Genomic DNA, 62,484 nt, shown 5'->3' with positions numbered 1-62,484 from the left:
AAATATATGTTATATATAGATGTATACTGATGAAGGGTGTGCAGGTCTGGTAAGCATCACACCCTCCGATTTAATGAGCAATGTCATCTATGAATGCTGGCGATATTCAACATTTCTGATGTGTTCAGATTGGATGGCAAATAGTTTCTGTTCTATTTGCTTAAACATTTACTGGTGATGGCCATTACATGTTATACATAACCAGTCTGTTAAACTCTACACTCAAAAAATGAATTGTCGCTGCTGTCAGTTTGACTTAACCCATCCTCGTTCACATGACATAAAAAGTAACTATTTTATTTATAATAAAAATTTTGATCTGTCAGCTTTACAAATATTTGACTGGTCGACTTAACAATGCGGAGTTAAATGCAAAACCCTATAATATTGGATCTATTGTTGAGTTTACTTAATATAAACAAGTTAATTCAACATGACAGTTGAGAGGGATTTTTAGTCCGCTTTGCGTGAGACCTCATTAAGGCAGTAAATTCGAAATTTAGTGTTTTTTAGGTCTTTTTCAATAAAGAAAAATTACTTGTTTGTGCTAAATGTTCATTTATCTCAGAGGTTTGAAAGAGTTTGTTGTATTTTTTAGTTTTAGAAGAGTTGAAGAGTGGTACATGTGCTTAGGATGTGAGGGGTTTCGGCGCGCACATGATGCCTATTGCATCATTCAATGAGCTTTAATTGTGCTAATGCCAGTACTGAGATGCCTCTCATCTGATTTGTTCATTTTGTTTTGACTTACATGTAGTAGGTACGTATATAATTTGTGTATGACACCAGAGTTAAGTTAACTTAAAATGACTGGTACAATCGGAATGGTTTGGATTTACACAAAAAAGTTTTGTCAACATTATTTACATTTATTTTGTTCATACAACTAAAGTGCTTTTTGTTCAAATTACTTAATATGTTTGTAATGCAAAGAAATATACCGTATATTGTGTGTACTACAATATAAGAATGGTACCTATCACCCAGAGTTTGTGCAAACTAATCCTAAACTTACCTCGCTAGCCACCTAAACCGGCTTTATGGTAAAGGCGCCCCGGATGTCAGAGGTCACGAGAGACTTTTGCGCGCCAAACCGCGGCCCTCTATGCCTTTGACGATTTACTCTCACAAAGATTTAGATAACGAATAATTTGTCTGCAATACATACATTAAAAACACGACAAAGTCGTTTAAAAAGATGTACAACGGTCGACAACAGGTTTGTGTCACTGACCGACTGCGAACGCAAAACGGCGCCACCAATGGCCATGTATTACGTTAATTTATTTATTGCATTCATATATATTAACACAAATAAATATTTATATATTTCTGCATACATGTTAGAGCTTAAAAAAATACACATTTCTTCTTTTCTGTAGATCTCTCAAAAATGTATTGAGAAATAATGAGAACAAGAAATAATGTCACATTTTATTGATTGTGGATAACAATCATTTTGTTTAACTTGATATTACAAGACTTGCTGAAAAGTTGACGTTATCTGTGTGTGTTGCATTATATAAATACATTCATGTAAATGTTATTGTTCACCTCACTTTTGCAAGTCACTTTTGATAAAAGCATCTGCGAAATGCCTACATGCAAATAAATCCAAATTTAGCAGCATTCATGCGCTTATGTAGACTATAAATACATTTTACACATAAACAATCACATGAACATACGTAAGTAGGGGAATTACAGCTCCACCCCCCTCCAGCAAGTAACTACATAACTAAAAACAAAACAGCATTCTGTACAAGCCAGTGAAGAGGCAGTGCGTCAAACCCAGAGGGAATGTGGTGAGTGTGTTACTGTACATACAGAGGCACATCAAGACAAAATATTATTTTTTGGAGTAAGGTCTAAAAAATCTGAATACTTGAATTCATGTTGTTTGTACAGTGTGCTTGTCATGTTGTTGCACAAAATTTCCACTGTATATTATGCATCTTATTAAGGTGTGTTTATGTCACAAGGCAGTCATTGTCATTGTAACATGACCGAACCTGAAAAGATTTCTAAACTTGTAAAACCAGTTACTAAACACAGTTTTTTTGGTGATCATCTAAGGTATTTCTTCCTCGTTGCTGTTTTGTTTTCGTTCAGATTGAATCTGTGGGAAAAAACAACCAAACATCATGTCTCTTGAAAAGGAAGATACCCGCGAAGCAGAGAAAAGGTGAGACAAAAGGCTATTGATTATTAGTGTATACATTTATTAAAAAACATGTTAACTTATAGTGATATAAAGAATATTTTCTGAAGCGAATACTTTGTTCTTTTACTGTAGATCAGTCTCATCTGATCCCAGCTGTGTGTCTGTCGAAAGTTATCAATTTATGCCAATCGAATTAAATGGTGGAGGTCTGTCTTCTGATGAAAGGTAAAATGTGATCATTTTGTTTACAAATAAGACATATGAATATATTTCAAAGACAAACATATTTAACACCGGACTGTATCACTTTGACAGTTTTCTTCGGAAAAGATCAGATTCACCTGTGCTCAGTGTTTTATCTATGAAGAGTGATAAATCAATGACCATGCCTATTCACTTAAAACAAGGATCTCAGTTTTACCAAAGGTGACTCGAACTACTTTCATTCTTGCATGTTGGCTATACAATACCCATGTTTGTATGTGGTAAAGGCTGAAAATAACTTGAAATAACAAACAATTTGTATAACAACAACATCATCTCGAATTATTGAGACATTGACTGTGTTGTCGTTTTCAGTGTTGGTGAGAGACAGAACTCAACTGTACCCAGTGTTTTGTCTTTAAAAAGTGACAGATCAATGACCATGCCAATTCATCTAAAACGTGGAGATTGTCTGCTTGACCAAAGATAACTCAAACTACTTTCATGTTTGTTGTTTAGCATATTTGTGCTGGTTTTAATATTCTAAACTTTTTCATCGGACACGTGCGCCTGATCCCCAGTTAACTTCGGGTTTTTGTTTTGCTAGTGTCTAATAATATGAATATTTATATTTTATTTTTGTTCATATTATTTTGTATTATTATTTTACTGTATAATAATTAAAATAACGATTTGTTGAATGTAGTTGTAAGTTAATTTTATTAGATAAAGGATTTGTTGAATGGGTCCACAAGTTCGTTCGCATTTAAATACATCGTATTGACCTCTAGCGGTTGAGCTTGGTATCGCTATCTAAATTCAAATATTGGAGAGACTAGTTTAGACAATAATGGTTCTTCTCGCTTTCTTTTGATTGTTTTCAGAAATAATCTACAGGCGCTCTCTTGTTTGTGAATGTGTACCGGATGTTCAGTTGGGGTCACAAAAGTGTGCATGTGCAGTAACGTTGGCTTTGTGTTGTTAGGATGAAACAGGGCTTATTAAGTTGCACTTAATAAGCCCTGACAGTGTTATCAGGTTTGGCGTCATAAAAAAGGTTTATAATGTGAAACAACCAGCAACCTTAACCACCTGAGTAAATGTACTGTACAAAAAATGTACTAAAAAAAAAACCTGGAAGAATTATAGAAACCAGTCGAATGTGCAGTTTGGTATATGTGTGTAAATGATTCATACGGTAAAGATTACTCCTAGTTCTCAAATTAACCGTTTTTTAGTGGTTGTTGGGAGTATCATGCATTGGAATGTCACAACTGGCCAATAAGAATAAAGTATTCTGGAATAATGTTAACTGTTTTAAGAACATAATAAAACTAACAATAGCACAAATGATTAAGTGATGGATTGTGTTGTCTTTTTCAGTTCTTGTGAGACACTGGACTCATCTGTTCCCAGTATTTTATCTATAAAAAGTGGCAGATCAATAGACATGCCAATTCTCTTCAAGAATGGAGAATCTCTTTTTGACAAAAGGTAAATCAGACCACTTTTATTTATTATTCTAGCAAAGCATAGCTGTGATAGTTTGATGTCTAAAACATGCTGAACCCATAGTAGGGTCAACTTGCATTTTCTAGGTTAATATACACCATTGATTGGGATACAGTATATCATGCAAGCATGTGTTAAAACCATCCAACATCTTTGAGCATAATGGCACAAACTTAATTTTTTTTGTTGTAAATCAAAGATTAATGAAATAGTTTAAACAAAATAGAACATACAGTATTCTGGAGCTATTGAGAGGTCTTTTTTCAGTGCTGGAGAGAGATCGGACTCCTCTGTACCCAGTATGTTGTCCCTGAGGAGTGATAGATCAATGGACATGCCAATTCTTCTAAAACGTGATGAATCTCTAGACCAAAGGTAATTCAAACAGTACAGTATTTCACTGTGCTTCCGCATATAGTTGTGATTGTTAAGGCACGGACAAAAAAAATCTGTTTTAATCAACATAATGCCATATAAGAGTTTGTAAACATCGTCTGTGAAACCGGGCCTTGTTGTCTTTTGCAGTTCAAACCAGAAAAAGGACTCAACTGCCCCCAAAGCTCTGGTCATCAAACATGTATATAGCAGGAGTACTGAAACCAATCGATCCAACCAGAGGTATATTTTCACAACAGAACCATTTTCTTACAGCTCTTACATCATGTGATTAGAAGTGCAGTTCCATTGTAACACAGGATGGAACAAGATATAGGGGTGGTTTCCCGGACAGGGCTTAAGACTAGTCTTAGAATAAAGTTAATGCTAGAGCTGTCTAAACTGTATAGAGCTTGTACTGGCATATCTTAAAATACATCAGGGTCATTGTATTGTTTCAAGATGCACACCAGTAATGTTTCTTTGTTAGGCACTTTTGTCAAAACTACTTAAAGGTGCAGTTTGTAACTTTTTTTGCAGTAAAATATCAAATAATCACAAGGCCAGTGTTATATACTTTGTTCAGTCGATTAATACAGTCGAGTATTTGGAAATCGTGTGAAATTGCCGTTTTAACCAGTGACACGGACCGTGTCTGGCAGTCCCCTGTCAATGGCGTCATATCCGCGTTACCAAAGACACTAGATGGAAAGCCTGCAACCTTGAGCTGAATACAGGAAAGGAGACTAGAGGCTGTTATATGATTGGCTAAAATGCCTCACGTGATTCATGCAAGCCGTTACACTTTCTCCAGACCTTGCATTTCCCTAATAATCACAGTCTTACCCTCGGTTTAACAAGCCGTAGAAAGTGTTTGAGATATTTAAGACATTTTTGATCATCCGACTAAAGTAGTAATACATTGATTTGATAAACTACGTCTAATTCATTGTAATGAAATAAAATCACCTCATCAAACGCAAAATTTATAAAACTTTATTACTTTACATCATCCATAAATGTGATTTCTCATTCACGTCTGATTGATTATAAGTGGCTTGGTTGAAGACGACAGTTCGCATTATTCCGTGGACCTTCACAAAACATCAAGCTACGCCGTTGTTTTGAACATATCTGTTTTGAATGTGATTTCACAAACTGCACCTTTAAATGTCCTAATTTAACCAAGGCCTAGTTCTGCATGGAAAGGCCTTGAAACCACCCATGACTGTTCTGTCTTTGTTAGTAGAAAAAGTTATGTGATTGGTACAATTTTCTATAAGACTCAACATTGAAGTTCTAAATCATCTAATTCTTTAAACCTTAACATATACAGTGATTATGTACAGAACACAACGATTTCCTAACAGTAAAGCTTCTGTGGTTTTATTATTTGCTTTTAGACATGACCCACCATCATTTTTAGAAATCCTCCAAAGATTTAAATCACAAATGAAAATGAAGCACCAGTGTGTTTTTGAAGGATTATACAAGCAGGAAATCCCAACACTGCTGAATGAGATCTACACAGAGCTCTACATCACAGAGAGTGAAAGTGGTGGAATCAGTAATAAACATGAGTTGAGACAGATTGAGACACAATCCAGGAGAACAGCAACAGAGGACACACCAATCAAATGCAACGACATCTTTAAAGCTTTACCTGCACAAGACAAACCCATCAGAAGTGTGCTGACAAAGGGAGTCGCTGGCATTGGAAAAACAGTCTCTGTGCAGAAGTTCATTCTGGACTGGGCTGAAGGGAAAGAGAATCAGGACGTCCACCTCATATTTCCACTTCCTTTCAGAGAGATCAACCTGATGAAGAACCAAACACTCAGTCTTTTAGATCTTCTTCATCTTTTCTTCCCAGAGACAAAAGAACTTGAAATCTCCAGCGGTGAATATAAAGTGTTGTTCATCTTTGATGGTTTGGATGAGTGTCGTGTGTCTCTGGATTTTCACAGCAGTGTGAGGTTGTGTGATGTCAGTGAATCAGCCTCAGTGGACGTGATCCTGACAAACCTCATGAAGGGGAATCTGCTTCCCTCTGCTCTCATCTGGATCACCTCCAGACCAGCAGCAGCTGATCTCATCCCCTCTGAGTGTGTTGATCGAGTCACAGAGGTACGAGGCTTCACTGACAAACAGAAGGAGGAATACTTCAGCAAGAGAATCAGTGATGAGAGTCTGAACAACAGAATCATCTCACACCTGAAGTCATCCAGGAGCCTCTACATCATGTGTCACATCCCAGTGTTCTGCTGGATTTCAGCCACTGTTCTAGAGAGAATGTTGAGTGAAGCAGAGAGTGAAGGAGAGATCCCAAAGACTCTCACTCAAATGTACACACACTTCCTGATCATTCAGACAAACATCAAACATCAGAAGGACTATGAGAAGAAAGTGAAGAATGATGAAGACATGATCTTCAAACTGGGCAAACTGGCTTTTGAGCAGCTTGTGAAAGGGAACCTGATCTTCTATGATGAGGACCTGAGAGAGTGTGGCATTGATGTAGCAGAAGCATCAGTGTACTCAGGATTGTGCACTCAGATCTTCAGAGAGGAGTTTGGCTTGTATCTGGGGAAAGTTTACAGCTTTCTTCATCTGAGCGTTCAGGAACATCTCGCAGCTCTTTACTTGCACCTTGAATTTACAAAAAACAACAGGAATGTGCTTGACCAGCAAAAATCTCACATATCTGAAATTCCATTGACAATGTTTAGCTTACACAAGTGTGCAATTGATAAAGCCTTAAAAAACACCGAAGGACATCTAGATCTTCTGCTTCGCTTCCTCATGGGATTCTCAATGGATTCAAATCACATCCTTCTAGAAGGGTTATTGGTTAAAAGACCACATAGCTTCCAGGAACAAGGGAAAACTATTGAGTATCTGACAGAAAAAATCAGAGGAGCATTTTGTCCACATCAGTGTGTGAATCTTTTTCACTGTCTACGTGAACTCAATGATCATTCTTTAACGAATAAAATCCAACGCATTCTGAACTCTGGAGAAATAGACAGACAATGCATCACTACTGAACTCTGGTCAGCTCTGCTGTATGTTCTTATGATGTCAGATGAAAAGTTTGATGAGTTTGACCTGAGAAAATATGGAGGATCAGAAGAAATCCTTCGCTGGCTGCACCCAGTAGTCAAGTTGTCTACAAAGGCCCAGTAAGAACTCATTCATTTTTATTGTGTTCATACTTAAAATACAGTTTATGTAGTATACTTGTTCTGTTAGGTTACAGGACTGTAACATCACATTGAAGGGCTGTGCTTTCCTGTGTTTGGTTCTAACATCATCGTCCAACGTGAGACAGCTGGACCTGAGCAAAAACAACAACCTTCAGGACTCAGGAGTGGAGATGCTCTGTGTTGGAGTAACAAAATTACACAGCACACCATCACTGTAAGCTCTGAATGAGTATAAAGATAAAATATGGAACCTTATTTAGCAAATTTTACTGTGATAAATGAAATGATTGCAACAAATCTATGTCTCTCTTGTCAGGAAGACCATGTTTTTGACAGGAAATGATTGGAATATTGAAGAAATACTTAACAATTGTGCCGAGTATTTTAAATCTTCTGCTGGACTGCAGGACACGGAGTGCGGCCTGGAATCTCTGAAGTAGGTTTGGTTTCTCAATCAATGGCAAATTTAAATGCTGACAGTACCCAACACACACAATTGCACAAGTGCTTGCTATAAGCTTGGGATTGCAGCATCAATGTATTTGTCTGTTGGCTGTAGACTCAAGGACTGCGGAGTAACAGAAGAGGGATGTTATCAGCTCAGCAAAGCTCTGAGTTTAAACCCGTCACATCTGAGAGAGCTGGACCTGAGCGGGAATTATGTAGGAAGCTCTGGAGTCAAACATCTCTGTGCAGTTCTAGAGAAAACTGAATGTGCACTACAGATACTGAAGTGAGTCCAATTCTATTGTCTCAATATTACATAAAACTGTAAAACATTGCTTTAAGTTTTTGCAGCAGGTTTACCAGTAACTTACTGTAGATATTAAATAAACTATCCAATTAGTACTGTTTTCAATTACTTTAATCAAAATTTAATCTCTTTGACTTTTGACATTCAAAATGAGTAAGAAGAGACTGCTATAAGCACAGCAAAACTTCAAAAAATGTAATTCTTCCAAAGCCATTTTCTCTTGTTTTCTGTAAAAATATGTAAAACTTTTTAAAGGAGTCAATATGTGTTTTACTGTGTCTTTGGCGCATTACGTATAAGTTGCCCATGCATCAGACACGTAAAATTGAAAAAATGTAGTGTCGAAACAAAAGATGCATTCTATCTAAAAGCGAATGCTCACACATACCTTCCTGAAACGCCTCGTGTAACCACATCCCCACAAATCTACGTCAGTTGGTGGGCGTACAACCTGCCAGTACAATTGCGTTGGAACCTGATGTTACAAATATGACAAGAGGCGTTACATTACCATCACACTCTTGCGGTATTCCACCAATCGTTACGCACTGGTTAACTGGCCAATCACAGCACACCTCGCATTTAAGAGTGATGAGCTTTGTAAAAATTGTGCGGAGCAAAGAGGAGATACAAACATACAAGTGGAAAACACAGCGTTTTAGAACCTTAAATCGTGTATACACATTGTATTACATCTAAAACAAATGATAATATTCGTTTTAACAGTGTCATATGAACCCTTTAAATTACGATAGATTTACATACCAAGAAAAGTGACCCAAGATATTTAGTCTTGTTTTATGAAACTGTACATTAAATCTACAGTAAGTAAATGTCAAACCTGGTGCAAAATTACAGCAAAGTTTTACGGTGTACATAATAATGAGTTATTAGAAAACATAACATTTATTACAAACATATCATTTTTTCACAGGCTAAATAAATGTGGAATAACAGAAGAAAGTTGTGCCGCTCTGGCTTCAGCTCTGAGCTCAAAGATGTCCACTCTGATAGAGCTTGATCTGAGTGTTAATGCTCTACAGGATTCAGGAGTGAAGCTGATCTCAGCCGGACTGAAGAATCCTCACTGTAAACTAAAGATACTGAGGTAAATGACTGTTTCTGGGTGATCTGAATTGATGCAAAATCTTGAAATCATTTATTTTACAGCTATTTAACAGAACATACATCATTTTTAAATCGCCCACCATCTAATGCTTGCAAATGCACTGTTGTCTCTTCAGGTTGTCAAACTGCAGTGTTACAAAGGAAGGTGTCGCCGCTCTGGCTGAAGCTCTGAAGTCAAACCCCTCACACATGACAAAGCTCGACCTGTGGGACAATCGTCTGAAAGAATCAGACGAGAATCTTCTCTCCATGATACTGGACAAAGTTATCAAATGAACAGAGGAAACAGTATTAAAATAACGCACAATGTGGATGTTCTAAATTTTTTTGTTATACCGTACTTTAGAGGGACGTTTCTCGTACTGGGTTTAGACTAGACCTTGACTGAAATTAACCTTTGTTCTGTCTAAACTGAAAACAATTTGCATTGACACATCTTCAAATGCATAAGTACAATCGACTGGTCTCAAAATACAGGTAATGTTTTTTTAATTGTGCGTTTGTAAAAACTACTTAAAGTCGGCATTTAAAATAAAAACTGTAAATTCAAATTGATTTACACAGTGTTGCAGTATTCATTATAAATGATTTGTTCGTGCACATAATTATTATTTTTAAAGTCATTTGCACTTGTAGTCTTTAATTAAAAACGTTAACCCCCCTCTTGAAACGACCTCTCTTCACTTCTGGTCACGAGGGAGGGGCTGCAATGACTGATAGATTGCAAACTGGATTACAAATCTGACTCCATTATGTTGGCAACACCCAACTTTTAACGATCCAATCAGTACTCTATGAACAAATTTAAGTCCCGCCCTATTTTTCTCATTTCAGAAGTTGTTTCACTCGGATTTGTCACAACATGGAAGTAAAAACAATCGCTACTTTGGTTTCATTTCGACTTTAAATGTCCTAATTTAGGCCTATAGTCTTGATTTAAAATTATCTTTTGCCTTTGAAATGTGAGATGCAAGTTACATAAATCAATTGATAAAATCCTCAAATCATTTATGTCTTCGGCAGTACACCTGGATGTGGATTTTGTCATCATCCTCTCATTTTTCCTCTTAAATACTGTAATATATTTGCTTTGAGAAAATCACCTCCGGGTAGGCAAAATAAACACTTTTATCCAGAACATATGAACACCACAGATAGCACATGTAATCTTTTTCCATTTTATTTTAAGAACTAGATACAAAAGATCATAAATAGAGGCCATAAGTTAGATGCACCTAAAGAGAATAAGCAGACTGTGTGACTCCTCATCTATTAAACGAGGTACTGATATACAATGTGTTACTGTTAAAATACACACTCACTAATAACAACATTCTGTGAACATCTTTCATGCCTGTGGAAAAAGAAAATATGACAAAATCCAAATCTGTACATGGAAATGGAAAAGCTGTAATTATGTACATGATAAAAAAGTATTAAAAACCATTGTACGTTTACAACATTATGTACAGTGTACGTCTTAAACAAGTTTCCAAACTTTCCATCATCAATCCATGCAGGCATTGAATTGAGTCATTTCTTTTGTTACCTCAAAAACAGCATACACACAACATGAGTAACTTAAGACTAAATCTTACCTAGATTCATTTCCTCATTTCCTTGATTTTTCAAACAAATAAAACGAAACAATTTTCCATCCAGCAATACCTCTGAAACGCTTCTCCATCTGGCCCTCATAAAACAAACGCACACGGTCCAAACGTGTTCAGTTAGTTTCAGTATAAAAAGCTGAAAATCTCCCGAGGCAAACGATCCGTTGGAATATAATGTTCACGGGATCATTTCACTTCCACTGAGGGCAAACACTTCATACTCCTGTCAAACACACACCTTCACTTCCTCAGTGCTGGAACAAAAGCTTCAGAAACGTCTTCAAACACTTGAATTGTCTGCTGGTTCAAAACTCTTCAAACGTCACGAAGACAACCAGCAGAAAAAATCAACACAATTCATCATAAAAATACAGAGGTGCAGGAAAAAGTGCAGCTTGACTCGTTCATTTTGATCTTTATATTCCATTAAAGTGCAGAAGTGAAATATTCCTTCCCTCTTGTAGTTCATGTTCATTTTTATGTTTGCTTTACACCTCGTCCTGGATCACACAGGATCCTTCTTATCTTGCATTTGATGCAATTCAGACAATAAATCCTGAATAGCGGTCAAGATCTTTCTTCGATGTGTCGTGGATGTGATTCCCATGTTGGCCAGATCCCTAAAAAAGAAACCATTAATTTTCCTCACGATCAATGAAAATGTGTTATTGTAAGTGTGTTTTGACACTCACTCCTGGTTTATTTGTATAACGCTTTCTAGACCGCAGTGTCCTGCTGCGCTGAAGTTGTCTCTGTATTGCTCTAATCCCATGACTTTCAACCACTCTTCAGCAGAACCCAATGAGGGGGCGGGGCTTCCAGAGGGGGCGTGGTGCAGCGTGGATGGATGGGGCCTGGGGATAAAAAGATTAGGCACATCACATTAACATTTACATTTATGCATTTGGCAGTCGCTTAAAAGCAACTTACATTGCTTTATCCTATACATTTTACATAGGTATTTGCAATCCCCTGGGATCAAACCCACAACCTTGCGTTGTTAACGCAATGCTCTTACCACTGAGCTACAGGAAAGCTGTATCACAAAATTACCTTTTTACAGTTACTATGGTCTCACTTTGTACAAACCTAAATAATCAGACTGAGAGTCTCGGTCACCATTTACTTGTATTGCATCTTTTTTCTGACAATGAAAGTGAATGGACTGAAGCTGAAACTTGAAATTAATTTAACATCTGGTAACACTTTATTTGAAGCTTTTATGTATAATGCATTATCAAAGTAGTTTTAAAGCATTGTAATGCACCATTTAATGCATTTTAATGTCTTATAAATAATAGTTATTACAGTAAATTCATTATAACACTACACATTTTAAATTGGTTATAATTCTTTACAACTACATATAATGCATTACAACACACATTATGAAGAATTATAATGTATTTTACTCTTAAATAACTCTTTATAATGCATTATACATAGATGCTTTAAGTAATGTGTAACCAAATATCCTTTCCAACTAATTCTTTAGGTTTCAAAAATGTGATTTTTAAATTCCATGCGTATATAGCTGTGGCCAAAAAATGTAAGTGAGATATCAGTTTTTCTGAATTTAGTATTTATGGGTATGTGTTTAGGTTAAATGATAATTTCTATTACATTCTGTGAACTACTGCTAACAATATTTGTTTCTATTTGCATATATTTGCAGAAAATGAAAAACAAATATAAATAACAGAAGAATACTATTTTTTCAGACCTAAAATACTGCAAAGAAAAAAAGTTGATATTCACTTTGAAGCGTTACAACAGCAATATTTGTGCATGTATTTACAAAAAGTTCAAAGTAATTGTTTATGTGATAACCTGGATTTTTAACACAGTTTTCATGTGTCTTGTCATAATGTCAGTCGCTTTGGATAAAAGCGTCTGCCAAATGACTTAATCTAAACCTAAAATCTAAATGTCAGTATTCCACATTGCTTATGGATGACTTGTCTGAGGTTTGATTTATTGATATTCAACAGACACTGGACTGGAATGACCACAATAAATCTAGAAATGCTGATGAAAAACCTTTTTGGAATGGTCTCTTAATTTTTTCAATGGCTGTGTATACAGCCTGCTATATATAATGAAAGTTTGTGTATACATACATGTGTGTCGATGGATGTGGGCGGTCTCTATAAGTCTACCAAGTGTACATCTGTGTACCTGCTGGTGTCTCCTGCTATCCTCTTGAGTGTTGCTGGATTGCGTATGAGTTTGTCTAGCATGTTGACTATCTGGCTGAATTTGGGTCTGTCTGCCCGTTCCCTCATCCAGCACTCCAGCATGAGTTGATGTAACGCCAGCGGACACTCCATGGGCGGTGGCAACCGGTAACCTTCCTCTATCGCCTTTATCACCTAGGAAACAGAGAGGAAATGAGTTATGCCATTCAATTACTTTGTATAATTTGGCATGGTGCACAACGTTATGCAAGTGCTATTGTATGATTCCATGGTACCATGGTAACGAAGGATGAAAAGGTGTGACCTAAATAAATAAGACCTGGAATCTGACTGGTGGTTCAGCGGCACTTACATCCTGATTGCTCATGTCCCAATATGGTCGTTCACCATATGACATCACTTCCCACATGACGACGGCGTAGCTCCACACGTCACTAGCCGAAGTGAACTTCCTGTATGTGATGGCTTCTGGAGCGGTCCAGCGAATGGGAATCTTTCCTCCCTGTGATGAACGCGTTTGTGTTATTAGCAATGCTTGCGATACACTATCATATAAACATCATTTCACAACATCCTGTTTGTTTTCTGTATTTCACAGAAGCACAACGTTTTGCTTTTAATTGAGTGGACTATTAAGACAGAAATCCGAGCGATAGTGTCGACGCCTGAATGTTTCAGTCCATTAATGTGATAAGTTTGAGTTGAAAATAAAAAAACGTCCACAGATGTGTTTCGTGTCAACATCCCATTCACTTGTTTACGGAGCTGCATAAAAGCAGCACGACACTCACAAGAGTTGTTGTCGCGCTACACATCAACACAGCTGTGATGAATCAATGTATATAAATCAAAGTAAACACACTCTGGTGGTGTAAGCTCCTTCTGGTTCCTCTTCAAGCACTCTGGACATCCCGAAGTCGGAGACCTTGCACACCAGGTTGCTGTTCACCAGAATGTTCCGAGCCGCCAGGTCCCGATGAACGTAACTCATGTCGGATAAATATTTCATACCGGACGCGACGCCCCTCAGCACCCCCACCAGCTGGATAACAGTGAAGCGGCCGTCATTCTTCTGAAACAGAGAGACTAAGCGGTGACACGTCGCCCATTAAAGTGAATGAGTCATGATGCGTGGTCAATTAAAAGACCGGGAAAGCGGACGAATCTCTTTCTCCAGGTTTGAACCGCATCTCATGTACATATGATCTGTATGAATCTGAAAGCTCTTACTCTGAGAAACATATCCAGCGAGCCGTTCTCCATGTACTCTGTGATGATCATAACAGGTTTGCCTGCAATTGGAGAGAGAGAGAGAGAGAGACTTCATAAGCTGCTGTTCATTTGACTGTCCTATGCTAAAAACACAACCCAACTTATTTAACTTTCCACTTTAACTTTCCTACAGACAGTATTTGAATGCCAAAGACGAACTGGGCAAATGAATCAATTATTCTTAATATTCATCACATGACACGAAGCTTAATATACTAACCAGATGCAAACATCAGATTCAAGACCATGAAAATGTGTTATTCTAAAATCAGCACACACACACTGTTACGTGTAACTTCTTATTGTATTTTTTTTGTTCACTTATAGACGGCAGTGAGTGATGTCATCAGGGATGCCGTATATATCTGCCCATGGCCCTAATGGCTTTCCTTTTGGCAGGATCACCAAGAACCGCTCTCCGCTCGATTTACTTTTGTTTGTTTCATTTGTTGTTCTTTTTATAGTTGCGTGAACTTTCGTATGTTTCTTTGTTAGTACTTTTTGTTTTTTAAGCTACCCAACCTGTTACTATAACTTTTTTTTTGCCTTTATTCGTTTAAATTTTACTTGTTAGTGTTTTGATTGTTTATGGTATTTATATTGTTTTCTTTTTTATTAAAAGACGGATTATTTGACATCAAGCTTCTGCGATTTATTTATATGTCCGGCCATGATCAACAATTTTGGGGTGATTTTTAAAACGAGCTACTTGGTTCCGTAACACAAAAGCACAGTGGCTGTTTGATTGACAGTTGGTCAATGATTTTTCCCCTATAGAGGAAGTGCGGTCAAATAAGCTCATCCAGACTTATTGTCAGCCATCTTTGTCAGTGTGGCCTTTCTGATGACCTTGAGTCGAGTTTGACTGACAGCTCCTCTGAGGGGTCTGAGGGGCAGGTGACCTCTGACCCCTCCCATCACTGTCTGCATTTCCCAGTCCCGCCCCTTTCCGCCCAACCTATTAGAATGCTAATACAGTGTTTACTGACTGTGTCTAGATCTGCGTATTGTGTGTCATGCACGCATACCTTTGGCAATGAACTCTATGATCTCATCACCAAAACATGAACATACACTTAACACATTGAAAATGATGCATCAATGAGAACAAACAATTTTTTTTGCAGTTGATATGAGACAGAACCCTTTGTAGTAATATGTTCAACATCACATAGCAACACTGTTGAGAGATACTGAGAGGCCCAGATCCCACGCTGCTTTATTTACATATTTAGATTTAATTCTTTCACATTTATTTTTTGCAAATGAAGCATTCAGCTCCATTAGCTCTGCGGTAACACAACACATGAGAAGTAAGACGGCTTTATAGTTTTAGGGGACATTTATGAGTTGAAATCAAATTAAACAACGTCAGTGCTGGATGATTTCCACCTGTTTGAAATACATAATACTCTCTTTTAATTCATTATGAAGTTATAAATCAATGTTTTTAACATCACCTGCTACTCGAAACTTTCTTTATGCGCCACAGAGTGAGCCGAATAAACTGCTTGAATCTGAATATATGCATTAATACATATATAAAAACTATTACGAATTGTATTATTTCATTTTATTTTCTTAAAACATTAACATTAAAACACAAAACATTTTGAACAAATTTCAAAATTTTAAAGGAATATACTGTAAGAGAATTATCTATGGTATAAGAAAGGTAAAGAAGCAAAAGATTTTTTCTTTTTAAGGTACAAAACAACAGCATACTTCAAGTTCATTTCAGGAAGTATACTCAAGTTCATGCATTTTTTAAGTATCCTTTATGAAGTAAATATTTCCAGTCGCTTTGGATAAAAGCGTATGCCAAATGAATAAATAAATAAATGAATATCAATGTACTAGTTGTGTACTTGTAAGTTTACTTTTGATACCGTTTGAGAGTATATTGGCAGCCGTTTTTGTTTATAAAAGTATACTTTTAAGTGTACTTAAAATGTAACACAAGTCAACTTTGAGTGTACAACTAGAAGTATACGAAAATAACTGATAAGCTACCCAATTGAAAAAACAACTACAAGCCACGTATACATAAAACACAAACATTGGTTACAAGGATAGGAGAAACAATTAACAATGTATCCAAAAATATGTAAATATATATATATACTGTATATATTAAATAATAAAAATGTATTTTTAGATTAAAATAACTATACTAATAGCACAATTGAATACATTTATTTTATGTAAGAGCATAACAACACTGTTTACTCTAACTATTTAAAAATAAAGCATAACAAAAATATGTGAAACACTTCTCTATGAATGGGGAATGTGACACCCTCTCGTTCTCACACACACAACAGCGGTGGAGGCGGCGGCGTCGTGCGCCTGAAGTCAGAGATATTAGGTGACACTCAAACCCCCCTCAAACACATTTAGGCCTGACGATGTGATTAATGACCCTGAGTCTGTTGTGCACTTTATCTCACATTAGCCCTCCGGTGCGGCCCACTCCATCTGGAGACCGCAACTGTGTGTGTGTGTGTGTGTGTGTATCAGAGAGCGACTCTGAAGTATTTGTCAAGCCACATTCACCAAACAAACACACAAATAAGCACTGAGCAGGCATACATTACACACATCACCATTAGCATATCAAAAGTAACCACCAATGTTATACCACCAGCTTGAGTATTAAAGCTGCGTTCCATTAAAAGTCAAACAGTCGACATTATTAAAGATTGTCTACTGACATCCCTTCACTGCCTGCGATATCCCACAATGCTGTGCGTGAATTGGCAGTTTCGATTCGGTTTAAAAATCCGTTGGGTGGTCAGATTTCGTGGGAAATGTAAAGAAGATGTGTAAAGAAGTAATCTGCATTTTATCTTTTAAACTAAATTTTGATAGAGAAGCAACAATGACAGATAACGTAAATTAATATATAAATACAAATTTGATCTGTTTTTTAAGCACATTTTTTATTGCGATTCCCTTTCTGAAAATATTAATGTTTTGCTTTTAGAAAAGATTAATCATATTGTTCAACTCGTATGCCTATGCAAATGTTCTACAACATTTGAGTGATGCGTTACATTTTCTTAAAGGAGTACATAACTAGTGATATTTAAGGTCCTACTTTGGTTTATAGAGTGTCCAACAACAAGTGTTTGTACAGAGAAGGTGTAAAAACATTATTATTTCATAATAATAGGCAGTGATTCTTACTTCTTGACTTTGTTGCGCAAATTATCTAAACTGTCTAATCCCCTCCTTTTCCCTAGCCTAGTCTGATGTGATTGGTCAGATGGTCTAGTCTGCTGTGATTGGTCTATCGCTCATGAGGCTCATGAGCTACAGTGTTTGGGGGAGAAGAGTGAAGTTTTCGCAGGGGGTTTGGGCAAAACGTGGGAGGGGACTATATGTAGTGACCTACATCCGCGGCGGTTCGCGAATCGGACTAGGGACGACTCGTTTGCGTGATTCAGGGTCGACTCCCTTTTTTCCAAGCCAATAACTTTGTTATTCATCCTCGTTCGGATTTACTTGGCAGACCTTCAAAAACGGCAACGTTACACACAGCATAAAATGTCATTTTCATGATCTCGTGTTATGTATTCTTTAAAAGTAAACGTCCCAAATTAATACCCTGATTGTGTGACATCATGCTATTCCAGGTAGAATCTTGATAAAGTGGCATTTATTGCACATGTTAACAAACCTGAAAGTAACGCAGCATTACTACGATTTCTGACATTTAGGAAAATCATTTTCGCTAGCCCTTAAAATCAACTCTGACTTACATTTGGTAACTACACCCTCCAGGTGAATGATGTTAGGATGATCAAACTGGCCGATGACGCTAGCCTCGCTCAGGAAGTCCAGCCTCTGCTGTTCGGTAAAACCCGCTTTCAGCGTCTTGATGGCCACACAGATCTCTCGTTTGCCTGGAAGCTTCAAACGGCCGCTACACACCTCACCAAACTCACCTGCAGACACAAGTTGAGGCGTTTACACCTCCTGTTCACCAACAAACATTCATGGTGATGACAAGATAACAGATTGTTAACTCACCGATGCCGATCACTTTCTCGATCTTGATGCAGGACGTATTGATCTCCTTAGCAAACTCTCGTATGGCCTGGTTGGGGTCTTCGTAGGTGAAGGGGTCCACATATATCCTGACTCCTAAAGACACATGAAAGACGTTCCAGTACGTTAAAGAGGAGGAAACCTTGCAGCAAATGAAGAAATGTGATATATCACAGGGTTGCTGGATTACCTGGCTGCCGGTGTTTCTCTTCGGCCTGTTTCGTTTTGCTGTATCTGCTCCTCCTAAGATACATCACAATAAATTTCTCTATTCATTCTTTTATTGGTCTATTATCCTAAACACGTGATGCATCGTCATCCGCACCTTTTGGTGAAGATAAAGGCGACGATGAAGATGAGCAGAAGCACAACGACACAGCTGGCCACCAACAGCAGCAACACGGCGGAGCTCATGACCCCGACGACACGAGCTGCTACTGTAAAAATGAAATATCACGTTACGCATTTATTAGTTTATACGAGTTCAGTTAATGATTCTGAAAAAAACCGCTTCTATGTCGTTCCCAATTTAACGCACACATTTGGGCAACAACGGCAGACCCACCGGTGTTGGTGGTGAACTCAAAGGGAGCGCTGAACTCTCCGTATCCCGCCGCGGTGCGAGCGCGCACGTGAAACACGTATGAGGTCAGGGGGGTCAGATCTTTAATGTCTGCGTTCCTAGACGTCGTCTTGACGATGCGATAACTCCTCTCATTCTGATCCTGAGATTTATAAATACAGACAGAGAGAGACAGAACGGATGGGCAGAGGAAGGCAAGAGGTCAAAGAACAGCCTGAGGGATGTCAGTGAGCTATTTTAACCTGAATAAAAACCTCACTTCCTGTTTATCCAAAGAAAGCGGCTGTACACAGGAAAACAGCTTTGCTACATGCACTTATATTGTGTTTACAAAATAAATAAGTTTAATGATGTTTCACACACAGCACCGAGAGTTTAAACGGTAGAAGAAACTGTATTTGAGCAACGTTTATGATGCTTAATGTCAACTTTTTTGTTGTTTTATATCTTGACGGACCCAAATGACTTCCTTGGGTTACAACATAGAGGGGTAAAATACTTTTTTCCATTTTGAAATGAGATAAAACGAACAAGATTTTTCCCATAATTCACCTTCTCGTAGTATTTGACTTCATACTCCAGTATGACTCCGTTGGGTTTCTCCGGCTCCTGCCAGAACAGAGTGAGCGTGTGCCGGGTTATGTCCTTACTCTCAACCGACATGACTGTGGAGGGAGCTGAAGAGAGAGAGAAAGTTTCACATTTACTTCATTTTACTTCTGTCAGGTTTTGTCAGTCTCACTGTCTCTCTTTCATCCCATCACAGACAAACACAGCAAGAGAAAAGACGAATGAAAGGACACAGAGGACAAGTTCTTTTTCCCTCAAGAACGTTCCCCATTTCCTTTCGACTGTGGATTTGGACTTAAGACAGCCATTGTCTGTTCAGTTTTCTCCCCTGAAGCTGTTTTTGTTGAGGGTGAGAAAGTCAAACACACAGAATCAGACACAACAGAGATGAGCGCCGCCTTTTCAGCTTTCTCTAAAGTTGGCGAGAACTGAAGAAGAAACAAAACGGAAAAGCGAAAAAAACCAGGAAATTTACTAAAAAACGTCAGCGGTCTGTGAAGGAGAAATAAAACGACAGGCTGGATCAGAGATTTTCATGACTCAAAATAGCTCTGCGTATTTCCACAGACTTCAAATCTCGTCGCTTAAAAACGTTCATGTGTTTACCTTGCGTAAATTAACCATGTGACTTTATATTTCACACTTTAGATTAAAACACTTTACATTAAAACTATGAAGAACTGTAAAAAACTATATATTCTATTTAAAAAATAAAAAACTATTAAACGATTTACTATTCAAAGAGTTGTCTTTTAAAAACTAACATTTGCTCACAATTAGACTGAAAAATAAAGACATAAAATAACTAAACAGCTCCCAATACATGATTCGAGTCCTTCCAAAACATTTAACAGACACGTTAATACCCCACAAGTCATTGCAGCAAATGTGTCCAGGTTGTATTAACTATAAGTTGCGTGTGAGTCTCATGCCTCCGTTAAACAATTGGAACCCCTGCCAGCTGTAACAGCAGCAGCTCGACGCGATCATCTCCCACCCACAGATCCATCTTCCTCTGCCCGACCCGACAGAGTAAACGTGATTTGGAAACGTCCCACGGGGGGCTTCTGAGACGACCCCCTCCAGCCAAAAACACAGGGGTCAGCGCCCCCCTTCACCCCCCGAAGGCACTCGTCTCTAACGCGCATCCATCATGCCGTCTGCTCTGACAGATATGGGGCCGTAATGGAGTTGTGGGTGTGTGTGTCTGGATGAGATAACGCAAAAAGGAAAGATGAGAATCTTCGCTCGTTTATCGTAAACACGGGGATTCGGGGGCAAAACTGTTTTGGATGCGGCGTTCCACGGGGATCATTTATCAAAGCCAATAGTGCACGCTGGGATATGTGCACTTTGTGGTTTTGTGCGCGTGTGTTCGTGTGAGGTTTGTCCGTGTGTTTGTGTATTTGCGCCAGACCTGTGCATTACGAACAGTTGGCTTTGCAATCTCAACGCTTATACACACACTGGTATCTTTTGAGCGATATATATAAACACTACGTGATGTGTACATGTCTCACTCCCTGACTTTAATCTTCTTGTATTTATACAACTGTCACTCAAAAACACTTATACAAAGAATTCCACAAAAAAAACTTTAAAAAATCTGCCATCATCTAGATGATTTTTTAATAACGTTTTTTATTTAGAGTTTAGCTATTCTACCAAATTAGAAAGTCAAGTATAACATCACAAATTAAAATTTAACAAAATGCAACCCAGCTAACCGTTTCTTCTGCGTATCGCTTGTGTTCTTCATTTAACGTTGACCTATCCCTTAACATGACGAAGTATGCGAACTGCGCCCACGCACAATCACCCAGCACATATATAAATAGTACACATGTATGCAGGACCTCCGTCCTACAGCCAAAGGCATGTCAAAGCAAGACAGTACCCTCCTCCCAAACTCAATCCCTCCAGGTGATTTACAAGCTTGGGTTGTCACAGAAAGTTCCGGATTTCAAGCAAACACTCCATTCCGACTGAAACCCAACACACCATCAAGAGCAAAGACCGCATATTACACATCCACCCGAAGGTGATTATGTGAGAGAAACTGAACCCGGTGAAACGTTGCACAGAGAATTAGGTGAGAAAAACCACCCATCACACACACACATGTATTTCAAATAGGGATGCACCGATATGTACATTTTGGTCAATAATTATTTTACATTGGAAGCCGATAAACGATACATTGGCCGATATACAGTAACTTAATATTAATGCAAAATTCCTTAAGACTGAAACAAAAGGAATAATGTGGAGAACTGCTTTTATTTAAAATACATTCATCACAGAAAACAAGATAACCATTCGTTTTTCCCCCCTGAAAATCATGTTTCAAGCCTTCTTTACACCAGTTAACGGTTCTTTAACCTTCAAACTTTTCTGGTATATTTATAAAAGCATCTGCCAAATGCATAAATGTAAATGTCATGTAAATGTAATAGACAAATTATGTTTAACATTATAAAATGTTTTCTAGAGCCACTTGTCTAACATGTCTCAAGAAAGAAAGCATTCAGACAGCAGTCTGATTTACACAATATGCTTTTGTTCCTTATAATTACACATTCATAAATACTGTATCTACATACTGTACCTGATAATAGCAGTAAGTGAATGATCACGACAGAAAGACAGTATTGTTCTGTATTTAACTGTGAGGAGCGTGCAGATGAAGTAGTTTAACCAGAGGAAATTATTTAAGATTTATCGGCTTCAATATATCGGTATACATTTTTTTATCGTAAGATACCATTAAAAATGTCCATATCGGCCGATACCGATATGGAAGATAATTTATTGTGCATCCCTATTTTAAATCAGTTAAAAGCACACTTCTTATTTGAACAAACCTTAAATGCTGAGATTGCACAACAGCAATTCTAGAGATCATTGCAAATTTTTGTCCGATATTTTTGCATGTAAAAAAATAAATACAACCTCACGTATTTTCGTCCGTCATAAAAATATTCGGACTGGGTTCCATTTTCTGCGTTTTTCGCATCCAAGCACTTTGAGTAGCGTTTTGACAATTCATTTTCAAATACGAAATACGAAAAAACGCATACGATAATTTCGGACTATATAAAGACCTCAATGCACACACTGTTTGCACCGAGTGTAATGAACCGATATGGATCTAGGTCATCTACACAAACCTGCCACACACACAGAAACTCACCGGCCTGGTTGGTGGCCAGCGTGACGGACACGGCCTGCTCCGGACCGGGGTTCTGTTTGGACACCCCGTTGACGGCCCAGATCTGAAATGTGTAGTTGGTGTGCGCCTGCAGCTGGTGAACAGACACGCGCGTAGAACGCAGACTCAGCCGCTGCGGTAAATAGCGCACGTCTTCCCCACACGGCATGCATCTCTGCCCGTCTCGAGCGCACCGCTTACACACCACGTTGTAGGTGAGATCCTGACGGCCTCCTGTAGAGAGAGGAGGGCTCCATTCCAAGAGCACTGACGTCTCGTTGACATTAGATATCAGGCTGCGTGGAGCAGATGGAGGACCTGAGACACACACAGGAGTATGTGTTATCACGTTTTGTTAGAAGTCATTTTTTGTTGTGATAACCGTCTCCTTCAACAATGAATGCTGGAGAAGCAAGGGAGAGACGGATAAGGAGAAATAAGAAAAAGAGAACAGTGAGAAGGACAAACAGCGTCTGTTTTGCAGACAGATCAATCAGCTCATCTGGATGGAGGAAAACAGACAGACAGATAGACAGACAGCTGGCACAGTGAGACGTACAGACAGCTGGCAGAGAGTGAGACTGATACGGTCTCATTGAAATTCATTTATTTGATGTGAGGAACATCTGCTGTATAAACAGATGTAAACGAAATAATCACATGCACATGCCTGACAAACTATGAGAGCTGTGCTGAAGTTTACTTTTTCATTTCTTTGTATTCAAATGTTTTTTTGTTTTACATTTTATCTTGTCTAACAGTTACCTCACTGTGTCAAAGTTTATAACAGTTTACATAAAACAAAATGGGACATTTTTGTTTTGACTTTATCATTGAGGACGTTTACATGAACAGTCTTACGCCGATTATGCTTAATAAACTGATAACAAGTAGGTCATGTAAAGCGTAAAAAGGTTTTCATTTATCAGGGAAAGGTCATAAACGGTAAATGCCTTTGCAGGTTTTCTCTCTGTTTTGTTTATGTGTGCATTACATTACATTACATTTAGTCATTTAGCAGACACTTTTATCAAAAGCGACTTAGATGTGGGGTAGGCAATGGAAGCAATTGGGACAGCATAAGTACAACAAAAGCATAAGTGCAACCAAAAAAGAAGATAAGATAAGTGTGCATGTCTGAAAGCGCAGTAATAAAAGTCCTAAATGGAAGTAATGGTAAAATAACGTATAAAAGTCCGCTCTGGAATCACGCAGTTGATACAGAAACGTCAAAATGAAGAACTATTGTTGCATATGCAGGTACTGCGGACATGAGAAGAGATGTAAAAATACATCTTCTGACCGTTTTACTCCTGCATTTTTATTACTATTCAGGCTATCGACGATGACTTCACTGCACCTAAGGAACCCGGCAATTCTGCATGAATTTTTCTGCGTAGCCGGTTTATTACTATGCATGTAAACACTTGAAAACAAGTCTTTTTAAGCTGATTTTGGACCTGAGAAAACAAGACAATTCGTACAATACTTCTATAAACAGCTGCTTTATATTCAGAAAATGCCGTTTAGTTCATAAAAAATGTATTCCAATTTAATTCAGTGCATTGTTTGAGAAATGCAGACGGGTTGAATTCCTGATGACCGTCATTTATCACAAATCATTAATTATCAGACATGCACTGGGCTTCAATTCATCATCAGGCATAAGAGGCCGACCTGAGATCTGTCAACATCTGTGACGGCACACGCTCAATCCATTGTACGCTTTCAAAATCAGCTCACACAATAAAATAGTGCCCACATGACACCAACTGATTTAAACTAGTGTGTGTTTTCCTTACGTGTGCAGGCCATTGACGCTGGGTCTGTCTCGGATCTGTAATATCCTTTGTCACAATCACAGGACGTGGCTCCTTCCTTCATGGAGTAACTGTTCAGTGGGCATCTACGACAGCCGTCGTCTGAAGACAGAGATCTGTAGTACCCGACCTTGCACACTAGGAAAAAGAAGAGATTTTGAAAGATTATCTTGTGAAAAATAAAACACAGGATCAGTTATAACCCTTATAACCAAGTCAAAACGGCTGCATCATAATGCTATTCAAATATTAAGAAATAAAAAAACTAGACTAAGATGGAACACTGAAATAAAATAAAAAAACATAAAAATGACAATTTATGACGAAAGGAAAAACAAGGACAAGAGAAAGATGTAGGGAGTAAAGCGAGTGAGAGAAACCAAAGATGAATGATCTATTCTGGGTTTTTTCCAGCCTACAGTAGCTCCAGAGCTCTTTATTTCCTGTGTCCATGTTTTAGACACCTGTCTCATCCAAGTAAAATGTGTTTTGACATCACAGATAAAAAAATATTACTGTTCACCACTGCCTGAAAAATACGACTTTTCTACTTTTCTAATCCCTTATTTGAATTCAGACAAATTTTTTGAAACCATATGAATAAATACTAAACAGGAATAATAAGTACATTAAAGATAAATTAAAGATCAAAAGAGATAACATTAAGCATCATCAGCAAAAAATGTAACACTTGCAAGAGTAAACAGAATTTTAAGAGTTTTTACTATGCTTTTGTGGTAAACCATGACGTGAATTTTAAAATATTTTTGTACCGGAAGAATTGCCTCGGATTCTCTTTTGCAGTATAGGAAAAATAAACACATTTTCAGTACAATACAAACGTTACGACATATTGTACCTATTGTACATATTGATAGATTTTCTATAAAAGATTTACAGTATATATTATATCACAAAATAGTCCAGGAAAATGCTTTAGGTTTAAAGGTTTAAGATCCTCAAATACAAACTATAAACCATAAAAATAGATACAGCTTCACAGGTGATTAGGGTCTTAGATGTTCTGATAATCCTAAAGCAGAAGGGAACCGTGTTTTCAACAGATTATCAGACAGCCCCCTAAACTTAATCTCTGCATTAAAGATTGATCCAGAGGTGCGAAATCAACAGAGAAAGAGCGAGAGCACTGGAAGAGTAAATCATCCCTCCCTCCCTCTCTCTCCCTACCAGAATTAATCTCTAAACTGAACGACTCCCATTTTTAAGAAAGAAAATGCTAGCACAGACATACAGACACACAATATGACACGGTCGTCTCAGATAAGCAGACAAAAAAAGGATCTTCTGGTATCCAACCCACATTCCAACATTCTATAATGCCTAAAAGCTGGATGTATCCGTCACATTTCTGAGCCCTGAAAGAGAGACTTTAATGTAACGTCTTTCCATTAGTGAGACGATGAAAGAAAGACCAGACATGAGGAGAGATGAACTACATCAGTGGGTGGCCGGGCGACTGGTCACTCTTCAAAATCCCCAAGCACACACACACTAACCACATGCTGGTACTCATATCATTACAAGAACTTTCCATTAACTTTATGTTTTTAATACTGAACATTATGATATTTTCTCTCAACTCCAACCCTCATTTGAACACTTTATTATAACATTACTGTATTTGGTATCTTTACAAAGATTCAATACATGAACAACTGGGTTGACCTCATAATGACTACATTTACCTGCACCCTCATAATGCGATTATAGACCGTTTCAATTGATGCACGCACGCCTGACACCCAGTTAAGCTCCGGTTTGTGTTTAGCCAGTGTCAAATAATAACTATTTATATTTTATTTAATTTAGGTTAATATTCAGTTGTATTCTTATTTTACAGCATGATAATTGTAACGATTTGTTGAATTTTGTTGTTTGTTCATTTAGTTAAATAAACAATTTGTTGAATGGGTCATGCGGTCTTCTCATGCTTTACATGGACAACTTGTCAAAAAAACGAGTTGGGCGTATTATGTATTATTTCTGTGCTCGATACACCCCCCCCAGCGGGGTGTATCGAGTATGTATTTGTTTGAGCTTGGTGTCGCAGTCCAAATTCAAAATATCGGAGAGACAAGTTTAGCCAAGAAACGGTTCTTCTCGGTTTCTTTTGAGTGCAATAGTTTTCAGAAATAATCTACAGGCGCGTTCTATTGTTTGTGAATGTGTACCGGAAGTTCAGTTGGGGTCACAAAAGTGTGAAGTACAGTAAAAATTATTTCGAAAAATGTATACTTGCATATACTACAGATACTCAAAAAGTGCAGTACTCGAGTAAATGTACTTTGCTACTTTCCACCTCCACACTAAATCAACCCCCAAATAAGGGTATTTAGACGCAAATTGGGTTTTACTAATATAATATTTAATTTTGTCATTTAAAACACCTCTCCCCTTTAAACTTTGAAACTGCGCGGCTTAAGAGATGCATGAAAAACACATCTGACTTTCAAACTGCGCATCTCGCCCTAAACGGAGTGACACGTTTCACTTGTGGCGAGTCGCATGAAAGGAGAGAGACATCTAAAAATTTTGTCTTTAAAAGAAAGTAGACATGCTTGATGTATATCTGCGCAGCTCGCAAGTGACTTATAGGTGATTATCGGAAAAAATTGCATTATTGACGTGCATATAAACGTAGTTATTGTTACAAATGTCCTAATGTTTTCCTTCATTGTGAAGAAATTTTCGCCCACAAAATGCAAGTCAAACCACTATCAAGCAGCCAACACTGAATTTTCAAGATGGAAACACTCTACTCGAGTCTCTTGGACTCCTTTAAAAACAAATAAGTACATTATGAAATGACATAGAGGTGCGACGAATGGTGACAAAATTACAACCTTTGGGTTAACTATGCCTTTCAGAACAACAGAAGCCAATGGGAAAACCAGATTTGGATACAGCGTGTGTGAATACTGACAGTTTGCAGAGCACTTTTTAAAAACATCGAAATAAGTTTCTTCTCCTCAGGGCAAAGAAAGCCCTCTAACACACATGCACACTTAAAAGAAACATCAAATGACTTTGTGTCTCATGGTCTGGCGTCTGTTGTTCTACATGGTTAAGTCACTAATTAACAATTACCTCTGACCCTCACACACACACTTTAACATGCACACACACACACAAGGACAGCGGGTCCATCACTGTGATTAATGACAAACATGTGGAGGACGGGCAGATCATATTGATTGATGACTCGCTCACCCCACATGTTGACCTTGACCCAACCCTGAGGGCCACAACACTCACTGATCCACTGACATTCTGCTTCACCTTAACAAACTCTATTGTCATTACAGAGGAAGTCGTCCATCTCCCTATGTCCAAACATCTTTTACAAACGCTAGTAATAATATTACTCTAACAAAACCCACAAAAACCCATCTCATTGAGCCGAGGAAGGCATAAGATACCCTGCTGAACACATGATGGGTTTGTTTGCTGGTCCCCAACACTAGATCCTGATGTCCTTACCAGGTTTCTTGAGTTCTGAAGGAAGAAATTACAAACGAAAATCTCCTTCAGTAAGTGTTTAATCCTAATTCCCAAGTTATAACTTTTTAGGGCAAACGAAATGCAAAATAAATGTTTAGGTTTTTAACCGACATGCTTTCATTGCTGATATCTCAATTTTGCTAAACATTACAGGTAAAAAATGACACCGAGATGAGCAATTACAATATTTTATTGATTGAATGAACTAGGCCCTAAATTTATTCAACCTTAAGTTGACCAACGGAATATGACGACATCATTATCTCCATTGAATTATTGCTAAAAATACTTTGTGAAATCACAATGTTGTCTCTGACAGAATTGTGTGGACGCATGAAAATTTACTAAAGCAGATTTGGCAGGTTTTTGATGCAAGTCTTCCTGAAACGAATGCAACTCCATGTTCCCCTGAACACGTACACCAACTTCCTCCATTCAAAGAGAGGAACTTCCCCAAATTTACGGCAAGTTTATCGCTAATAGAATCTCCTAGACCCTGTGGGCCACCGGGGGACTTTAAATCCATAAGCAATTAATAAACCAACAGGATTTTGATAGGAACTACCTGGCAAATGAAAGAATAGAGAGATTAGAGAGAGAAGCGAGTGTGTGTCTGGCAGGGTCAGCAGGTATTGTTCGATGTAAAGCGTTCCGGTCCTATTTTCTAATACAGGAAGTTTGGGTAGAGGAGGGTATGCAAATGAGTTCCACATCTACACACAAAGATTTGTTACACTTGTAGTACTGCGCACGGACTCGGGGTTCTGGTAAAGCCTATAAATACTAAAGTAACACAACTCTTGTATGAAACACGCACATACACCAGAGCCCGTCACGCAAAACACACAAAATATCATTAGCTTTGTATGAAAACAATAGACCCTTGTGAGATGTTCTGACCGCTGTAATGAAACACACCTGTATTTGTGTGTATTTTTAGTTTGTTTATCTAAATGCTCGGACGTCAGGCTGTCTGGTGCTGCAACACCTACCATTGTGTGTGTTTGTGTGTGTGTGTGAGCGTCTTCATGGGAACTGCGGGAACAGCAGGGAATTGGGTTTGTTTCGATTGATTTGTTGGGAAAACAAACACACAATCACCTTTTGCTAACACACACAATGAGTTGTGTAACACGACAAACATGCCAGCGCTAACATGACAAACTTTCTTATTTTGACCTTTGACCCACAACTTTCCCCAGCCTTTATGACTGTGGTCATAAGTTAATGGTGTGTTTAGATTTCAACACCAACAGCAATCACATAGTTTGAATCTCTAGGTAACACACACACGACGATATTGAATCACATATATTGAATCACAATGTGTTCGAGGACCCCGTGAGTCAGCTGCTGTTTTGGAACCACCGACGTTTGCATTAAAATAATGCCTCCGTTTCATAACCTATACCAGTTGTTCTCAAATTGGGGGCCGTGACCCACTGGGGGGCCCCAAGATGGATCCAGGGGGCCACAGGTTTTGTGGCATTTTATGAAATTTATATTACATCGAAAAGACCACCAACCAAAGGAATTGATGTTTTAGCATTATATAACTGAACATGCTTTTTTGGAAGTTTATTATTTAAAGTTTAGGATAATTAGTCTTTATTTAGGGGGCTACAAAGCGATGCACTCTACGCAAAGGGGGGCATACAATGAAAAGATTTGAGAACCACTGACCCAGACAGCTCTCATCTCCTAAAATGCAGTCTTCAAAAAAACAAGAGAGACGCTCCTGATGCAACAAAGTGTTTCAGAAAGTGGGCGGGAACCCAAACCCCAATTCAGTCCTTTATAAGATTTCATTTCTTCAGGCAGCTCCTCGTGTATTCCTACGAAGCAGACAGCAGGTGAGCTAGCTGGATTTCGGAACAGAGCTAACGTTCCAGGTTGTTTGAGAATTCAAAATAATTTTACATCCTTCCTCTCACCACACAGTAAAACTGAGACCACCTACACACCCTCCTACCTCCTAGTTTGACAAGCTTAAGACCGTAACTCAAAACATCGCAATCACGGCTTATTGTTACGGGAGAGCGACAGATCGGAGCGAGCGAGAGAGGGAGAGCGTCTGTCATAACATCAAAGAGGTTTTTAAAGGCACGTGAAGTGAATGATGAAATCAAAGCCCCGCTAAGAACCTCTTTCTCAAGACATCAACTCCTTTTCATTCAGTCGGCGAGAGGAGGCCGTTGACCTTCCCCGTGCGCTGACAAATCTGCTTTTCTCTCCCATCATCTCCATTATTCAAGCTGTCTATCTCTCTTTTGTTGTCTTCTCTTCCTCTTACCCAACGTCTTTTTTTTTTTGCACCTCGCCATGGAAAGTAAAAGACGGATTCACAGGCAGAAGGAAAGGAGAGGAAAACAATACAGAGATTCCAGCGGGAACTTCAACATAGATGGTTTAAAACAAAAACACCAAACCACATACGACTTAAAGTTTAAAGAGTTCTTTAAAATAAGCTGAATTTAACATTATATCAAATATATGTTTTTATATGACAATCTTGCAAATACACATTAGGAGAAGCCTGTTAAATCCCACATTGAGTAACATGGGAAAGCAGACCTGTACTCTCCCTTTAAGAGCGCTGAATAAGCTGAAAGCAGAGAGGGAACTTCAGGTTAGTCGAGGGCACACGTATCCTGTCATTCCCTTGTAAGACTTCCAGACAGTCCATTAAGTCTGGTTAATATTAGAGACTGTCAATGAACTGCGACATTATTGCGGCGCAGACCCTCGCATTTCTGTCACGCTTCTCTTAGGGGGAAATGTCGGCGTTGAGAGAGGCAGTGTGAGATAAAGAACTCGAGGAACTGAACGCCGGCCAGACCAGAAACAGCTCTCAACACCTCAGTAATGACTCGAACACACACAAGACTCTCTTTCTATCTCTCCGTTTCCTATAATTTCTTCGGCCTGTTGTGAACTGAACTGGGTTGGGTTGTTCAAAGCTCTTCACGTAAACGTAATCTCTGAACTTGTGCTTTTAGGCTGGTGTTTGTGTTCGAAGCATTACCATGTCTTTAAAAAAATTAAGATAGTTTTACACCGACCCCTATTCGTCTCAAACATAAAAAATAGATAATGGAAGGAAATAAAAAAGTAATTGATGGCGAAGAGGTGATACAGATTCTTTACTAGCCTATCCTAAAATTCATCACAAATTCTGTTCGGCCACATTAGTTACACAAAATGTAGCAGCGACTAAAAACTGTTTCTCTAAAGAATCCCTGGAATGATAAAAAATATATAAAAAGAGCCGATCTTTGAAATAGTATAAACAGAACTGAAAAAGGGAAAAAAGTAAAATTAGTTACAATAAATAACAGCAGGGGAAAAATTAAGAGACCACTTCAAAATTATTTTCAGTTTGAGGTTAAATTATCATTTCTGATTCATTCTGTGAACTAACAATATTTCTCCCAAATTCCAAATAAAAATATTTATAATTTTTAATATTTATTTACAGATACTGGAAAAACAGGTGATAATAGCTGAAAAGTTGCTCTGTATTTTTTAATAAAAAATTCATATTCACTTTTAAGCAATACAACAGTAATATGTCTACTAGGAAAAGTTTTAATAAATTTGTTTAATGTAATAACCTTGATTTTTATCACAGTTTTCATGTTTCTTGTCATGCTGTTAGTCTTTCACATTGCTGTTGGATGACTTTATGTCACTGAAGTATAATTTTGTTAAAATTCAACATTCAACAGACTGGAATGACCATAATACATCTAGAAATGATGATTAAATGAACATTTGGAATGGTCTCTTGATTTTTTTTGCGGCTGTATTTTATCTTGTAATCTTGTTGTATGTAATAGACTATTTTTGCTGTCGCCTGTCATGTCTGAAACTCTCACATGACACTACAGTGGTTTATGTGCTTTACTGTGACAAGCTGCATAAATCACCCCAGAGAACCTTCTCTCCTGCCGTCCCATTCCGCTCATACAGACACCAGCAGAAATGAAGAGAACGCGGGTGAGATCACAGCTCCCTCGTCTCCATGGCGTCCCGTAGAACCCCGGCTGTCAGGAGTTTTGATGTCTTAATAAATTTCTCCTCTACAGCTGTCAAGTGATTGTCAGAGATGGATGGAGGAGTCAGTGACCCTTGACCTGCCCCAGACCCCTCTCTGGATCCCCCCTTAAACACCCGAAACTCTCACAGAAGCCCAACTGCAGACGTCTTTCAACACAACGCCGGCTCTGCTGAAGTCTATCGACAGCATTTACCAGAGCCATGGGATGGTTTCACATGCAGCGCAACTGCTTTCAAAAAGTCACAGCAATGTTTGTTACACGGTTGAACAAATATGACTGAACTGAAAAATATACGATGTGAGGGAAGCTCACATGAATAAAGCTCACAACGGGACGGTTGCCAGAGTGTTAAGCCAGTTAAGGATTGCTCATGCATGCGCGTTTACTTTGGACAGTCGTCTTGGATTATTTTTAATAAAAAAACAAGCGGGGCAACAAACGCCACATCAACCAAAAAAGTGCCATACAAGTCCATAAAAAAAACGTATCACCAATGATGCAATAATGTATTACAAAAGCTTAAAATAACATTAGTTTCTCTGTGTTGATTGTAGTAAAATGTTTTCATGCAAACTCGTAGGGTAGAAAAAAATCCATCAATCCTTTCTATTCATAGCTTTCAATTTTCAGAATAATTAATTCCGAATTCAACTTTCATCAATATTCATGAAGGCTCAACTAATAATCTTATAACAGTATAACACGTTTTCCTGAAAAGTCCATTAAAATTAAAGACATAAGCTTGTCGCACACGTACTCACGGAAACTTTAGACAGCTCAAGATGACTGCACTTGAGTGAAAAAGTAACCTATGATCTGTGATTGACCTCTGAGGTCGTAAGGTCAAGGGTGGCGCTGGTTTCCTTCATCATCACTATGGAGACCATGCGAAGTGTTTGCGGTCCGTCTTCGGCTCAGACATCTACAAATAGCAGCACATGCCCAAAATCCATCAGACTCAACTGAAGTTCTACTTTCTCCCCGCTCTGTCAACACGTCTGCGTAACATGTATATTTATTACTGTCACGCCCTCTTATTTGTCTTGATCTCCTGCGGAAAGAAATGTCGCTTTCCGGCATAATTACTTTTTTCTCCTTCACAGATCCATTCATCATTCTCACGGCCCTCGTCCATTTTTAGATTCTTGATAACATGTCTCAACTCATACCATCTTAGACTCACACGCTGACATTCACATACAGTACACACACAACCTTGTGTAGCAGAAAGTTGTCCATTATAAAGCCCAGAGAACAATTCTCTCAATAAGAACAAACAAACAAAATAAGAAAATTTGGTATGAGGATAGCACTCATGTCCTCTTCCTGTTTAAATCATCATCTCTTGTCCCCATCATGGGCCATGTCTCATGGGAGGAGCTCTCACAAACACTGATAAACCAATCAGAACAACTCGGCCTTGCTTGTTATCACCTGATGACAGAATCTTGTTTGAGAGGGGAACAACACAGATATAAAGAACAAAGATAAATGGACGGATCGTGTGTGACTGTGACAGTCCTCTTACCCTGGCACTGCTCATTCCGTTCCTCGTATCCAGGATTACACAGGCAGTTCCCGATGGGCACCAGCCACTCTCCGTCTGGCCCGCAGTACATTTTAGGAACCTCCTGCTCTTCCGAATGATTCACGCAGGAGCCTCGTACCTCCACCAAGGACGACGTGTCCGCACCCGTCACCGTGTCCGGAAACTGTGCCAGGTTCCTCACGGCTAACGGACACTTCTTATAAAACACGCGGACGGAAACCAGCGCGATGCAGGCCCCAACATCCTGAAAGGCCAGATAGAAGCCTGCGCGGCTCAGAACGCCGACATCCCGAACCTCAGTGTTGAGCTTCATGATCCGATCGCCGATATCCACCTGCGTGAAGCTCTCGTCCGCCGCCACCGTGTCGATCTTAGCAAAGCGGCTCTCATGCAAGAACCGATCGTTGTCGGAGTCGGACTCAAGGTAGTAGAGGTTAAAGGTCTCCTTGCATGTGCCGATGACCCCGGGCAAACTGTTGCAGTCACGCAAGGTGAATTTAATCTCGATGTAGACGCGCTGGGCCGGGCCGCGCTGTATCCAGTGAGTCCGGAGCCAATTGTTCTGACTGGCTTCCATCACGTTACACACCTGGTACGTTCTGATGGGGATGTTCTTCTCGTCCATGATGCTCACCTCCTCCCACTGCATGAGGAGATAAACGAAAAAACAACGTTAGAAATCGAACACGTGCATCAAAACAGAATAGCGCTTCAAATTTACTGTTTATTTAAATCTGAAAATGTTTTCATTGACCTACGCTGTTCAAAATCTGTATGACTTGCTTAAACACTAAAACATATATTATTTTAAGAAATACTATCCCATATGGTTATAATGCAAATACATACATTAAATAAAAAAATTACATTCCTCACATGCCATCGAATAACGTAAAATATAGACCATTTCATCGGACGCGTGCTAGCCTGACGGTTAACTTTCTGGTTGCTTTTGGATAGTGTCTAATAATATAACTATTTCAATATTAGTTTGTATTATTAGTTAACTTAATAATAATTGCATTAAATGAACCATTTGTTGATTTTTTATGTATATTCATTTAATTAAATAAACAATTTTTTGAATGGGTCCTGTAGTATGGTTGTATTTAAAGAAACCGTGTGGTACATTGACATTTAGTGGTTGAGCTTGGTATCACAGTCTAAATTCAAAATATTGGAAAGACAAGTTTAGCAAAGTAAGGCTTCTCGGTTTCTTTTGACTGTTATCAGAAAAAAATCTACAGGCGCTCTATTGTTTGTGAATGTGTTACGGAAGTTCAGCTGGGGTCTCAAAAGTGCGCATGCGCAGTAACATTGAAACCGTCAAGAATACACTGAAGAAAGAACATATGGTTAGGGATTGACATGACAATGAGTAAATGATGACAGAATGTTAATTTTTTGCGTAAAACATAAACACTCCTTGAACGCTGGTGTACAACACAAAGCACAGGGACTTGACTCATCTGAGCAAAACAGAACCAGTGATCTAACCCAAGAACCATTAAGTAATCATCAGAAGGCTGAATTAAAATCCTTCGGTGCACAGCAGAGTAAGAGTAGACGTAAAACGTAACATCTGTTTCTCTCTTACAGCCTGAATTAACCTCAGAGAAACACCATTATCTGTCTTCTGCTGGCCTCAGATACAATAACAACTCTAGACGGCTATAAATGTTTCACAGTCTGGCCTGATAAAAGATCCAAAACATTTCTCAGCTTCTGCTACATCAGTATTACAGCCGGTGACTGGACTCGTTGAGTTTATCATCTACTGTAATCAACAGAAACTGTTATACCATATCAACACATGCACATTTTTTATTGTTAAATCTGAACCTGGTGATACCTGAGTCTTACTGGAAAAACAATTGCGATACATAAGATGTGCAAAGACAAGTTTTCCTTGAACAGATGTCCGTCTGTGCAAGACTCACCAATCGCCTCAATGCAAGTGTGTGTGCGATGCAACTGTATGATAAATTTTCAATTTATACAATTTCAACAATATTTACAAAGGACATTTTTACACAATCCTTGAGCCACAGATGCAGTAATTTTAGTTTACAACTACAATGCAAATTTGAATGTTTGGCTTGGATATAAATGTTTTTTTTATGAATCAACATGTTTCTGGACATTCTGGACACCAGCGATACCAGCAGCCACAGCTCCACACACACCCGCCTGATGGCCCTTAACAATCTCATACTCAAACTAATTGAGCATTTGCGAGATAACAAGAATGACAGCAATCTGGCATCCATCAGGGGCCGCGATTGTTTCCGCTCGGCTCGTCCCTTCAGCGGTGCAGCTACGGAGACCCAGAGGAGCGACACAGAGATAAGAACCCAGAGCTACAGATAGCAGGACACGAGTAGAAAGGAGCTAATTGGCCGTATTAAAGTCTGAATGCCCGCCCACCGCCTGTGCCAAAGGCCCGTCCATCACGCAGGAGATCACAGAGGGAGAGGAACTCTGGATTTCAATGAGAGTTGGATCGATGCTAAAAGAAGCCGAGCTGCAACGGTTCTCTAATGAAAGGGAATTCTGGGAAATGTATTGAACCGGTGATGTGGTCATTTAGACGCACCTGATCTAGAAATGTTAAACGGCTAATTGGCGATGGGAGGCTGAAAACAGCCGAGAGACCTCAGGAAGCATACATTATCGGACAGAACTCACTGACCCCCTCCATCTAAAATCTCTCTCACACACACATTCAAACAAACCTTTTCTCTGTCCCCGTGTTGCCAAGTCTCTCCCCCCTACCTCTTTTTAGAAAAAGGGATAAAGTTTCCTAACAAAGGCCATTTTTGTCTACCTCCACTATTTGGGAAACTTGACACCCGTCACAGTAACCTAGCTTTCCGAATTTACATTAAAGAGAGGCAGAGAGCAGGGTGATATCATCAGCATTTGTAGCTGTATTATGTTTATTTTTATATGTTACGTGTGCCAGCATTTATATAGTAAATTATTTTTATAATTGAATCCAGGCACAACTTGAGAGATGCACAGCCTCAGGTGACCGATTTCAAAACTCACATAGATGGAGTCTTATTCTTAAAGGAAACTTTATTTGAGAAAGAGCTACTTATTTGCAACTGTTTTTTTATAAATGAATCCCAGATGAAACTTACAACAATGAACTTATACGGCAAGCTCATATTATCACAAATAATTTGCGAACATCTCATCCATGCGATGCGTGACAGGGTTTACATGTTATCAGTTCACTGATGGTTCGATGCCCAAAAATACAAGCAAGTTCGTGGACTTCATTAAACACAATGCATGAGATCATGTTAAGGAGAGGCATGAAGAAAGGAGTATGAGATGGTCTTGACTCACCCCTCCTTCTGTCGGGCTGGCGACCCAGGCCAGTTCTCCTTGCACGGACCTGGAATCCAACAGCGTGACTGAAGGAGAAAAAGACAGAGAATGTAAACGAGATCTCATGAGCGTCTGGTTTTACCCATAATGCAGTTTTCTTTACGAGCATTGTGCAAGAATGTTGTTAAAATTATGGGTAATTATTAATGGGTAATGATCAAAATACTGTAGGCTTATCACATATAAACTTGAATTACCCGTGCTGTTTTAGTAGTCGTAAATTTTGTCAAGCATTTTTTTTAACATTTGAAGACATTCTTAAAAAATGTAATAAAATGGTGTTGGCATTATGCATTACGTCTATTTTTAAAACCCATTTCAAAAAAAATTAATTCAGAAAATTGAGCAACATTTTTAACATCTATTTTATATTCTATTATATTATATATATATATGTGTGTATATATTCTATTATATAATATATATATTTCAATTTCAAAAACTCTTAAAAACCAACAGTGTCTAAAAAACAAAAAGAGAGACTTTTAAAGTAAGATACATTTAAAGTTTAGACACCTAAATTATTTTACACTACATAAATGACGACATGTTAAGCATATATGACATTATACAAATCAGACTGATAATAAAAGTGATAAATGAAACTCCCATAACATTTTAAATATCATCCCCATGTCAAAAGAATGTGTCCTCGGTGCTGTCGTGTGTTTATACTGAATCTGAATTCTAACTGTATTCAAACAGTAGTTCGTATGTAGAATGTACGTTTTATTCAGTTGGTTGCATTATTTAGAGTTGAATGTATTTATGTTTCACTATAGATCAGTTTAGCTTCTGTTTATTGCACAAGAACGATGTTAGACTTCGCTAACTCTTTACATTTAGATCTCACTTAATAAGAATAAGCAATACTTTTGCTAACAATGCTATATGCTATAAGTTTAACGTTTGAAGTGTAAATATATAAATATGTATACATATGTATGTATGAATATATACATATACATGTACATATGTATGTAAATATATATATATACATACATATGTGTGTGTTTATATATATATATATATATATATACATATGTGTGTGTTTATATATATATATATATATATATATATATATATATATATATATGTATTTGAGTGTTTAGATACATTCATATATATCATAACACTCTTGTGTTATTTTAATTTATATATATATATATTTTCTTTCTCTCTCTGCCCTTATTAATGTTAATGTACTTACAAAAACAGAACTTTTTTTATTGTTCTTGTCAGCTTTTTGGGTAACTTAAAAAAATAATGTTATATGATTTTTTCAGATTTTGTCTTTGATTTCAAAGTCACATTTAGCAAATTTTAAAAACACCAAAAATTAAGAATAAATACTGTATATGTAGTGTTCATGTTAAGTCATGTTAACTAATAATGCCCAGTAAATCAGTAAAACTGCAGTTAACTCTGACTGAAAACTAACTTTATATTTAAGAGTGAACTGGGGAACATTTACTTAGAAAAACATGTCAGTGTTCCTCAGAGAACCGACATCAATCCCCTCACTGACGGAACTACACTGACATGATATATATACACTTAACAGTTACGTTCACGTTGTACCGTCACTTTTTCGCTTTACTAAAAGCCTCTTACCTTCGTTTAACGGATAACTCTTCGGAAAGGACAGACCTGCACAGATGCCCATGAAAAGCGAAGGGAGCGCGTAAATAATCGCGGCCATGAGCGCCATTCGTCCACAAACTTTCTCGCCGTTATTCCTCGCGCTGCTCCGTGCGACTGACAGAGACGCGCACGAGACGCAAGCTCAGCGAACGGTGCTGGAGGGGGCGTGTCATTGTGCAGTGACGTTGCAGTCAATCAAACGCTACAGAAACGGCTTGTGTGAATAAAAACAATACCTTTAATAATAGATTAACCGTCGTCCGTATAAATTATATGGCAAGATTTAAATCATTAATTAAATTAGATTGATCTTCGTAAAATTAATACATTACTGAAATGTTTGATCATTAGTAGTCTTTATATTTATTATATAAATGTAGGCTACTAGGCTACTCAAAATGTATAAGAAGAGAAACTGTGTCATTAGTAGTATTGGCAGTAATATTAATAACAGAAAGATCTGTATAGTAGAACTGAACTGATCTTATTTCGCCATCTAGTGAACATTTAACGACACAACCGACCACTCACGCGGACGCGCACGCACTGCGCCATCAGTGGCCTGAGGCACAAGTGCAGCGTGGCGTAGCCTATTCTTTCACGTCTTTTGTTTTATTCAAGAGAAACGCATTGAGAGAAGGCATCTGTTTGGACTCAGTACCTTCAAGGAAGGTCCGTCAGGCTCTTATTATTCATCTCATTTTTTCGATTTGAAGCTCCTCTCGCTGTGAGGTGAATGTTCTTATTGATTGAATTCCACCTGACACCTGCTTTCTCCATCCATACAGTCTCTCTCCCCGCTTTATACCCCCGGGTAATATGCTACAGGCAGATTTTTCATCTCCAACTGACTAAATTTCCATTTAAACCGAGAGTGGATTCTGCCCCGCGTTGAGAGGGGTCACACTGTAAGTCTGGCATGTGTGGCGGAGGGCGAGGGGGTCTCTGGGGAACCTGAGACCATCTGTACCTTCCACCTCAGAATGATTATGAGGGTGTAACTTTGATTGACAGGCGCATGCACAAAATATATGTAACATTACATGCATTCTGATAATGAAGCATTAAACGTTCTGTCGCCTTTATGCTCATGTTCTTAGTTGTTGTTACAGAAGTGTGAACCCACAGAATCAGTCACCCTCAACATCATCTATGCTTTGTGCAGAATAGGGCAATATGCTATCAAGAGAGATTCAGAGTGAACAGAATCCCTTTTTATTGAATTATCTCAAGCTAATGTGTGTATGTGACACAACACATACTAAACTCAAACATTTTTTGGATAAAATGTTTTATTTGGTAAGGCAGTAAGCAGTCCGGATGTCAATAACAAGGTTGTCAACAAAGCAGAAGTATTACAGTTTATGCATCTTTCATTCATTTTATTAAGCAAATAGAAGTCAAGCCTGTAAGGAAATTGTAGTTGTCACGCGTCTAAGACTCTTACAGGCGAACACATTCAGCTTTGTTTTCCTCACACTGATAAAATGGCAATCTTTGTGCTATTGTTCTCAATCTTTTTCTCACACTTGTCGCATCATCATGCTCCCAGACCTTTTTAAAAGCAAGTGCTTTAACTCCCTTGTAATTTTGCAACTTTGTTAGGCTTCCATTAATTGTATATTTCCCATTTTCTGCTAGACATGTTTTTAAACAGGGTGAATTTAAGGTGAAATAAATCACACATCCATCTTTTACATTCATGATCTCTTTCAGATAATTTATCAGGCGATACTCTGAATGCTCTGTCGTGTTTACACCCGTTAGAGGTTTCGCAGCTATGAGGTTATTGCTGTTGTAAACCAGCTTTTTCACAATCGTAGTCTTCACGTCTTCTGTTATTAAGTCTTGACCAGAATAGTTGTCATCTAAACATTTTTCCTTCTCGACTCTTAAGGCTACAGTATATTGGTCAGATTTACCCAACCTAGAAAACATAAAGCAGAGAGCAATTAAGTTTGTGTGCAATTCTGTTGTATTTCATACATTTATGCTTCAAGTAATATCTTTGTGAGTATGGGGTGCTTACTTGGCCTGAATGGCTTTTACTATATTTGCAAGAGTTTTTGTGTTCACATGTTGCTCAATTAGAATACAGGGATGAAGCAGGACGATCAAGATGAGGCTCCTCTGTGCCACAGTGAGAATCTATAGACCAAACACATGAAGAAAAACAAGAAACAAACATAGAAGTTAAAGATATCCTGGCTATAAGAGCTGATTTTCTTTATATACTTAATGTATTTTTATCTAATTAAATGCTTCTTGTATTGCTTTGGCTCAACAAATGCATATTACTGTCAGAAAAGTTTTTAGGAAGTTAAGTTAAAGAAATGCCTTATTTTTATATTAAATTACATGTATTGCATGAGGATTAACGTTTCCACAGTTCTCTGAATGTGAAACGCTAAACAAGTTTGAAGAATAGTAATGTAAATTTTGAATGTAAAAATAAAGTAAAGTAAATTTGTTATCGTAAGTTACTTACCATTATGGTGTAGCTAAGTTCTTTGAAGATGTTAGAAGATGAGTTTTCTCTGAGATGATGAGAGACGGGGTTATTTATCCTGAGCCAAACCCACAGAAATCACGTGACTATATGACACAACTCGCAACATTCTTGAAAAAATGATGTTATTAATAAATTGCATTACTATGATAGCTATTCTCACATAGTTATTTTTATACTACTGTGAATGTTTTGCCGTGTTGCAAAAATACAGTTCTGAATAATGTCGCAATCTAGATCAGAAAAACTGTAAACATTTTCGCATTTCAAAAACAGATTGGCAAAAAGAAAGACAATATTCTGTACAATATTCTGTGGGGATGTTGGTCTGGTGGGTTAAACCACTGAACTGGTAAATCAAAGGTAGCTGGTTCAATCCCAGCAGTAACTGCTAAATGTAAATGGACAAGAAAATGAGGAAACATTTAGAGGAGCTTATCATCTGTTTGTCACTTAGTTTGGCAGGTGCGAATGACCAGGCAGTTTTTAGACAGTGGTTAGAGGAGTGTGAGTAGTGTGAAGACACAAGAGCAAAAACAAATATACGCTACAGGTGCTATACGCTATAGGGCTTTAACTCACAACTTTTCAAATGGGTTCTTAATAACTTTAAGAGTTTGAGTCAAAAGTCCAAAGTGATGGTTAGCCAAAAATATCCAGCTCCTTTAACCACATTAGCCCCACAAGAAGAGTTTCAAATCTGAATTTTGCTTAACTAACATGAGTTTTAATATCAAAAAGCATATTTACTGCATCTCTCATGTATGAAACATCAGAAACTGAAACCTTAGCATTGCATTTCTCTTTGCCGGTTTATATATAATGCAATTGATTGTCTGATTTAAATTTGTTGAACAAAAGCCTGACTCTCCATCCACAAACAGACAGTAGCTACCTGTAAATAGTTTCTAAAACAGTATTTTCTAATATTAAATTATGCATATATAAAATAAAACGCTGTTGTAAACAGAAATTTGGAATAATAATATACAAGTGACATAGGAAAGGGTAATATATAGTAGAATATATATATTAACAGATTGTATGTGTACGTGTGCAAATGGATAATGTTGTAAGTAGAGGTAGGGTTATATGGATTTATAAATAAAATGTAGCTATAATAAGGCACTATAGTGCACAGTATAGGAGTAGTGGAATATTGCTCTTAAGGAGCAGTGATCTGTTTAGGAGGGAGATTTCCTGGGGGAAGAAGCTGCTTCTCTGTCTGGAAGTCCTGGTGTTTGGTGCTTTGAAGCACTGGTCAGAGGGCAACAGTTCAAAAAGTTTGTGTGTGGTGTGTGGAGTCAAAGATGATTTTTTCTTGCCCGGTTTTTCAATCTGGAATCAAGGCCTGAAGTGTGTGCAGAGGTGCACCAATAATCTTCTCAGCACTACGAACTGTCCGTTGTAGTCTTCATGGGTCTGATATGGTGACCGAGCCACACCAAACAGTTATTGAAGTGCACAGAACAGATTCAATGACCGCTGAGTAGAACTGGGTCAGTAGCTCCTGTATTAGGATGAACGTCCTCAATTGACGGAGGAAGTATAACCTCTGCTGGGCCTTCTTTACAATGGAGTCCACTTCAGGTCCTGAGAGATGGTTATACTGCCACTAACAGAAAAGGTTTATTTATGTTACTCTTAAATGTTACAAAACAAGACGACATTTAGAAAGAGTACAAATGGTATATTAAGGGCAAATCCGAATTAACCCCCCCTTTAACTCTTATGATGTTATTAGCTCAAACTAGGTGAGATGTGACTCATCATGCTGGGTAACCAACAGTGCCAAAATATATATATAAAAAGGTGTGCAAGCTTGTGTGTGTATACCCGCAATGTGCAAGCTTAAGTGGTTGACAAGTTGCAACACAAAGTGTTGGTGCTTAAAAAAGATTTGTTATAGAAATATAGTGAAAGTTATAAATGAACATACTGCAGTTTTTAGCGTGTTGATTAGCAAGTTAACGCATTAAATCCAGTTTAAAACACACCAGGAAGACAGTACCCATTCCTCACATTTATAACATTTCATATTAACTCCATAACACCAATAAAGGGGCACTATCCTAGTCATCTTATGAATTTTATCTGAAAGTTGTTTTTTCTCCAAGTATCCTTATGACAGATGTTTTGAAACACAAAACATTATAAACTTTAGGCAAGTTTTTCCAGTTTAAAAAGTCTGTTTTAATTTTTGCTCTCTACACTAATGCACTTATGCACGCAAGCAGATTACTAATATAAAGAACACATTCCAATGCTTCTGGTACTATACGTTTGCAAACTTTTAATTTATTATTTAACAATTTACTAGGAGTAATACACAATTTTATCAAGGTTATTCAAGCGAGACCGCAATAGGTCTGAAACCTCTGAAACAAACTGCTGATTGAGTTATATTTTCAAACAACAAAACCCCTGCAAACATATAAATGATCAGATAAATTAACAGTGTAAGAGTCAATGCTTTCCATTACACCTCTGGTGTCTGACAACTCCTGTGAGTGTCGAGTCTGAGGCGGCACACACGGCTCCATTAATTGTTACATCTGAGAAAAGTGTCACACTTGCCAGTGTTTTAAATCACAAATTTAACCCTACACTTGTAATACCCCCCCCTGCAAATGTTGCTACAAACTTGACTGTTAATAACATTTAATAACATATTTCTCAGAAAAAGCTGAATAAAAATGAATCCACTTGATTTATTACAGATAACACTTGTGTTTTAAGATATTTGAAAAGGCACAAGGGCAAAAGCAGCTCAACTACTTTGTATATGGAATTTGTTTGTTTATGGCTTGAGACAATGAAGATCAATTTCACCATGTGGATCATAACAGTCATGACACTCAGTGTCATTCCAACAGCGATAGAGAGGGACATATTTAGTTATTTCCTTTAGTGCTTTTAAAAAAAAATTGTCTTATTTCATCATCTCTCCAGAAATGTTTGAAGACAAGCACTTTAAGGCTGCTATGTTCTCTCCAGGTTCGAAGGCCGTCAAAGATGTGACATTTATTAAAGCTTTCCTGTAGCTCAGTGGTAAGAGTAAGGTTGTGGGTTCGATCCCAGGGGATTGCAATTACCTATGTAAAATGTATAGGATAAAGCAATGTAAGGCGCTTTGGAAAAAAAGCGTCTGCTAAATGCCTAAATGTAAATTTATTAAGGCAGAAATCAGCACATGGAGAGTTAAGAGTGTAGATGTTTTCCGTTTGCATGGGTGTAGTGGGGTGTAATGGAGTGGGGTTAAGCAGAGGATATTCAGTGTGTTAGGAGTATCCATCCATTTTTTGAACTCCTGCTGCTATGAGCTCTGTACCTTCATAAACAAGGTCTTGTTCATTAGTAATGTCCATTCTCACAACTGCTGCAGTCTCATTGGTTAGAAAGTTGTCCCGGAATCCATTTTGACACTGTTCTACTCTCTCTGCACTTTCACATTGTTTTTACGGCACCTTGTGATATTCATTTAAGTGTGAAACATTCATCATAGCAGAAGACATTAAAGATGTGAGATGACCTCTTGTGTGGAGAAAAGCTACTTAGCTTTCTAAGAACTGATCTTTACACGTTTCTTAGAGTTGGGAAGGAGACACTCAAAGTGTATGAAGAATGAGCAAACTTATGTGTTTCAAGAAAATAAGTTGTTTTAACGCTTCATAAAAGCTGTCAGGATCCTGAACTTCTCGACCTGCTATATCTGCAGTCTTTGCATTTTGTCTTTAACTTGTCTTCTTGCATGCAGCATGTGCAATATTTGGCCAAAGTAGTCAAGTAGGGTGAAGAGCACGTTAGTAATGAAGTGTAGGCCTACGTTTACCATGCGACACTCTTAACCTAAATAAGATGACTTTACAAGAAAATTGTGTAAATATTAGTTGCCTTCAATCTTATATTTTGGTGACTGTATAAGATATTTGTGACAGACAGATGCAGGGAACAGAACCCAATTTTTTTTTTTATTTGTTCATGCAGTATAGCAGTTCTGATCATATCGAGGTTGTGAAACTGTTATGGTTTACGTGTATCTACTCTGTAGAATACATTTTCTTGAGCAAACTACTTTCACTCTTTTTTCTGGTGTTCTTTAAAATCCTCTTTCAAAGGCCAATTCATTGTGTTGTTCTGATCAATAGGGGTGTTTCCGTCTCCTTTACAAGCATAACAGTTTGTCTCATTCACACAACGAAAGCGAGGCACACGTAATGCAACAAGCTTAAATTTCCTCTGAAGATCTTTTTTCAATTCAAACTTCCTGAACTCCTTAAAGGCAAAAGCTTAAATTCCACTGTGTTTGCTCCAGGTATCAAGAGCTTTGAGGATGCTATATGGGCATTGCTCTTGAGACACGTATCAACACACTGAGAGTTTAAGGTGTAGATAGGTGTAAATACTGCAGTCTTGTTTATTTCTGTTTAAAAGATTTGTCATGGGTGAGTACAATACATCTCCATAAAAGGAAGGAAAGAGTCGGGAACCGGCAAACAATTAAGTAAACGGTCTCGCCCGCCTACTCTACTACAGTGAGTTTTCAGGAGGGTTCAGTAAAAGAGACTCAGAATGAATTTTTAGTATTTTTTTGGATGTTTCCTTTTTCTATTCCCTGCTGCTATAAACTGTCTACCCTGATAAAGTCCAGTGGACTCATCGGCAATGACATTTTTTACATTTTTTGCATCTTCCTGAGTCAGAAAGTTGTTCTGTGAATGATTAAAGCCGGCTTGACATTGAACCTTTGGTACGTTGATGTCTGTCGTGTACTGACGGGGGTGTCCATCATTAACTCTCTTATAGCTGAAAAACATTAATCACCCTCATATCAATTGAAAATTATACATCAAGATGACTAATGATTCAATAACACATTACCGTTAATAAACTATTGGCAAATCTTTTTTTTTCTCATTGCATACCTACTTCAGCTCAAAGAGGTTTATAATCTTGGCGAGAGTTTTCAGCTTCATTCTCCACACTTTGTGTCCAATGAGAAAGCAGAAAGATCAGCAGAAAACCACTTAGAGTCATAGTGAACATCTGCAGAGACACAAAATATAACACAGACACACACATGTCTGGTCTATTAACTCTTTTGGGACAGTCCATAGGCGTTATGATTTTTATACTGTACAAACTGTATATTTTATCCCCAACACCTAACACAACCCCTAAACCTAAAAATCCCTACCAAGAAATAAAAACAAGGCCACATACACACGCTTGTTGATACACTTTTTTCATCGCAAAGACTTTTCATTATATGTTTTTACTGAGTTATATTATTGATCATTTTTATTGTGGTGTTATTTATTTTATAAGACATCACTTCTTACAGTTAACAGTTATAAAGAAAGAATAAATATTAAATATTCTGGAATGTGACGTACTATCGTATCTTTCATCATGAAACTGTATGTTCAGAAATGATTTTTATATTTCAATTATATTTGACCTATTATGGGTGACGGTGAAATGCAAACTAACCTAACGAATTGTCTTTGATCTTTTATTCTTGCAAGAAGGTCATCTGACACACAGAAGTTTCTGCAGAGAGAGGACAAGAGGAAGTAAAGGCACACTGTATTTATACCCTCCTCTGAGATGTCACACCTAAAGCAAAAGTCCATAAATGGAAGAAAGCAAACATATGTTCGGTAATTTTCCATCATCCACCAGTACAAACCACTTCTCTTCTGCATAGAAAAATAAAGGTAAATAGAAATGATCATCCAAAAAAAAACTGTAATAAGGCGGCTGTGGTCAGCCCGTGGTGCCCCGACATGTTGTGCAACGGCACTTTATGTGACCTGAGTTTGTTTCCTTGTGATCCTTTCAAGCTCCTGTTCCCCTCATTTCCTGTCTCTCTATCCTATCGATATAATAATAAAAATGTTTAAAAAAGTAACAACAAAATAAATTAATTAATTGATATATCTAATTTCCATCCTACTCTCTTCAAAGATCTATATCTAATGTTGATACTGAAGTGTTTATATTTATTGTATCCCTGAGAGGCTGAGAGGAATGGGTCTGTGTCACAATCGTACAGTAAATATTTTTGTCATTTAACAGGATGTTTTCCTCATTTTGACCATCTACGAAATACACGTGTTAAAATATGTAGGTTTGTGATTTTTATTGTGATAATACTTACCTTTGATATTTAATAACTGTTGTTAAACACATTTATTCAGGTACAGAATAACATATGTATAGTGATGTATATTCAGACAATATGTTGCTATCATCAGAAGGAGTGCCCTCAAACTCCACCAGAGGGCACTACAGACATTACACAGACTTTCTGTTTTCACTACAGTTCCCATAATCCATTGCCCGGACTCATCAGCCATTATTGTTTTCACCTGTTTCTTGTTATCATGTGTTAGTCTGTCTATTTATACCCACTCAGTTATCTCACTCACTCATTGCTAAATCTTGTTTGTGTTACTGCTGCATTTCTTTGCTTTTTCCCCTTGTTGGATTTCTGTGCTTTGACTCTGGATTGTTCTTTATTTTCTGTGAATCTCAGCTGTCTGCCCTGACCATTGTCTGTAATTTCACCTGTGTGTCAGCCGGCCCTGATTTTTGCCTGTTTTGTGGATTATGTTTATTAAAGCTGCGTATAGATCCTCAACCCATTCGTGTCTCGGAGCAGTTTGTAACAGTATACAAACATATGCATGCATAGATACATAGCCTACATGCATATATACACACAGGGTTTGGTTAACCCAGTATTAACTCTTTAAGTAATAATTTGATGCATAATAAATCAAGCATATAGCCTTAGTTCTGAAAGGTCACGTGACTCAAGCTCGCATCACATTAGAAACTTGATGCTATAACAACTTCCGATTTAAATTCATGAATCAATCAGCAGCTTCTATTCCATGACAGGTATTTTGATGGGTGTCACATATTCGCAGGGGTGTCCATCACACTCCACTGAAAAACATTAAATGAAATTAAACAGAATAGTTATAATACGAGAAAATAAACATTTTTACTCTCACAAATACCCTCATCGAGAGGCGTTTAAGGCCTTTTCCAAGGGTTGGCTGCGTCTAAATGTGGACCGGAAGGTGAACAAACTGGACACAAAACACAAGCATATTCGGACCAGAATGCAATCACAGACGAACAGAACAGACAGAAGGACGCTCTTAGCCAAGAAGTCCTGGGCCGTTTTTAAGTCCTAGTCCAGTTTTTCCAGAGTCAACATTCTTTACAGCGTTTCCTTGTTTCACAGAAGGAATATCAGGCTTGGAGCAATGTGACGGTTTGTTTTAATAACAAAATAATTTAGATTTGTATGTGAAATGTATCTGTTAATGACTGACTGATGATTTTACACTATTCACTCTGTGTTTTCATTGCTAAATTATTAAACTTGCTTCTGCTAAAAAAAAGTTTATAATGTGTGCAAGAGTATGAATGTCTGATTTGTTACCAAAACTTTGTGTCCATTTAGGAAGCAAAAGATCACCAGAAGTCCCCTCAGACACACAGTAAAATTGCAGTAACGCTTTATATTATGACACACATTAAATGCATGCTGTACTTGGATCCACTTCTCTGCCTGGATTATAACTCATTACAATGACCTGCAATGTACAGCAGAATTAAACAGAAATTACAGCGTAACTAACTGTAATAATAATGTACCTATGTACCTTAAATGCATATATCTAGGCAAAAGGGAAACAATATGCAGTTTGGGGAATAAAGGGGTAAAATCTTTTAAAACTAAAGGGTAACTATTTTAAAATGATGTAGTATGCATGACCTACTATTGTACATTTTTCTTTTAACAAATCATCCATAAATAAACTACTATGGGTACTTTAATTATTACAGATACAGAATACACAAAATGGATATAACTAAAAACAAATTCCTGAGGAGTTGCTGATTTGATCGTTTATAATTTTAATATATATGCTACTAACGTGATGAGAGTATATTGCATAAGGTTGATCTAAGCTGCATCAAATCAGCAAATCAAATCAAATTATGAGATGATTAAGTAAAAATGATCTCAGTGCATACATACTGTATAATTATATCATGAAAGCAAAGTGCAGCTAATTTAGATTGGTCATCTTTTTAAGGGCAAGTCAAACAAAAACATTGGACTCATTGAACAGTGGTCATTCTCACGTGTTTTAATAACATCTGTCTTTATAAACTTTGTTCTGTCATTGTAAAGTCTTGTTTGTGACCCACTGTATTTCTGAGCGTTGTTTTATTGGATTACTTGTGTTTTGATTATTGGATTTGTTTTTTCCTTTTGGAACCTCTGCTGCCTGCCTCAACCCTTGTTGTGACTCAACTTAACTTAACTCAACTCAACTCAACACAACTTTATTTATATAGCGCTTATTACAATTTTCGTTGTTACAAAGCAGCTGTACATGAGACACATTGAATACAAGTAAAACAACTAAAGTCATACACCTGTAGAAACAAGAAAAAGGTGAAAACACGAAAGACAAACATACAAATGCTCCACACACACAATATGCATACATACTTACACACATCGACATAGACGCACGCACGCAAACACACACGCACAGTGAAAGCACACATTTGAGATAAAGCAGAGAGAACCACAGGTCAAATACTAAACGGACTATAAATTCTTATATGCAATATTATTTATGTAAAACTTCTGAATTTTAACCCCATCTTTGGTTGTTTGCTGCCTGCCCTGAACTTGTTGCCTGCTTTGTACCTGTTCCCTTTACAATAAAACTGCATTTAGATCTTCAACCCCTGAGTCTCGGAGCAGTTTGTGAAAGTTACAGGTTAAGGATCACTTCTGCGGGCCGTAAAATGAAGTAAAACTTTTTTAACCCCCTTTTTCCATGTAGTTACAGGGTACAATTTACAATAAATAAGCCCAAATTGATATCCTTCAGCAATCAGTGTGAAAACAACTTATTTTAAGCACATTTAGTTTACTTCATTTAAATGAAATGTTCAATATTGTTAACTAGCAAGAAGGTACAGAGGCTGTGCTGAAGCTATGATGAATAAGTCACGGCATAAGGAAAATATGAATAGTTTATTTCTACATATGCTCCCATCTTCTTCATGGTGCTTGCTTGGAAGTTGATCATCACATCATCTAACACATAAGAACCTATTTTGACTTTTTTCAGTCTTGACTTTAAGCTATCTGACAAACAGACAAACAGCCTATCTGAATACGAGATAAATGTCATGGCGACATACATTATCATGCCCTGTTGCTGGAGCCTCGGTTTCGCCACATGAGGGCGCCATGCTATTGTCTGTTCTGTCTGTGTGTTTTAAGGACTCCAGTTCCCATCATGCTTTGTCTCCTTATCATGTATTGGTTTCACCTGTGTCTCATCACCTGTTTGTCTCTTCACCTTTATGTGTTCTGTTTGGACTTTTATATTAAACACCATTTACTGCAAGTGGATCAGCTCCTTGTTTTCCATCTGCTATCCATGACATACATGTGTTTACTCTTTTAACTTACGGTGTTTCATTGCAACTGAACACCCAATAAAGCTAAAGTTGTTTACATATTTAATATTTCTGTTGTCAGACATAAAATAATAATTACAGATGAATATTTATGTTCATATGCCCAGGCAGTAACAAGGACAGGTGCTTGTAAAAGCTGTTTTGTAATCATTCATTCGTTTTCTTACAGGTAACTTAAAGCTGCTGTTTGGTCATGTATGGAGAAGACGCAGAGAGACATTTTTCCATTCACAGAAAGTGAAATGATTGGACACAAACTTGACAAAAAGATGAATCACAAACTGCCCTCATTTGGTTTACACGACGTCTGCTGCAAGTTCTTAGTTGCCATGGACTCATTACAGAAGTGTGAACCACATAGAGTGTCTTGTATGTTTTAAAGAGATAGTCCACCCAAAAATGAAAATAATTCTCAACCTGAAGTAATTCCAAACCTGTTTAAATTTCTTTGTTCTGTTCAACACAAAGAAAAATATTTGGATGAATGTTAGGAACTGAGATTTCTGGGGCACTATTGAAAACCATGGTTTGTATTATTGTATTATAAAATAATTGTATTTATTTTGTTCAGTTAAACAAACATTTTATTTTTTTTGAAGAAATTAGGAAATCAAACTGTTCTGGTTCACATTTGACTACACCCGAAAACTCAGTTGCTATCAGTCAACTAAACAAAGACATTTATGAGGTTTGGAACTACATGAGGGTGAGTAATTCATGATAGAATTTTTATTGATAGAATTACATTTTTGGGTGGAGTATCCCCTTTGTGTCAAAATGTGAATTATTTCATTTTAAAGCATTTCATGAACATTTTTTAATGCAGTAACATTTATATAGTTCTGTTGAGTTGCATGAAATGCAACTATTCCAATTACTTTATACTGTTGTCTGAGATCTACTTATGACATTTGCATAGTCTTTACATTTGAAAATATTAAAAATCAATAAGTAATAGACTAATTTCTAACCTGGTTTTGAGTCCGAATTAAGAAACGCCAGGTTTTTATAGTCGTGCCTTATTGAAGACTTGGAAATAAATGGCCGCTGCTATGATTGGATAACAGTTCCAAAAGACACAGAGTGCCCTGTGATGTACCTTTCTGTTTGACAAGCTATGTGCTTAGTTGGAGCATTTTGTAAACTAGGTTAGACACGTAGGTTACACACAAAGGAATGTCAATAAAAGTCGTAATTTCAGTAGCGAGGACATCTTCAGTTCTAACACCGAATACGATGAGCTTTTATATAACAAAAGCTCATGTTAAAATTGATTTCATAGTTCATGACGCCTTTAAAAGTAAAGGAGAGATGAAATTATTTCGAAAAAATACATAGAATGCATTATTAAATGAGAAGATTTGTATTGAAAGTGTTTTGTTTGTTTATTTAACTTTATACTTTTCATACACACTGTATAAAGCGTCAGGTTGGCTCACCAAATGAATCAAGCGACCTAGACATTTAATTAATGTTTGGTTTTCAAACCGACAAACATACTTCATTTATTCCTTCATTTGAATCTGGCTGTCCACAAAGGGTGCATGCATTGTTTCTGCAGCGGTAAAGTGGCACACGATCAGCAATCTTCTTCAAGTTTTCTTTCAGCTTCTCTTTGTTTTGTTCACCTTGGTCATGTTTCCATATATTTTTGAAAACAAAGTATTTAATTCCCTGATAGTTTTTTAATTTCTCAATACCTTGTATAATGTTGTATCTTCTTCCATTAAGACAGGAGTTCACACAGGGAGAGTTAAGGGTGTAGAACACCACGCATGCATTCTTTTGCTTATTTAATAAATATGTCAAAGGTGAATTATTTACAGGGTAAAGAAGCAGATACTCTGAATGAGCTGGATGTGGTTGTTGTTGAACTCCTGCGGCGATGAGCTCTGTGCCTTTGTAGACTGGATCTTTATCACGCATAATTACATTCCTTACATTTGCACTTGGGTCACTTGTCAGGAAATTATCATTTAATGGTTGGAAATTCTGATCGCACTGACCAGCTGGGACATTGATGGCTGCTGCATACTGGCCTACTTGGTAACTAAAGAAAACATAAAAATACATTGTTAGACTCAAACAATTGGCATCTCTTTCAGTGTTAAAAACAATAATGGCCTTAAAGGTCAGATATGACTGCATATGATGCCTAACACCATGTTCTAACCAAACGCGACGACACGTGATCTTATTTAGAATCTGGGTGCTTCTGGATATTCTCGCTCCTCCGTCCTCAATCTTATGACCCAGAAACCGAACAAGCTCAGATATCTTTGAGGATATATGAATTCTCTAACTGCACCGAGAAGAGGCATGCATGAGGATACACAGGTGCTTCCTTTGCGGAAGTGTTTTATCAACTAAACCTGACACCTATAAATTCTCCTCCCCTGAACATCTTCACATCTTTAGATCATATACAAACACATGAATGTGATAATTAAGCATTATATTATTGTTAATATACACTTATTTCATACAGTACAGTTAATATTCATATATTTAATTTATTAAAATATTTAATATTTATGCATAGATTTGTTGTACCTTATATACATTTCTGACCACTTTTAAGCATGTTTTTAACTTACTTTATGTTATGAAATCTGCCTAAAGTGTGTATTTAACTTCATTTTTATATTTTCACTGTGCAATATGTACAGTCATCATTAAATGACATAGCTTTAAAATGATGCTACAAAGAGCGAGGATATGCCATTTCAATTGTTTTAATTCCCTCGCCTCCTAAAGGGGTGGAGCTAAAATGCGAGGAAAGGAAGGGAGGATTCAAAATTAAGAATCGAGAAGCACCCCAGGGGCCCGTTTCAGAAGGGGCTTTAGTGAAAACTCTGAGTATATAAACTCTGACATGAGGGAAACTCTGGGTTTTCAGTTTCAGAAAGTGAGGTATGTCAAACCCGAGAAAGCAGGGTAACTCAAGCCCGTTTCTAAAGGAGAGGTAACTTCAACTTAGAGTCAGTAACCATAGTAACTTACTTTGTGAACCTAACCTGGTCGGGAGCAGGTTTTCTTTGGCAAACCCAGAGTTTATTTCAATCTCATCCCCCTTTTAAAGCACAAGCGGTGTAACTCATTTATTTATAATACAGTCATTCATGGCACACATTATGATCACACAGACTCTTCAGCTGCAGCGTGAGATGGTGTGTTGACAAAAAACAAGACTCTTCTGATTGGCTGTGTTTTGTGATTGATTGTCGCGCCCCCCCCCCCTCTTTCGCATACGGTATGACAAACTAAATGTCTATCGCAGGAATCTCATCATTTTGTGTATTTCGTTGAAATAACAATTAGTTTCTTCATCATATTAACCTACTTTTGGTCCAAGAATCGTATAATGGAAGCCAGACTGCAAAAGGCCTGAGGAAGCAGGCAGATCAGGAAGAATGTCTTCACATGATATGCCTACAATAGACAAAAAAAGATATGCAAGTAAGAAAATAACAATTATACTTACAATTGTATATAAAATAAAATCTGAGTTTGCAGAGTTGATACACATGCTACTAGTACAGCAGTTTAAACTACCAGTTTCAGCCTTTATTTAGTTACTTACCATAATAGTTGCTCTTTACCAAGTCAACAGCGCTTAGAAATGAGATATGTTGAGATCAAACTTCTCAGAGAAACTGTAACTGTGAAAGGGACTGCCTACTGTATTTATCCTGAACCAGCACCCCACATGAGTCATGTGACTGAATGACACCTTGTAAGGTTGGACTCAGATCTAAGTCTAGCTTTTGTTTAATACATTTAAACAAACACCCATTTTTTTTAATCTAGAGACCCCGAATGATTGCCAAAAATCTAGAATATATGAATCTAGAATACTTTTGCAGCATAAGGCATGTTTATAGCATTTTCAGATTCTCTTATGGTGACCAACAATGTGATCTTGATAACTTGATATTTTGAGTGATTTTATGCAGTTTTTTCCTTTACCATGCCACTGCTGTAAATTATTTTCAATACAAATACAAATGACATAAAGAATCATGAACAGGTGATGAGCTAATGTCAGTAAACTGTGAGGAATAATTCAATATTAACTAGCCGTTTACTGACATTAGCTAATCACCTGTTAATGTATCTTAATGTCATGACTTTAGGATGATTACACTCTAAAAATGGCTGGGTTAAAAACAACCCAATTGGCAACCCAGCGCTGGGTAAATATTAGACAGAACACATGCTGGGTTAAAGTAGCACACTGGGTTACACATGTTAACCCAGCATGCTGGGTTATTGAAAAAACCCAAGATGTTGTCATTTTAATTATACATGTGTTTAATTCTGGGTTATTCTTGCTGGGTTATTCTTAATTTATTCTGTACTTCATTGTCAATCAAGACAATTGACATTTGTTTTTAAAAAAATAATTTTTATTTGATTGTAAAAGTAATTGTTAATAAAAATGTCAACTTTTACACCCAGTAACAGCATTTTTTTTTAGATTTGCATAATTAAAAGAAAACAGTTTAATTATAATAAATAAAAATCTTTCATATCAAACATTAACATGCATTATAAATAACATTATAAATGACTAATAAACATACTCCACAATATGTAGCCACAAATGTCAATTAATAAAAATAACTAAAGACATATAAGTTATGTATAATACATTATGAATTACACCACTTAATACACTAGGAAACCACACGTGCAGCAAATCAACTCATTAAATTCAGACTACCACGCTCGTCATTCTTTAATATGTGCACAAACCTTGAAATGTTTGGTTTAAAACAGAGGGAGCAACATAATTGACTTGCCGCTTAATATCCAGAGTGGACACCGAGAGAGGCGTTCCTGAACCGCGGGGGACTCGCCGGTTTGACTAAAATTTTGTTAAATTCTCACTAAAGTTCATAAACTTAGCTTACATGTGATGGGGTACACTAAAACTTTATTAATTCGCATTTCCGCGCATCTTCACAGGACTATGCGAGTCAATTTATATCTGAGGTATAAATGTATCATCTAGTGCATTTAAAGAAGTAAATAAAGAAGTAAAGGAACTAAGCTGTTTTTTTTTATTGAATGAAGCTACAGCAGTGGCATGTTAACGGTAAAAACTGCATAAAATCATTTAAAATATCAAGTTATCAAGATCACATTATGCATTAAGCCTTTTAATTTTCATATTGGCAATCTTGCCTCAAGCTTTTAGTGAAATAAGAAATGTAAAATCCCAAATGGCATTTTCTTTTTCAATATAAAAAGGGACATCGCATTGTCAGTGTAAAAATGAAACTAAAAAATAGAATATTTTCATTTTATTTGTCATTTTGGCACATATTGTGCTCGCAGTTGTGCATACTGAAATTGTTAATTTTCAACGTTTAATTAATTCATTTGGTAGGAATTGCCTTCCATACACAGGAGCCTCTTTCTCTTGTGGTGCGCATGCGGCATTCTAAAACGTTTAAAATATTTTAATCTAGAAAAATGGGAGCGTTACACCGCATCCGTTACTGCGTCGCTCCCTATTTGCACACGCCTGCCGCGTGTCTACATTTAAAATAACAAACTCAACACGATTTTTGAATCGCTCCTTAGTTACAGCGCATGCACAGAGCTAGGGCGGCCATATTGAGGATTGCATTCCTCCCCATTCATTTCAATGACAGTGACACATCTTCTTAATATTAATATCTTTGGCAGAGGTCACTAAAGCTAATTAAATTGTAACCAATTTTTTAGCTTGCATGAAGACAAGCACAGGCTTTGAAAATAAACTGAGATGCAATGTTATGAAAGATTTATTGACATGCACTTTTAACTTTAATAAATCCGTTAAAGTTTTATTGTACCTGATATTTGTGGTGAAATCGGGTAAAAATACTTTCACCTAACGAAGTTAAAATGACAAAACTTCAAATCAATGGAAAACAATACTATAATTGTCATGAATCTGACAGGACCCACACGCAGGCATGAAAATATTTTTATTCAATAGAAAAACCCACGATGGGGCAAACAGGAACTAATGACAAAGATAAACACACAACATGCCACAAGGTGCAAAACAAAACAAAGTCCAAAAAGTAATACACACACGACAGGGCTTGGTAAATCGTGAACACGGTCAAGGTACAAGAACAAGATAAACACATCAAGGGTTCAGGAGAAACGCAATGCACGGGCCAGAGAACACGAGGGACTTAAAAGGGACACTTATGAAGGGAAATGACTCAGGACAGGTTAGGGACTGAACACTAACGGGAAACTGACACAGAGATTAAACAGCATGAAACATGATATAGACTACGGGAAAACAAGGGATAGGGGCTAGACGCAAAACAGGAGAACATGTGGCACAAAGTCATAACAAAGGTCACATGTTTCCAAACAAAAAAACAAGCACACAATGCATGATACTGTCACAACGCGGTTCAAAGAACAGGATCATGACAATAATGACAAAAATATTTCTATAGTAACTCTGTGGCAATAGGATTTTTTAGCACCGTGGGCGAGCGCATGCCCTTCCGGTCCATCCATTGGCTGGTGCGCTGTGAATTCCACCTACAGCTCTAGGGTTCCCAAACTGTGCACTCGGCTGCGGTACATTACACTTGAGAAACAGTTACATGACTAAAAATAACACTTGTTCATTGATTCATTAAAATGGAATTTAATCAGGCACAATGGATCATGGGTATCTTTTGAGAATTATAAGAGAAAAAGTTCAACTGGAACAAGTTGATGTTTTGAATAATGACATGGTTAACAGTGGAGTGTGACATTACTCATTAAGAAAATAGATTGCTTGGATGCTAATAGTCTCAAGAATGTGTTTCTACTGATTTTTTAAGTGGTCTCAGACTACACAGTAAGTAATGGGGATTTAGACACTTATTACCATTTTGTCCCAGACTGGAAAATGTACATTTACAGATTTCCAGTATATCATACATTATCATGTATGGGCTTATGCAACATATATGTTCCCAGCATGAAGCCAAAGAGGATCTTTGGACAAAGTAAATTTAGTTTTTTTCTTTATTTTGTTTCATGTAAAAACAGCAATTAAAAAACTGATTGACAGGCAGTATGGTTTGATCAACTGTAGATGTAGTTAAAATAAAATAAAACATTTTATCATCAACAAGCATTGATGCTTGCTGCATTGCATATTTAGAGTACAAATTTAGCCTTATAAGGGACCATCTATAAACACGTTTCTGTAGAACGCAGCACCGTCCCATTAAACAAAGTAATGTATTTATTTTGACAATATTTTTAGATTTTCAATATTTTGCTAAAAAGTGCTCTAATAAAAGGAGTCGTTTTCAGCTCATGTTCAGGAAAAGCAAAATGAACGGAGAAAGTTAAAAAAAGAATCATAAAAACACATTTTTCTATTTCAAAAAAGCTTTGTGTTACATTTCAACATGCATGACTAACTGATCCTTGTTGTAGATAATCTCTGTTTAACAGCTGTTCTCACTTGTAATGAAGCTCTTTCTGACAAGTTGTAAAATATTTTAAAAGACTCTCTCGAAGACAAATATCTAAACCCTGCTGAATATTCATCCAAATGTGAGGATGTAGGAATGGGTCTCATTTTGAGGCAGCAAACCAAATCTATTTGCCAAGATTATGTGGGCACACAAACTTGTGAAATCTGTCTTGCAGAGTTATCATAACTTGTAGGATAAAACTTTAATGCTAAACTCTATAATTTCATCAATTTCCGTTTTCAGAATGCTTGACTGCAATTAAGGGATAATCCATGGCTGTGCTAGAGGATTAAAAAAAGAATAGGTAAATGAATAAATAAATAAATGAAAAAACAGAAGTAATAAAAAATTGATCATTGTGAAACATCATGGTGTATAGGACACTTGTTAGGATATCAGACTCGCATGTTAGTTTCAGACTAATCAGCGTTTCGAACCCTGCTCACAACACTTTTGGATCGGAAGGGCTACACGTCAAAATCAATTGTTTATTACCTTAATCGCTTCATTTCTGCATTAGTCTGTACTGTATTTATTAACTTCTTTATTCATGCACTATATTTATACACTTTATTAAGTCTTTTCTTATCCTCCATACCAACCATTTGTGAGAACATGAAAGGGAAATATTATGCTGTGATGTAACACACGGCCACGATGGGTGATGTTATTGATGTAAGGACGGATGAGATATATTTGATATATCCAATTCACTGTAAAGAAATTTAGTACTGCTTTTATAAAAATTACACAGGGAAATGACAAAATTCCACTTGGTTCCTAAACTGCTCTCCTGAAATCAAAGTACATCCCTATGAATTAATGTGTCATAATCTGTTCTGTCTTTCCCTGTTATTTTGGACTTTTATGTTATTTCCTGTTGTCTGCCATGTTTGTAATCCTTTGTCCATGTTTGTGTTTCTTGTTTCCTTTGTAAGCCCAGTGTACCCCGTTTCCTTTGTCTGGTGTTGGTGTATGTTCATATAACCTTTACATTAATTCTTGCAAAACAATCATTACTCTACATAAATTATTTATTTTCTGCATTAATAAGTTAATGGTAGTTCTTAAGATCCTGAAAATGATGAATGATGGGATACAATTAATCATTACGATTTAATCATAAGTATCCAAAGTGTGGATGTAATGTCTAAGCATTGGCCGTTCTCAGACTTCTGACAGTCAAAATCTCATCAAAATGAGTATAAAATATATTCAAGCGTCATTCTAAAATGATGACGTTCCGGTTTTCTTTTGTTTATTATTTGTGTAATAAATGTCTTGTCACACAAAACCCACAACTACGATTCATTAAAGAAATGTGATACATTTTTTTTCATTTACAAACAATACGGTATGTAACACTTTTTTGTATGCTTTTATCAGTGTTCATTATTTTTCTTTTGTACTTTATATCATTTATTTTATTTATAAAGTATATTGTTAGAGTGAAAAAACAAACATTTCTATTATCAATAAGTAGTGATGCTTGCTGCCTTGCATATTTTAAGTAAAACTTTGAACAAATTTAAGAGACTATCCATAAACACATTTCTGTAGAACTGTCCCATTAAACCTGTGTAAGGTGATATTTTTAAATATCCAATATTTAATTATAAAAGGAGTCATTCTCAGCTCATGTAAAAGCAAAATTAACTGTGAAAGTAAAAAGTGCAAATAAATAATAACCTGTAATAAAATACATGACAATGAATAAAATGCCTGTTGGCAATTTAAAAGATAAGAAAACATTTTCCTATGAAAAGAAAAGCTTTTTGTTAGTCAAACTTGCACGGACTATCTAATTCTTCCTACAGATAACCTCGGTTTAACAGCTGTTATTCCTCTTCCTCTTTGTGACATTTTGTAAAAGACTTCATCCAAATGGAATGATGAAGGAATGGGTTTCATTTTGAGTCAGTAGCAGACAGCAAAGCAAAAATATTTTATGTGGGCACACAAACTCTGAAACTCTATGAAATCTGTCTTGCAAAATTATCACCTAACTTGTAGAAAAAATAACTTTATTGCTAAACTCTTAAATTTCATCGATTTCCTTTTTAAGAATGTTTAAGTACATATATTTGTTTTATTTGTAGTTAAACGCAGCTCCATGTTGGCTCTTCATCTATCAAGCTTGAGTTTTTTGATGTGAAGCCACATCAGCACCGCCCCCTTCTGTGACATCACAGTATAACAGGCTGCAGAGAGATTAGACACAAAACCTAGAGCGGTCCATTTCATAAATTATATATTATAATTTATATTATATATTCGTTTCTCTTTTCATGAAAATTAATTTAATGAATCATATAATATAAATACCAAAGACATGCATGGTAGGTTGATTGGCATATCTGGAAAAATTGTCAGTAGGGTGTGAGTGTGTGAGTGAATGAGTGAGTGTGTGTGCCCTGCGATGGGTTGGCACTCCATCCAGGGTGTATCCTGCCTTGATGCCTGATGACTCCTGAGATAGGCACAGGCTCCCCGTGACCCGAGGTAGTTCGGATAAGCGGTAGAAAATGGAATGGAATGGAATGGAATATAAATAAATAAATGTATCACTGTGCCACTGTTAAGTGTTTCTTGGCCTTGCTTCCCATATGGAATAACCATTTTTTAAAAGCAATAAACCCTGCGAAAAAATGGGACACAGTGCAATTTATAACAGCTAAGGAGGTTGTTGTCTTTTTTCCTTTTTTTGCCAGAAAAGGAGGCAAGAAAAGATAATCAATTCATCTGCAGTGTCACATCTGTGTAGTGTTAATATCTTCATCCTGGAGTTTTGGTTGAGCATCCAAAGACCACTTGCTCTTTATGGATTCACTGCTGGATCCAGGAGTGTTTGATCACCCCGACTGAATGAAATTTTAGCAAACAAAAAATCCTTGAGTTTTACATCCTGTGTTCACATCACAAAATAGTTTACATTTGCAGGTAAACCATTCAACTCTTTAAGGCAGGATCTTATATTTATTGTGATCAATGTGTTTGATTTATTGTTGCTTTAGTCTCTTGCAGTGCATCTTCTCTGAATGGGAGTCTTCTATACGGGGTCACAATGGACCCTTTTTTACTCATGGTAATCCTCTGATAATCAAAGACAATTTTACAAAATGCTCATACTGGGATGTCCTCATGCAATAATGTTTATAGGCCAAGTAAATAAGGTGTTTTATGTTATGATGAGTTAGAGTGAAAACAGTGGGAATCTTTGCAATGTCTTGATTTATAGAAATGAAAAATGTTGGATTGTAGACATCACATCTTGAGAAAGAAGGTCAAAGTTTGCCAAAAAGATTTATTCAATTTGCTTTGAATACACTATTTGTTAAAGCAAACAACCATATTGTAAGTCTTAAAATATAGCATTTTTCCAACTTTAAAGTGGGCAAATTAAGACAGAAATAAAGCAATGCCTCAACCAGGAGTTAATATCTTTTTGTTATTAACACAGCTATCATCAATGGGAAGATTATTTCTCCCACCACAGTAGAAACACTCAGTGTCACTCTTACAGCGATATAGAGGAACATAGTTTGCAATCCTCTGCAGTGCAATTTTTAATGTATCAATTGATCCTTCACCTATGAAGATGTGTTTAAAGACAAACGCTTTAATGCTGTTATGTGCACTCCAGTTTTCAATGTTGGGAAGGATTTTATTTGGGCTGTTCACATTGAGGCAGGTTTTAGAACATGGGGAGTTAAGGCTGTAGAGAATAGTACAGCTGTCGTCTCTTACATTCAGAAGGTTTTTCATGGGTGTTGTGGGTATTTTATCAGTATAGGGTTAAGCAGGAGACGCTCCGAGTGAATAAAGTTGTTTTAGAAAGTTTCTGAACTCCTGCTGCTATGAGCTCTGTACCTTTATAAACAGGGTATGTATTATTAGTAATGTCTCTTTTTACATCTGTTGGATTCTCATTAGTTAGAAAGTCCTCTGAAGGCCAGAATCCAGCTTCACACTGATCCGTCGGTTGATGGCTACAGCATATTGAAGTTCCTGTTTTTATTAATGACTATTTTATAGCTGAAAAACAATAATTAACTATTTGTTTGGCAAAAATTAGTATGTTTACAATTCCTAAATATATCACTG

The 62,484-nt window shown here is 37.2% G+C and overlaps 4 protein-coding genes across 6 annotated transcripts; 1 reads left to right on the top strand and 3 right to left on the bottom strand.

The window, feature by feature from the left end:
* The first annotated feature begins 1,743 nt into the window (after nucleotides 1-1,743).
* Nucleotides 1,744-9,880, top strand: LOC130428597 (NLR family CARD domain-containing protein 3-like). Of its 2 annotated transcripts, none has more exons than XM_056756756.1 (13): nucleotides 1,744-1,805; nucleotides 2,113-2,185; nucleotides 2,297-2,389; nucleotides 2,480-2,590; nucleotides 3,752-3,862; nucleotides 4,148-4,255; nucleotides 4,406-4,498; nucleotides 5,659-7,437; nucleotides 7,508-7,675; nucleotides 7,778-7,897; nucleotides 8,021-8,194; nucleotides 9,150-9,323; nucleotides 9,460-9,880. In XM_056756756.1, the coding sequence occupies exons 2-13, from the start codon at nucleotides 2,145-2,147 to the stop codon at nucleotides 9,617-9,619; spliced, it is 3,132 nt and encodes a 1,043-aa protein (XP_056612734.1). In that variant the 5' UTR covers nucleotides 1,744-1,805; nucleotides 2,113-2,144; the 3' UTR covers nucleotides 9,620-9,880. The 2 variants fall into 2 exon arrangements, with proteins under 2 accessions (XP_056612734.1, XP_056612735.1); XM_056756757.1 differs by having other exon boundaries at nucleotides 1,776-1,805; nucleotides 2,077-2,185.
* A 695-nt stretch (nucleotides 9,881-10,575) lies between these two features.
* Nucleotides 10,576-38,932, bottom strand: epha4l (eph receptor A4, like). Of its 2 annotated transcripts, none has more exons than XM_056756763.1 (17): nucleotides 38,809-38,932; nucleotides 37,153-37,220; nucleotides 33,775-34,438; nucleotides 24,646-24,801; nucleotides 22,826-23,161; nucleotides 19,615-19,739; nucleotides 19,045-19,204; nucleotides 18,805-18,916; nucleotides 18,670-18,722; nucleotides 18,462-18,575; nucleotides 18,191-18,376; nucleotides 14,385-14,446; nucleotides 14,017-14,226; nucleotides 13,507-13,656; nucleotides 13,135-13,328; nucleotides 11,649-11,810; nucleotides 10,576-11,576 (listed from the first exon to the last, which is right to left on the bottom strand). In XM_056756763.1, exons 1-17 carry the CDS (start codon nucleotides 38,903-38,905, stop codon nucleotides 11,462-11,464), a joined length of 2,964 nt encoding a protein of 987 aa, XP_056612741.1. In that variant the 5' UTR covers nucleotides 38,906-38,932; the 3' UTR covers nucleotides 10,576-11,461. The 2 variants fall into 2 exon arrangements, with proteins under 2 accessions (XP_056612741.1, XP_056612742.1); XM_056756764.1 differs by having other exon boundaries at nucleotides 18,805-18,913.
* Nucleotides 38,933-40,183: 1,251 nt separating this feature from the next.
* LOC130428218 (uncharacterized) lies at nucleotides 40,184-46,323 on the bottom strand. Its single transcript, XM_056756070.1, has 6 exons — nucleotides 46,277-46,323; nucleotides 46,093-46,153; nucleotides 42,793-42,962; nucleotides 41,327-41,405; nucleotides 40,868-40,986; nucleotides 40,184-40,765 (listed from the first exon to the last, which is right to left on the bottom strand). The coding sequence occupies exons 1-6, from the start codon at nucleotides 46,321-46,323 to the stop codon at nucleotides 40,282-40,284; spliced, it is 960 nt and encodes a 319-aa protein (XP_056612048.1). The 3' UTR covers nucleotides 40,184-40,281.
* Nucleotides 46,324-52,221: 5,898 nt separating this feature from the next.
* On the bottom strand, nucleotides 52,222-54,608 carry LOC130428618 (uncharacterized). The gene is made up of 3 exons (XM_056756794.1): nucleotides 54,465-54,608; nucleotides 54,225-54,313; nucleotides 52,222-52,931 (listed from the first exon to the last, which is right to left on the bottom strand). Exons 1-3 carry the CDS (start codon nucleotides 54,465-54,467, stop codon nucleotides 52,364-52,366), a joined length of 660 nt encoding a protein of 219 aa, XP_056612772.1. The 5' UTR covers nucleotides 54,468-54,608; the 3' UTR covers nucleotides 52,222-52,363.
* Nucleotides 54,609-62,484: the final 7,876 nt, after the last annotated feature.

This window comes from Triplophysa dalaica, chromosome 9, assembly GCF_015846415.1.
Source record: "Triplophysa dalaica isolate WHDGS20190420 chromosome 9, ASM1584641v1, whole genome shotgun sequence".
Lineage (NCBI taxonomy): Eukaryota > Metazoa > Chordata > Actinopteri > Cypriniformes > Nemacheilidae > Triplophysa > Triplophysa dalaica.
Note: the sequence above shows the minus strand (reverse complement) of the source record. Positions and strands in the feature narration are given on the sequence as shown.

Coding starts and splice junctions, on each gene's coding strand:
- LOC130428597 (XM_056756756.1), top strand. CDS start 2,145: ATGTCTCTTGAAAAGGAAGATACCCGCGAAGCAGAGAAAAG. Junction 2,390..2,479: donor GGTCTGTCTTCTGATGAAAG/GTAAAATGTGAT, acceptor TCACTTTGACAG/TTTTCTTCGGAAAAGATCAG. Junction 3,863..4,147: donor GAATCTCTTTTTGACAAAAG/GTAAATCAGACC, acceptor GTCTTTTTTCAG/TGCTGGAGAGAGATCGGACT.
- epha4l (XM_056756763.1), bottom strand. CDS start 38,905: ATGGCGCTCATGGCCGCGATTATTTACGCGCTCCCTTCGCTTTTCATG. Junction 19,740..22,825: donor GCTGGCCACCAACCAGGCCG/GTGAGTTTCTGT, acceptor CTCTCTCTTCAG/CTCCCTCCACAGTCATGTCG. Junction 18,917..19,044: donor TGAGTTCACCACCAACACCG/GTGGGTCTGCCG, acceptor TCATTTTTACAG/TAGCAGCTCGTGTCGTCGGG.
- LOC130428218 (XM_056756070.1), bottom strand. CDS start 46,323: ATGAAGCTGAAAACTCTCGCCAAGATTATAAACCTCTTTGAGCTGAA. Junction 46,154..46,276: donor ATAAACCTCTTTGAGCTGAA/GTAGGTATGCAA, acceptor AATGTTTTTCAG/CTATAAGAGAGTTAATGATG. Junction 42,963..46,092: donor CAGACATCAACGTACCAAAG/GTTCAATGTCAA, acceptor CTTTTCTGTTAG/TGGCAGTATAACCATCTCTC.
- LOC130428618 (XM_056756794.1), bottom strand. Junction 52,932..54,224: donor ATACGATTCTTGGACCAAAA/GTAGGTTAATAT, acceptor TGTTTTCTTTAG/TTACCAAGTAGGCCAGTATG.